This window comes from Trachypithecus francoisi, unplaced genomic scaffold, assembly GCF_009764315.1.
Source record: "Trachypithecus francoisi isolate TF-2019V2 unplaced genomic scaffold, Tfra_2.0 Contig01474, whole genome shotgun sequence".
Taxonomy (NCBI): Eukaryota; Metazoa; Chordata; class Mammalia; order Primates; family Cercopithecidae; genus Trachypithecus; species Trachypithecus francoisi.
Genome location: NW_022681435.1, coordinates 20597590 through 20669280, shown reverse-complemented (window position 1 = coordinate 20669280; position 71691 = coordinate 20597590). Strand labels below are relative to the sequence as shown.

At 46.1% G+C, this 71691-nt stretch overlaps 1 protein-coding gene, 2 long non-coding RNA genes and 1 pseudogene across 6 annotated transcripts in view; 2 read left to right on the top strand and 2 right to left on the bottom strand.

The window, feature by feature from the left end:
- DIPK1C (divergent protein kinase domain 1C) overlaps positions 1–6342 on the top strand; it is a 24174-nt gene extending 17832 nt beyond the window's left edge. For 2 of the 3 annotated variants that reach the window (XM_033175807.1, XM_033175820.1), the window contains exon 4: positions 3750–6342. In XM_033175807.1, the coding sequence (XP_033031698.1) occupies positions 3750–3968 (219 nt within the window). In that variant the 3' untranslated portion in view covers positions 3969–6342. The remainder of the gene's footprint in view (positions 1–3749) is intronic. The other variant, XM_033175813.1, reaches the window with a different exon arrangement.
- A 20971-nt stretch (positions 6343–27313) lies between these two features.
- On the bottom strand, positions 27314–60763 carry LOC117062354. The gene is made up of 2 exons (XR_004428318.1): positions 60681–60763; positions 27314–28894 (listed from the first exon to the last, which is right to left on the bottom strand). It is a non-coding gene; the product is annotated as an uncharacterized LOC117062354 (long non-coding RNA).
- LOC117062339 lies at positions 38119–39161 on the bottom strand (annotated as a pseudogene). Its single transcript, XR_004428313.1, has one exon. The product of XR_004428313.1 is annotated as an NADH dehydrogenase [ubiquinone] 1 beta subcomplex subunit 5, mitochondrial-like (transcript).
- Positions 46752–71229, top strand: LOC117062349. The gene is made up of 3 exons (XR_004428315.1): positions 46752–46791; positions 62016–62137; positions 71012–71229. It is a non-coding gene; the product is annotated as an uncharacterized LOC117062349 (long non-coding RNA).
- Positions 71230–71691: the final 462 nt, after the last annotated feature.

Sequence of the window (71691 nt, the reverse complement as noted above, 5' to 3'; positions counted from 1 at the left end):
CTTCTCTCTTGAGGGGCTGTGGCTGTTAGACATAGCCATGCTCTTTAGCTGAGCAATTTTATTTGTGCACATATCTGATTATTGACTTTGAATAAAGTCCTGAAAATGAAATTACATTTCCTTTAAGGATATGAGAAAATATGAAGCATTATTAGGTGAAAAAAATGCAGGTTACAAATTAATATTTACAATACTATTCCATTTCTGTTAAATAGTATACAATCCCTTATATACCAAAATGTCAAAAGCAAGTATTTCTGGAAGGCAGGATTACAATTTTCTTTATTTTTTATTTTCTTAGCTTTTTACTTTTTATTTCTATTTTATTTTAGAGACAGGGTCTTGCTTCATCACCCAGGCTAGAGTGCAGTGGCGCAACCATAGCTCACTGCAGCCTTGAACTCCTGGGCTCAAGGGATCCTCTCACCTCAGCCTCCCAAATAAACAGGACTACAGGTGCATGTCACCACACCTAGCTAATTTTTTAATTTACTTTTTGCAGAGACATAGTTTCACTATGTTGCCCAGGCTGGTCTCAAACTTCTGGCCTTAAGTGATCCTCCCATCTTGGCCTCCCAAAATTCTGGGATTACAGGCTTGAGCTACCACACCCAGCCTTAATTTTCTGCATTTTTAACCCAAATTACCCCCAAAATTCTTGCTCTATATAAATTTACAAATCAATGAAATGGAATAAAAACTGTCTCAGAAATAGACTAATGAAATACGAATATTTAGCCTCTGATAAAGGGGGCCTTGTAGACCAGGGCAGGGAGAGCTGGGTCGCACAGTGAACGGTGCTGGTGAACTGGCTGCCGGGCACGACAAACACCAAGGTAGCTCCCTCCTCCTGACCTCAGACTAGATTCCAGATGGCTCAGATACTTACACATAAAAAGAAGAAATCCTTAAGGTACCAGAAAAAGCTGGGAGAGTTTCAAATACTAGTATAGAGAAGGCCTTTGTAAGTATGAAACAAAGCCAAAGAGGAAACTTCACAAATTTAATTATCTTTCAGAATGAAAAAGACAAACAACAAACAAACCCATGTTGGCATAAACAAAACTACAAAAAAAAAAAAAGCAAATTTAAAAGTTAAATGAGAATATTTGTAAAACATATGGAGTTCTTCTTATAGACCAGGAATGAAGAGGGTGGAAGGGGGCTTATTCACGGCTGCTGGAGCTCATTCCCCCCAGGACTGGCTTTGCTAAGGGGAGACCCACTTTCCAGGGGCAGCATCTAGTGATTGGTTAAAGAGGGTGGGCCCGACACCAAGCCCCCTGTGCCTCACTAAGGGACAATTCCACAGGGACCCCCCCAGCCCCACACATTTACTTCTTCCTCAGTTTCATGGAGTATGCTTCCCAAGGATTGACCTCAAAGAATCCCTGTGTGCAAACCTCCGTCTTAGAGTCTACTTCCTGGGGAACCAACCTAAAGCAAGGGCGATGTCCTTAAGATATAAAGAGCATCTACAGGCCGGGCGCGGTGGCTCAAGCCTGTAATCCCAGCACTTTGGGAGGCCGAGACGGGCGGATCATGAGGTCAGGAGATCGAGACCATCCTGGCTAATACGGTGAAACCCTGTCTCTACTTAAAAATACAAAAAACTAGCCGGGCAACGAGGCGGGAGCCTGTAGTCCCAGCTACTCGGGAGGCTGAGGCAGGAGAATGGCGTAAACCCGGGAGGCGGAGCTTGCAGTGAGCTGAGATCCGGCCACTGCACTCCAGCCTGGGTGGCAGAGCAAGACTCGGTCTCAAAAAAAAAAAAAAGAGCATCTACAAATGCACACAACAAAGGCCAAAAATATAAACTTGACCATTCATTGAAAAGGAAGCACAAATAACTCTCAAACTAAGAAAGATGCAAATTAAACCATTTTCACCCATCTGTTGGCAAAATGAATCTGTGACATTTGTATTGGAGTGGCTAAGGGAGGATGAGCAGTCTTGGATACATTGCTGGGGAGTGTAAATGAGAAGAAATCTTATGGAGTCAATTTAACGTATCTATCAAAACAAAAAATGCACATGCCCTTTGACCCAGAAATCCTATTTCTAGAAATGTAGTCACATGCACAAAATGCAATAGCATATATCTGCAAGACATTTCTTGCAGCATTGTTCATAATAGCAAAAGTTATTATGCAACCTCAATTCCATCTATAGGGAACTGGTCAAATAACTTATGACACATGCACACATTTCAAAAGGAGCCATTAAATCACATGGAATATCCTCATAAGAACTGATTTGGAGGGAATGGCTGGGCATGGTGGCTCACGCCTGTAGTCCTAGCACTTTGGGAGGCCAAAGTGGGTGAATCACTTGAGCCCTGGAGTTCAAGAACATCCTGGGCAACGTGGCAAAACCCTGTCTCTACAAAAAATACAAAAACTAGCCAGACATGGTGGTATGCCCTTGTAGTCCCAGCTACTCAGGAGGCTGAGGTAGGAGGATCGCTTGAACAAAGGAGGTCAAAGTTGTAGTGAGCCAAGATGGCACCACTGCACTCCAGCCTGGATGACAGAGTGAGAGCCTGTCTCAAAAAGAAAAAGAAATCAATTTGGAGGGATCTCCCTCATACAAACGAGGGTGGAAGATTGAGAACAGTGTGTATAATATATTACCTATATGTGAAATAAAAGAAAAAGGAAATGTGTATGTCAAAGAATGTCTCATTCTCAGAGTGGGAGCTGAGCGTCAGGGTGAGGTGGAGCCTGAGATCGCAGTCTAGCCTTAAGAACATTTTAAATTTTGCACATGAAAATGTATTCTCTATTAAAAAAAAAAAAAAGCCATAATTAGGTTTTGAAAAGAATCCTTGCCTTTGCAGGGATTGTGAAATAGAAGTTGAAGGTTTTTGTTCTCTGTGAAGCAGTAGCTCTTTACAATGGAGGCATTTGTTAATTGAGTCTGATATAAAGTGTGATATAGAGTAATAAAGCATGATGCACCATGCAGCTGGCAGGTCATTTCTCCCAACGTGGGGGAAGCTGTCAGAGCTATAAAACAAACAAGATGTTTACAGGGAGAAATTTCCAGGATCCTCAGCATCACTGAATTTCATACCTGATAAGAATTAAAGAGAGTGTCTAATTTTTACCTCTGCTCCTAGAATAACACATTTCACAGAGCCTTCAAAGATCCTTATGCCTGCAGCCTTTTCTATCAAATATGCCTTTGTTTCATGAGCCTTAAAGTGCTACAGGAGCAGTCACACAAGTTCACACACTTCTCCCGCATGCACTGTTTGGCCCTCTGGACGACCCGGTCAGATGGTCGGTCATTGTGGTCACTAGGACCGGCTTGTGGATAAGAAATCTTATCTCCAGGTGGTGACAGCAAAGCTGACCTCCCTCAGGCCTGCAAAGGACCAACTCCTTTTGCAGCAGTGACTGTGATTTTTGCTTCCCTTCCTCCCTAGAAATGTGTCCAGTCCTTTTACAGTGTCACCCAGAACTTCGTCCATCTGCTAGGGAGCTGGAAGGGGAGTTTCTGCCTCACACAGACGTTGGCTTCTCCTCTCGGAGGCGTCGTTTGTTCATGGTGCTGAAGGGTTTAAGGGGCAGAAGTGAATGCATGTTTCCAAATCGGATGGTCTCTGGAGTGTGCTCCCTGAAGGACGGGGATGGGGATGAGGGTGGGAGAGAAGCCGAGATCTGTTTCAGAACCAATCCTGGGCTTGGGAAGCTTTTAGGAGGATTTGCTGCCCTAAATCAACTGCCCACCCTTCTTTCCCTCAGGTCATCTGTGACAAAATATTTCGCCATTGGTTTTCCGCACCTCTCAAGAGTTCTGCGGTCTCTTTCCAGCTTCAGCTGCAGTTACAGGAGGCGGTGCAGGAATGTGCAGACCCTGAGGTCCCCGGCGGGAACACCCGGAGAGACGCCCCCAGCGTGTTCTGGAAGCTTCGCCGACTCCTCCAAGCCACACTGAGGGAGTTGCAGGAGGCAGAGAAGTAGCCACTCTCTGGCCTTAAACATGCTCACACAGGAAAAGTGAGCTTTGCTGGATTTCTTCTGCCATTGTTTGAAAGATGAGCCATTTCCCCTGTGCAAATGAGTGCTCTCTGGGGTGCTGTTCTGGCCTCCACAGTGTGGAGTGGCAAGTGCTGCTGCCAGAGACGATGCCTCCCTCGCTCTGGTCCCACCCTGGCCTCTGACCTGTCGCCTTGTGTAAAATGAGGGAGGAGGTACAGACCTCCCTTCAGGAGGGCCCTCAGTCAGAAGACACAAACCTGTGTGCAATTATTCTCTGCAGAGAGCACTCGTACCTGGTCATCCCAGCGAGTTCCAGCTGTTCTTTCCTGTAAATCGTTACATTAAAAAGTGTGTTGCGTGCATGCAAATGAATGTGTATGCCTGTGTCTGGGTGCAAATGAACATGTGAGCATGTATGAGTGTGCCCATGAGTGTCTGCATGTGTATGAGTGCGCACAGGTGAGTGTGCTCATGAGGCGTATGAGTATGCCTGAGTGTGAATGTGTAGAAGTGTGAGTGAGTGTGTGCACATGAGTGCACAGGTGTCAGCATGTGTATGTAAGTGTGGGCATGTGGATGTGATTGTGTGAGTGTGGGCAGGTGAGTGTGTTGGGAATGTGGGTTGGGGTGGGGAGTGGTGCTTTCTCTAGTGTGTCCTTTGGAACAGCTTGCCTACCTAGCAAAGAGGTGTGACCTTTCTTTTGGAATTAAATACAATGAAAAGAAAATAAATTGCATCCTTAGGGAAGGTAATTTGCATTGGAGAGCGTGTGTAATGGCAGCTTATAGTATTTTTCATTTTGTGGAATCCACCGAGGTTATGGATGGGGTTTTAGGGAGCCTCGTATTGCACCTTCCCCTGGGCAGGGACTTGTAGGCTGGCTTGATGCAGCATTGCCTTCACCTCCCTCGAGAATTTACAGTAGAGCAAATGCTGAGGTCAGCATTGACTCCAGGCAGGACCAGAGACCAGCACCTTTCTTTTGATGGACTGAAGACCAAGTGATAGGCATCAAGTCATACTGCGGCATGATACGCTCATCAGTGGTGATCCCAAGGAGGCTTTTCCAGCAAAAGACAGACAGGGGGATGGGCCACGTGGAGCCAGTGAGCTTTCACTTAAAGGGACCTGGCTTCTACCCATACCTGGGACCCATGAGTGCTCAACAAACCAACGGGTCACCCCCTTACAGAAATCCCATGAAAAGGGAAATCGAGAAAGATGAGAGAATCAGGAAGTCATGTTGGCAGTGTACACATTAAAGAAGACAAATTAATCTGACGTTGTGAAAGTCACAAATGGACACATTCCAAATGATCTCTTATCCTGGGCTGCAGCCCCTTGCTAAACCAGAGAAACGGGAGTGCCTTCTTCCAGACTTTGGGGTCACATTTACTGACTCTGCCCCTCAGGGCACGCTGAGAATGTTGTGTGAAGGACTAGGATGATCAGAGGCCCCCAGCTCTGAATTCTGCCTTCCCCAAAGACCTGTGGGAAGGCCCACTGCCAGCTGCCATTCTTACCCGTCACCACTGGGGATCTTCCAGATGACACTGAGTTCCACAGAGGGCCTCCTCATCATGGACATGAAGACTCACTTTGCAACTGTATTCTAGCAAGAAGAAAAAAACCCACGTCAGTCACCCTGCGGCACAAGTAAATTAAAACCAAAGTTTGATGGCCAGACCTAGGACTAGTGGATTCCAAAGGAAAGGGCAGGGTTTGGGCTATTGGGCGGAGACGTCTATTTTCCCCAGAGCTGCGCTGCGTGCGATGCCTTTCTGTGGTGGTCAGGGGTATATTTTGGGCCATGCTCACCTTCTAGGCAGGTTCTCTACAAGCAAAAAGGTTTACGGGAAGATGGGTGTGAGACAGAGGGAGGGACGGAAGGAGGGAACCCACCAGAGCTTTGCCCTCTGTGCCCTTTAAACAGTGGGGTTTTGCTCTGGGAGGTCAGAGTGGGTCTTTTGTGGGTAGATGCTGGGATGCCACCCATTCATTAGTGGCCTGAGCTCACTGACCAGGCAAGCAAAGCCAGCCTGGGAAAGAGAAATAGTTAGTTTTCATTTCAACCAAAATGGAAACAAATGTTTTTGTTTACGATGGGGACTATGCAATATATAATTATCCAAGACAACTGTGGTTTTATTGATGAAAGGGAGCTGTTTTATCTCTTCCCTTTATATCTGGCTACCCAGTTACACCCATACACACACCCTTTTCCATCCCTGCCTGGGAATTCCCATTAGGGCAGTGGCTCTTCAGCTGTGGTGAAGTTCAGTTTTGTTTTCAATTTTGAAACCTTGCAAAATAATGCTTTTACATGATGTAATAAATTAACACTGTGTATATCAATATTTAGTATTTTGAATATGACAAATGACTTTTTTTCTGGCTGATCTAACTGAGCAACAACCCCACTCATAGAGGAAAATGTCTCCCTAAATGATTTCTATGTTTTGTTGTAATAACACATGATAGAACACTCTCAGAGACACGTTGATGGGATCTGAAAAAGATTATGAAGTAAACTCATCAAGCTCAGGCTATTCCTCTTTTAAGTTTTATCCAAATTAAAGCAAATGGTGCTTTATTCATCTCCAGTCCTTCATCAGGATTCCATTGCCACAGTTTACCTTGACAAATTGTAGTTAAAACTTCATTTGATGAAAAGAAAGAATTGCGTAATTGTATACTCTATTGGCTTACAGCTGACAAAACCTTGACACATTGCGGGTTGTATAGAAATCGTAGGTGGCTCAGGCCACAAGTTTGTAGATACCTGGACTGGTCAACAAGTCAGTTGGCCAACGTCAACTGGCAAGGTCACGTAACGTCACAAATGTTTACAAACACTGCCAATACTGCTAAACCCTCCTCTCAATTCTCATCTCACAGGAGACAAATTCAAGCCAACAGTTCAGAGACATGCTGCCTCCTAGAAGTGCACCCGGCTTAGCCTCCCATGCATCCTGCCCCATACTAAGGCCCAGCGTGCTCAGCCCTTCTCGAGTACCCAAGATGAACACCCAGGACATCACCTTAAATTATTGGAAGAATAACTGTTTTTAAATCTTGATTTGGCAGTAAGTGGAGGAGTTTGGTTGGAAATTTCTAAAAACAATGACCACATAAAGATACTCTTTCATTCACCACACTAGCCCCTGTAGTTGGTAAACAAATGCCACTCTGGCTCTAATATCTGTTCGTTCAGGGGAAAACATAGCTATGAAAAGAAATGCCCCCACCTGGCTCACATTCATGGGCCGCTCCTCCTTAAAACCACCCTTTTACTTCTGTACCTTTAAGAGAAAAAGCAATCTGTGTTACAGCTGAAGCTGATGGAGCTGATTATTGATTTTCATTTAAAACCTTGCCTCTCAGAGTCCGTTCCTTACCTTCTGAAATGGGGATAATCACCTCGCTCACAGCCTATTGTGAGGACTTAAGGAGATGAGCACCACGCCCATGGCACAGTGTCTGGTACAGAAACAAGCACAGGAATGTTCCTCGGTAGCAGTGGACAAATGCCAATGAGAAGGACTCCAGGTAGGGGACCAGCTTCTGAATCCCACTACACCTGCACTCTATCTCAGGAAGACCCAGTGTCAGGCTTTAGCTTTGTATGACATTGCACCTGGAGCCGTTCTCTGTGGATGCCGGTCTTGGCTAAAAGGTTGGTCTGGGTTTTCCTTACTGACTTAAAGCAACGGTTTCCAACCTTTTTGGCATCAGGGACTGGTGTCATGGAAGGCAATTTTTCCACAGATGGGGTAGGGGGGATGGTTTCAGGATGACTCAAGCGCATTACATTTATTGTGCATTTTTTCTATTATTATTACATTGTCATATATAATGAAATAATGACACAAGTCACCATCCTGTAGAATCAGCGGGAGCCTGAGCTTGTGTTCCTGCAACTAGATGGTCTCATCTGGGGGTGACGGGAGACAGCGACTGATCATCAGGCATTAGATTCTCATAAGGAGCCTGCAGCCTAGATCCCTCCCATGCGCAGTTCACAGTAGGGTTTGCACTCCTATGAGAATCTAATGCTGCTGCTGATCTGACAGGAGGCTGAGCTCAGGTGGTGACGTGAGCCATGGGGAGCGGCAGTAAATACAGATGAAGCTTGGCTCACTCATCCACTGCTCACCTCCTGTTGTGCAACCCAGATCCTGACAGGGCACAGACCAGTACCGGTCCATGGCCAGGTGCTGGGGACCCCTGAATGAAAGGCGACCAGAGAGTGCATCCAGCTGGACGCTGCTATCAGCAACATTAACATCCTCAGCCAGCTTCTGTTGCCGGGCCCCAGCACACTTTGATAGGTGCTGACAGATTTTCCTTGAGGAAGACTACACCAATTTACCCCCTACCCACGGGCTTTTCTCATAGCCTTACAAAAACTAGATATTATTGGTTGATTGTTTCTGCCTAAAAGGGGGGGAGACACAGATCTTAACAATTTGCATTTCCACGTCACTGATGAGGCTGTGCTCATGTATTAGCTACACGTGTACTTTTTTGGTGACTTGTGCAGACTTTGCTAATTTTTCACTAGGCCGTCTTTTTAAGAAATGATTAATCCAGTATATATGCTGCAGATATTTTCTTGCAATGCATGGTCTAATTATTGACTGCCACCGTCAGTGAGGAAACAGATGACTGAAGCTGGCTACTCTTTGCTAAGAAACATACTTCTTTTTCTTTCACTGTTGAGTACACTTTAGGGTAAAAGGCTGCCTGTCTGTTTTTCACCTCCAAGTCGAAGGGCTTTCATGCTTGTTTTTTAAAATGCAGCCGAGGGAGCTGTTTGCTCCTGGGCCGTGCCCTCTGCTGGACTAGCCACTTTTGCTTTGTGAAATGAGAATGCCCAGGAATGATTGGGCCCCCCTCTTGGATCCTGAAACCTGCCCTGAGGGCTTTTGATTCCCAAGGTTGGCCTGCCTTCTGCTGCTTGTATTTTTCCAGTAGGGTGTAGTCCACTCTTGCACGTTGCTGAGGCTCAGCCTTTCAAGAAATCCTACAGGACACTCTGAAGAGCGGAGAAAGGCGTTTGCTGGGCTCCACTTTGAGTGTCTTGTTTGAGCAGCTGACGAGGCCTGTCATGCTGGACCCATATTAACTGCAGTAGGGATGGCAGTGAAGCAGCTACGTTGTCTGGGGTCTATATTCCTGGGTTTCCTTGTTGTGAGCCAGGAAATTTTAGAACATGGACATATACGAGGAGTTTAGGAGCAGAGGTTTGATAGGCAGAAGGGAAAGAGGTCTCCAAGCGGAAGGGACCAGCTGGTGGTCAATGCGCCGGATTTTATAGTCTGGTTTAAGAAAGCGGTGTCTGATTTACACAGGCCTCACAGATTGGTTGGATCAGGTATGACGTTTACATAGTGCATGGGGTAAGGCTGGTGGCCCCACCCTAATCTTATTATGCAAATGGACTTTCCAGTGGGTCCGGGCCATCTTGTCTGCTCTTTACCGCACACATGCTGGCAGAGAAGGGAAGGTGGAGCCGCTATCCTGAACATGTCTAGTTCCCGGCTCCCATCGGCATTCCCTCATGCAGACTCCTAGCTTGCTTGTCTCTGCAGCTCGACTTTACAGGTTGCTCGTTGTTAGAAAATGATTTGGGCTGCTTTGTCATTAAAAAGAATAGCCTTACCGAGGACTCCCACGCCTTTACTATCTGCCTAAGTAATTTCTTCTTCACTCCTGTATCAGCAGGTTTGGGAGGCTGAAGAAAAGGCCCAGAGCCAGCACACAAGATGTAGAGTTCACTGAGGGGAACTTTTACACAGAATGATCTGGCTGTGCTGGGCTGTACGGGAGAACTGCAGTCGCTTGCAAAAGGCATGCAGTTTATACAGCACTTCGCTGAGCGGCCTCCCATCAACTACCTCCACGCAGTAACCTTCATTTAACCCAAACAAACGACCTTTATCCCTGGTATTGCTGCCTTCTGTGGTGTGGGCTGGGAGCTCAGATGTTCCTCATAGATAAGGAATGACTCTCCAGGATAGCCACTCCCAGATTCCTTGGCTTGGAACAGAGCTAAGGAATCATGCATACATGACCATTCTCAGGGTGTTCTTAAGTTATGGCTGTCAAGTGCACCTGCCATAGGTGGCCAGGAGTCCAGGAGCTCACAAGCAGGGCACTTTCTTCCTGTCTTTGGACGTCTCCGTGCTACAGAAACTCATTCACCCTTCTCTGCTTCTCCTGCCTCTTCCTTGGGTTGCTCTGGGCTCGGACTTTACCTTTTCCTCCTCTAAAGTCACTGGCAGACCGGGCATGGTGGCTCACGGCTGTAATCCCAGCACTTTGGGAGGTGGAGGTAGGTGGATCACCTGAGGTCAGGAGTTCGAGACCAGCCTGGCCAACATGTCAAAACCCCGTCTCAACTAAAGATACAAAAATTAGCTGGGTGTGGTGGCAGACACCTGTAATCCCAGCTACTCAGGAGGCTAAGGCACAAGAATTACTTGAACCTGGGAGGTGGAGGTTGCAGTGAGCTGAGATCGTGCCACTGCACTCCAGACTAGGTGACACAGTGAGGTTCTGTCTCAAAAAAATTTTTTTTTAATAAACTAAATTGAAAATTAAAGTCACTGGCATCCATTGTATTTCCCATGTCTAGTGCAGCCACATGACCTCTGAGATGAAAATCTGAAATTCTTTTCTCAGCAGCATCATCTGTCAGTTTATTGACACTGGGCAAGTTACTTAACCTCCCCGTGCCTTAGTTTCCCCATCTGTAAGCACATTAATAATTGTAATTGCCTTATCTCATAGGGCTGTTGCGAGGATTTAATGGGATAGTGGACATATTGAGAGGGGTCAGTCACTGGTGAGTACTGGCTATCTTAAGCCACAAGGTTGGCTTTCGTGTAAGAAGTAGCCTCTCCTGCTTCTCTTCCTAACCCCTTCCCACTGCACCCTTAAACTCCTTTCTTGGCACAGACTCTGTTCAGTGATCTAACGCTGCAGCGACAGCCCCATCCCCAGCCCTCTGGAAGCCTCATCACACAGGGGAATCCAAACACAGACTCCAGCTGACACAGGAGCCTCCTCAGCCAGCAGAGTTTGGGCCTCACCTCCCATCTCAGGGAAGAGAGCCTCAGGGGCAGGGAGCCTGGTCCCTGTCTTTCTATCACATTCCACAGGTGATTCTGATGCATATCACCTGTCTGAGACCTGACCAAGCTTCCCTGCCTGAGAGTGGTGGGCTCTGCTGTGGAGCTGTGGACTGCAGAGAACCTTCTGGCTGTGCTGCTGAGAACTGAGTCAGTGCAAGAGGCCCTGGCTCCTGCTTGACTTTGAGCAGCTGAGGTTAGCAGGTGGGCAAAGGCTGCGGTTCCTCTGGAGTGGAGGCAGCAGCTTGCTTGTTGTAGACGTCGTTTGCCGTGTGGGCGAGAGCCAGTAGTCCCCAGGCAACCTGTGCAGCAGGGTGGAGGGCTTCCCTGCAGGAGGGGCCCTGCAGCCCACACTCTCTAAGTTCGTTTCTCTCTCCCTCACCTCCTTGTTCGGCCACCTTGGCCGCTCATCCTTCTCCACAGGAGATGGGCAGGAGGCCGGTTTGTTCCATTGCGATAACAAAGCTTCATCACTCCAAGCAGGTTTAGAAAGATGTTCCCAGATAGGTTCAGAGAGGGAGGACTGTGGGCTGAGGCCTTAATACATGAGATGGACCAGGGTACAGTTGTGGGAGGGGCCTTGGGTACCTGATAGAGAGCCTGCCCCTGATTTGAGGGGGCCACGGCTCCCAGGTTCTGTGCGGAGGGTCTGAGGCAGATGGGAGCAATGCCGCATGCCGGAGAAGCCCTGTATAATTAGGGAAGATGCCGTCTTTGAAAGAAAACTCAATACCCTTGAACTCATTAGCCAGAAACGTCACAAACATTTAGAACAGAAGGTTTCAGCTAACACAGCTGGTGTGAAAAGGCCAAAAGGCAAACCTATTTATGAAAACTTAAAATAGTTTACCTGAGTTGTAAGAGCTATGAACTTTAATTCACTGTGGAGGCTCCGAAATCCCACAAAAGAAAAGCAACATCTCTACTAAAAACAATTTATAGCCTGGAAAAAAATCCTAATGTTCTGGTTTTCATAATAATGTAATTTGTGCAGTTTCTTGGAAAGAAAATGGCCAAATTCTTAAATGCGTCTTTAATCACATAACTTCAGAAGTGCTGTAATCTGGATCATGTAGGGGTATTAATAATCCAGTTTGCTAAGGGAAAGAGTGTGCACACTGGCTTGGCTGGGTCCGTGGGCATCCAGGAGCAGGCTGACTCTCCCAGTCTCTGACCAAGGAGGTTTCCTTTTTTGTTCATGATCAGCAGTGGGACCAAGGCCTGGGCTGGACTGGGGCATCATCATTTCCAAGAGCATCTCTGTTAAGGTGCACCAGCCTGTTAGCTTCTGTAGCAATTACCTCTGGTTCCCCACTGTTTGCTGCTGCTGGGGTTGGAGCCCTATGTGCTCACTCCAGCCTGCGGGGCATCATCTTCCTCTCTGCTGACACCAGGGGAAGCAGGCGGAGAACCTGTGGCCTGCGCTTGACTGCTTCTGGTTAAGAAGCCACCGCCAACCCCAAAACACACACACACACTCACACGCACATTTGTACATACACACACGCACATACACTCGTGCAAGCCCACACACACACACCATCACACCATCCTCCTTCTCACATGCATGCTCACACAGCACACACACTGTCATACTCATGCATGTATCCTTACTCTCACATGCATGCTCACACATGCACACACACCATCACACTATGCACACATCCTCCTTCTCACACGCATGCTCACACACACACCATCACACTACACATCCTCCTCACATGCGTGCTTACACACACACGCACACACACCATCACACTCATGCACGCATCCTCCTCACATGCATGCTCATACACACACACACACCATCATACTCATGCACACATCCTCCTTCTCACATGCATGCTTACACATGCACACACACCGTCATACTCATACATGCATCCTTACTCTCACATACATGCTTACACACGCACACACACCATCACACTCAGGCACGCACCCTCCTTCTCACGTGTGTGCTCATACACGCACACGCACCATCACACTCATGCATGCATCCTCCCTCCACGTGTGCACTCACACACACACATACCATCACACTCATGCACGCATCCTCCCTCCATGTGTGTGCTCACACGTGCACCACACACCAGGAATCTAGTCCCAGAACTGCCACTTGCCTCTATGACTCTAGCGCCATCAGGGAGTCCATGAATCAATGGCCGCCCTTCATTCTGCCTCTCTCCTTTCCACATCATGAACGATGCAGATCTGTTTAGCCCTCACAACAGGACTGGCACCCATTTCACTTAAGTGACACTCTGCCCAAGTCACTGAAGGTTTTCTCTCTGTGGGAAAAGAAAGGAAACCTACTTTTGAAAATTGCAGCTGGTGGAGAGTCACCAAAAATAGGAAACTGTGAGTTTTCCACAGCACCAAAGCAACAGCGCAGTCACACGTTCCAGAATAATCAGCCCTTTACAGAATTTGGGTGGGAGACTGATAACATTAGCATCCAAGATCATTGTATAGTTTACGACGCATTGTTCTCATCTGTTTCCCTTTGTCTGTGTGCACTTGTCAAGCTGACAGTGCGCAGACACTGCCCATCCCAGTAGTACCTACGGATGCCCCGGGCTCTCTCGCCATCACTGCCCCCGAAGTCCTATTCCATGTTCAAGGTGAAGCCAAACACAATTTTATTTCCCAACCCACCCCCAGTTCCACGAGAATCAATCTTCCTTCTTGTTTGGTTCTTAACAGACTTCATACACTCAATTCTCCAAAATGGAATGTGTCAGCTTCCCAGACCAGGGGCTCCTCAGGGCTTTCAGACCCCTGTGCCCCATCCTGAAATGGGCGGCCATCAACACCATCCCTTCCCCCCATCCCCAATTCCCCCACAAGCCCATCAGTGCTGTCCAGTTCACTCCATCCATTCATCTCCACTTGCCCTGGCCCAGCCCCACTCTCCTCTGGTAACCGGATCAACGTGGCAGCCTTGTCAGCAGCCTCCACAAACCCGCTCTTAGGTGGAGAAGTCCAAGGCTCTGTTCACAGCCTTCCCTCCTTCAAACCTCATTCATTCCTTCCACACACTTTTATTGAACACCTACAATGTGCCCGGCACCCTGGGAACAGATCAATGAACAAAACGGGCCAAAAATCCATGTCGTCAAAGAGCTAATATTCCGAGGCAGGGGGATGGGTATGCTGAAGGCAGGTAATACATAACAAATACAGCAAACGGCAAGTTACGTTTACCTTAAGCTAAAGCGTGGTGAGCACTCTGGGTGGAAGCAGAGCAGGGTGGCCATCTAGGGATATTGTCCAGGGAGGAGCGCATCTGGGCAGGGGCACAGCTTGGTAAAGGCTGTGAGGCTGGACTGTGGAGATGTGAGCAGTGTGGCAGAGGGGCTCTCTGGAGGCTGGAGGCCAGAGACGAGCAGAGGATGATGAAGAGGTCACGGGAGATCATCCCACAGGCTGGACTCTGATTCTGAGGGTGGGAAGTGGAGGGGTTTTGGAGGCTGTGTCGAGAACAGGCCTGGGGGAGGCAAAACAGGAAGATGAGGGTGAAGGCTTTGGCGGGGGCTGAGAGCCGGGCTGGGCCCAGCAAGGCCCCGTGGGGGAGTGGGAGTCTCTGCATAGAATCTGCCGACAGACCAGGCGTGGGCCAAGAGATCACCTCAACAGCACCCCATGTTTTGTGGCCACTGGACCGAGAAGTTGTTCTTCATTGAGACTTGGTGTTGCTGGGGAGACAGGAGCCCACCGAGTTTTCAGCAAGCCTAGTGTGGGTGTCTGTCCACTGCTGAAGCAGAGATATTGAGTAAACCGAAGGGTATTCTTGGAGAGGAGGGCTAGAGACATCAAAAGCGGTCCGCGGAGGACGGTGTGAGTCCCCAGCCGTGACTTTCCATTGCCCCAGAACTGGACCGAGACAAGCCCTCTCCATGTTACACTTTCTATCCTACACCCCACCCACCTTCTTCATCCCCTCCCTGGGCTCTTCCCCAGGGAAGTTATCCCATGCTGCAGGCTTAGCCCCTCTCTCCAGGGTGGCCTCAGCTCCTGACGCCGCCTCCATAGCACCGCACGGTTGGTCACCACTTATGTAAGAAACCATGCCAGGGCTGGAGCCGTGTCTGTTTGCTCCTCTTTGTATCCTCTCACCAGGCACAAGGCCTGGCCTGGAGGAGCTGTGCAATAAACACGGTGGCTATTGGCTAAGATGAGGAACCTGCTGCAAATGTCTCCTCCTAAGATTCATGAAACTCAGGAAGGCCCCTTGCTAGGCTCAAAACGGTCATCAAAATGTTCCCTCCCTGACAGGAAACTGACTTGCAGACGGGTGACTTCTAGGCCTGCCCACGGTGGAACGGGGCAGAGGGATACAATATGAGGGGTATGGTGACGATTTTCGTAAGTTCAAAATAGCTGCAGTTTTCACACTGCTCCTCCGCACACTGCTGCTTGCACCCCGTCCCGTCTGTGCTCTGCAGCCTTCTTTCCCACGTGAAGCCTGAGTTTGTCTCATAGAAGGAGCTCCGCATGTGCCCGCAGGGCCTGGGAGGATGTGATTTGGGGTTTGCCCTGCCCTTGCTCTACCCCCGATCACACAGGTCGGTGTCTCCTGCTGGTTCTCACTCTGATGTTTTAAACTTTGTTTCTTGGAGCCCAAGGAGTTTGAGCAGGCATGGGGAGAAAAGAGGAGACTGAGGCCTGTCTCTGAGCCCCCTCATCCTATTTCAGGCAGAATGTTTTTCCTGATGTTCTTAGACAGAGGTGGCCCAAGTCAGCTTTTATTTGAAAAGGGATCTGTCTGTTTTAAAATAAAAAGTTGGAAACCATTTTTTCTGGAGCTTCGAGGACCACTCCCAATGATTGTGAATCTGAGGCTGGAAGCCGTCTCCTGAGGCCAGCCAGGCTCTCCTTGTTCGCAGTCGTACCACGCTCATCCTGTCTCTTACTGAGGGACCCAACACCATTCCAGAGACACATTTGCCCAAGTCAGGAAAGCCACACGCACGGCAGACTCCACGCTGGAAAGCCGCACGCAGGGCAGACTCCACGCTGGAAAGCCGCACGCACGGCAGACTCCACGCTGGAAAGCCGCACGCACGGCAGACTCCGCGCTGGATCTCACAATTACTAAAAATCGACGGCAATCAATAGCCTACCCACCCCCTGTTAACTGTCCCTCAACAGGGAGTGGTAGGCAAGGAGCCACTGTCCCAGCCACACCATGGGTGGGAAACTGGGGCCTCCCAAGAGAAAGGGGACACGGGAATTGAAAGACGTCCAGGATAGATCATTACATGGAAAAAGCAAGACACAGAACAGTTGGTAAATTCCAGTTCCATTTTCGTTAAAGAAAAAACAGCACATCTGTCGGTGTGTGTGTACCTATACAAATAGCTATCCCTATACATGTTAAACCCTGAAAGGGTACATATACGAAACTACTGATTCTGATTGTTTCTGAGAGGGAATAAAGGGTGAATATTTACTTCTTAAGTTGTAATCTTCCGTATTGGAAATTTCTGACTTTTTTGGTAATTGAAAATCGATAATAAACATTTTAAAAGTCGGTGTTTTCAAAGATATGAGTCAGTTTTTGAAGTTTCCCAGGGAAACTTATTTTGAACTGTTAAATTTAATAAGATTATGGGCCAAGGCCTTGGAAAAAAAACACAAGTCTATAAAAATCAAGTTTATTTTTTGCTCATATCCTTCGTACAGAACTGTTCTATGAGTTGGGAAGGAAAGCAACCCAGCTCTCACATCCCAAATAGGCACTACCTATCTGTGAATAACATCGGAGGCACGTTCACATCTGTGTGCATGTAAGAGGCTTGATTTCATGTTGTCAGGAACATAGAACTTGTATTTGTGACTATAACCCTGAATGAACCCAGTTTCTATGATATGCTATGCTCATAGCTGAAAAGAAAATTCCGTTATTTGAATCTCCTGCTCATTCTCAGAATGTTTTAAAATTCAAGGGACTGTTTACTCACATGTTGTCTGGATAGAATTTGACTTTACTTCTGATGTTGCTTTTTCTTTATGTTTTGCACTTTTATGGATGTAATTAATTTTCTATTTTATTTCATTTTTTTGAGAGGAAGAAAAGCAGGTAACAAGGATAAGTAGGCTGTGTACCCAAATATAAGTAGAGACAAATGATGTGTCTTTAAAATCTCTTTCTCTCTCTACAAAAATGGGGTAAGTCTGTGATTGCTGTTGCAGCATATGCTGCAGCGTAATTGATGAAGGATATTAGATCTCTGCAGCCTTTTCTTGAGACTCTAAAGATATGGATAGGAAAAAAACTGAGATGCGTCAGGCAAAGAAAGTAGGTTTGTAAAATTTGTGACAGTAATTTGCTAAAATATCTTTTGAGTCTTTGATATTTTATTTTACTTTGGTTTGATTTTTAAATTTTTTTTTCTTGAGGATAATTGAGAAAATATATTTACTCCTAAATCATGAACAATGGCTGTAACATAGCGATCTATCTTAAATCCTTTCTGGACCGAGAAGAGGGATGATTAAACACATCCTTTTAGGTCCAGCATGAGCCGTGTGGAGGAGGCTGTTGGAAATGTGCGTACACACATCTGCAGCTTGGCCATACCTTGTGTTCTTGGATCCATCCTTGTGACTCTGTTCTCCAAATCTTCCTGGGACTGTAACCTCCCCATGGGGGGACCATGTGGGAGGGGCTCACCAGAGAGCAGGAAGCACCATATGGCAACTTGGAAAGTTCATGGCAGGGTGGGTGAGGACATTTCTACTTGAGGTCAATGGTGCAATTGACTTTCGGGCCCATTGGCAAGGACCTCAGAAGACAGCTGTTCCTGCTGCTGCTTCCAAGGGTCCATAGGGCTCATAATAAATTCGAATGTGAATTTTCCTTGGAACATATATGCCTGAGATTCCTGAGGAAGTTGTCAATGCAGTCATCTCCTCCCCAGCTTGATTCAACAGCTGAGTCTGAAGAATAAAACAAGGGGCCCATTTTCAACTAATGAACAGTCAGAAGGCTTAGGGACTTGCTCTAAGGAAATAGCTGGAATGTGTTAACTTTAGAGAGAGAAGTTATTATCTTAGCTATCCACCTGTCAGTCTATCCATCCATCCATCCATCATCCATCCATGTCTATCTGTCTATCGTCTAGCTATCTTATGGTAGTATTTACTTAAAAAGAGATTCCATGGAAGCTCTCTTATTTTGAAAAGAAAATATTGAGTGAGATGGTACCATTTTTTAGAAGTAACATCTACAATGATGCTGAAAGTATAAATGACATAAATTAGTACAAAAATTGGAAAGCCTTCACAGTTGGGGTGCCAAGTCTTCGTAAGTGCACTGGTGGAGCCACTCTGCTGCAAAGCTTGCAGAATACTCAGTGTTCCTGGCAGGCGACAGGATGAGGGACTGGGGAAAGCCACTCTGACCCCTCTCCCCTTCATGAGAGTTTCCTTTTAAAATGCACCCTCACTCCCCGCCATATATAAGTGAAAGGAAAAGCACATTTCACCCTCAATTTCTCCCCTCCTTTCCTTTTTCTCCCAGGTGAAGAGGATGGCTTGTGTTTTCCAGGCGTTTGTAAGCAGTCTTTTTAAAGTTGTACCTGGGTCTTTGTGAGGCTAGAAAAGCAGGCAGATATCTCAGAAACAATCCCGTTTTTTTACCTCTAACAAACCTAAGGAAACATAATCTGAAAGGGTTTGGGGGCTATCTTAGTCACTTTCATGCTGCTATAACAGAATACCACCAGCTGGGTCATTTATGCTGAAAAGAAATTTATTTCTCATAGTTCTAGAAGCTGAGAAGTCCACTATCTAGATGTTGGTATCTGGCGAGAGCCTTCTTGCTGAGACTTTCCATGACAGAAATGCAAAGAGTGTGTTTGAGAGAGAAGGGAAGGGGTCTGAACATGTCCCTTTACCCAGGAACCCACTCCCCCGATAACAGCAGTAATGGGCTTTTCCTTCATGACATAAGCACTGCTTAAAGGCCCTGCCTCTTCACACTGTTGTATTGGGTTTAAGTTTCCCACACATGAACTTTGGGGGACCCATTCAAATCATAGCAGAGAGAGTTGTGGTGACAAAAAATAAAGTCTGTCCAAGATGAGTAATGTACCAGCTCCTATGTCAGCATTCAAGATCTTGCAAATTGTGTTCTTAGGAGGATGTTTGTATTCTTCCTGTTGCTTCTCATGACATTGAATTTGGGAGTGTGTGTGTTTCACCAGTTGGCACCAGAGTGATTTTGGAAGAAAGAGACACATGGGTGAGGAGATGTGGGTGCCTGCTGGTGAGAGCCCACACCAGCCCGGACTGTTCTTCTGGTACTAAGAGGCACATCCTAAATGGGAAATCCCAGCAGGGGAAGGTACTGCTGGTGAGAACCGCATTGTCTCTGGGGCAACATTTTGGGCAAGAGAAGGGGTTAAGCCTGCTCAGGTCTTGGCCTGTTTTAGTGTTGTTCTCTGTATTACTCAGGGTCCTCTAGAGGGACAGAACTAATAGGATAGATGTCTACATAAAAGAGAGTTTATTCAAGAGAATTGACTCACATGATTACGAGGTGAAATTCCACAATAGGCCATCTGCAAGCTGAGTAGCAGGGAAGCCAGTCCAAGTCCTAAAACCTGAAAAGTAGGGAAGCTGACAGTGCAGTCTTCAGTCTGTGGCTGAAGGCTCTAGAGCCCCTGGCAAATCACTGGTATAAGTCTAAGAGTCCAAAAGCAGAAGAACTTGGAGTCTGATGTGCAAGGGCAGGAAGCATCCAGCACGGGAGAAAGAAGGCCGGAGGACTCAGCAGGTCTGCCTATTCCACCTTCTTCCACCTGCTTTATTCTAGCCATGCTGGCAGCTGATTAAATGGCATCCACCCAGACTGAGGATGGGTCTACCTCTCCCAGTCCACTGACTCAAATGTTCATCTCCTTTGGCACCACCCTCACAGACACACCCAGGAACAATCCTTTGCATCCTTCAATCCAATCAAGTTGACATTTAATATTAACGGTCACATTCCCCTTGGACTATGGAGGCAGTCCTATACTACACAGTTGAAAATCTTCCTATTCAACCACTTGTTTCCCTTTAGTTGTTCTAAACCCTTTGAGAAAATCTTATTCAACTTCACATGGTATAGAGAATGAAGGGCTGGGGCTGAGAAGGCAGGGCATTCAGGCCACTGTCACCCTCTGCTCTGCTGGGGTACCCAAGCGAGGATGTGGATTCTGGAGAAGAAGAGGAGGAGGAGGAAGGGGGCAGCCACAGGGGTGTGGGGGCAGCCCCTGGAGGGTGACTGGATTTCACGTTTGGAGTGGAACCCACCTAAGATGTCTCCGGTCGACTCATAAGGGACCCCAACAAGTCAATTAGTGGCTGTAAATAACTTACAATGCTGAGCAAGCTGCTGAAACAGGCAGAGGAGTCATCAATCTGGAATCTTGGAGAGGGAGACGTGCTGATAGATGGTTGGCAGAACAAGTCACTGAAGCGCATCTTAACAAATGGACCTCACTTCTGGTGATGTGGTAATGAGCTTAGTGGATAACAGGAGTGGAGTGAACTAAGATACCTTTCTGTCTCTTTTAAGCACTTAAGCCTTTCCATAAAAATCTGTCTCAGGGAAAACCAGCTCGTTTTATATCCACATATTGTGGTTCCATTGGTTATGTTTTTCCTGGTGAAAGCATATACCAAGCAATTATTAATAGCTCAATGTCAAGTTAGGAGGAGGTATTGATCTGAAGAAAGCACTTTTCTCAATTGCTACCAGCTTTGGAAATTGACATTGACATTAAGCCTTCTAATTCCTTGGAAGAAACAAGTGGAAATCTGTAAAAGAAGGTTTATTGGGGACTAAAAAAAGAAATTGGTTGGGAAAGAAAAACTAAAACTGTAAATGCAAAGTGTTGGAGACAGACATTTATGTGGACAAGAGTATGCCATGGAGGAGGATGAGGAGCAACCACAGAGCCTTTGTGGACGCCTGATGAAACAGGATTGGAGTTTACCACTCATTCACAAGGGGACAGCGGAGTATTTCACAGCCACAAATGGGTGCTGTTATCATGGACTTCAGCTCTAACCTGAAGTCTTCCTGAAGGAGCTTTACCAGCTAACAGGTGAGACTTGTCCATGTTAATAACACAGCACAGGTGGGCTGCTTCCTCTGCTCGCAAAAGGGGGATACCTAGAGTCAGCATGGCAAAGTTGACTGATCAGGGAAGGTAGACTGGGGTTTTCCTGGGGTCTGGAAGGGAATTCTGCTAGTCCAGGACTGATTTGGGAGCAGTGAGGCAGGAGGGGACTGTCAGAGGCAGGAATAGGCCTCCTGAAACCAGGGGGTCTTTGAGTGAGGATTTTACAGGCGCTTAGGTCATTCCTGTGGCCATTTGAATAACGAGGACTGAGATCACAAGGACATTCACGGTCCTCTTTGCCTCCGTGCCTCTCCACATGTTGGAATATTCTCCCCACCTCCTCCACCAGACAGGTGCCCCCGTCCTTCAGGGTGCCTCCCATTTCTTCCATTTCTCCCTTTCCCCTTCTCTTCTGAGACGACCTCTGGTCCCCTTCTCTGCACTCCCCTTAGCCTTGGCACATAGCTCTGTCATTGTGGATACAATCAGTGCATGTCCTTCCCTGAGGCCATGAGGGGACCTCCATGTCCCCACCACTCAGCTTAGTGCCCAGTGGGTGTCAATGAGTGACCAGTGATCAGCATGGGATTCTCACAGATCCCTGACCATCTAGGAATCAAGAGAACTTGGAGGTGAATGCAAAGAAGAGCCATGAGGCTAGTAAGTGGATTGGGTCAGGAATGGACTGGAGGATGACTCAGGAAGCCAAGCACGGGTGACAGAAGGGGGTGATCAAGTTTAGATTGGAAGGGCAGGTATTTTTACCTGTTTAGTTCACTTGTATATGCCCAGTGCCTGGCACATTACAGGTGCCCAGTGAATGTTTTGCATGGATGTGTCCAACTTACCCTACAGAATAAGGAGTTTGAGTTGAGTGTGATGAAGGATTTCCTTGCCACAATTATACTGGGCTCTTGGAATTGATCATGAAATTCTGTCTCCGGAGGAAGTCAAGTCCCTGAAGCCAGGCTCTGCTTAATAAATATTCCCTGAGGGCTAGAAAGTAAATAGTTTCTTAAACTACTGGGGCACTGGGTTTCTTAAACTACTGGGGAAACTCTGCTTCCCCAAGCTGGCAAACCATGAGAACTCCCATAGAAACGTTTTAAAATGCAAATATGCAGGCTCCATCTCAAACCTCCTTAATCAATATCTCTAGGGATGACTCCAGAGTCAGCATTCTTTTTTAAATCTTCCCCTGCCATATTCTGAGGATCAGCCAGGTTGGTTTGCCAAATTTTGGCAGGGAAAAATAATCAACTAGGACATTTTGCAAACTAGCTAGTGCTAATCCAACCAGCTAATACTCATATACTTTTGGTATAGTTCTTCATGGCCAGGGGGCCAATGTTACACTAGTAAACTGCGGCAGGACCAGCTAGAAGTGGGTGAAAAATGCCCCTCTCGCAAATCTGCCCTTCACTCTGCCGAATACTCCACAAAGTGCATATTAATTTCCAATACCAAGGACTCCCCTCTACAAAAGCAAACACTGCATTTCAGGGAGAGTCAATTGTTACATAATACACCTGGATTCATTCCCTACGGCTGTAACAAATGACCACAAATTTACCAGCTTAAAGCAACAACAATTTATTCCCTTACAGTTCTGCAGGCCAGAGCCCACACTCAGGTTCATGAGGTCAACGTGTCAGAGGGCCAGTTCCTTCTGCAGCCTCCAGGGAGAATTTCCTTCTTGCCTCTTCCAGTGCCTGGTGGCTGCCCCTGTTCCTGGGCTTGTGGCCACCTCACTCCAAGCTCTGCCTTCGTGGTCACACCTCCTCCCTCTTACAAAGACACTTGTGATGACTTTTAGGGCCCACCTGGATCATCTCAGAATCCTTAAGTTAATTACATCTGCGAAGTTCCTTTTGCTATAGAAGGAGCTGTTCACAGGTTTGAGGATGAAGATGTGGGCATCTTTGGGGGTTCATGATCAGCCGACCACTCACCTTCGTCTGGATGAATGAACCATGCAGACACTTGACAAGTTACTTGACCTCCTAAATGTAACAAAAAATCAGCTTTGGGGAGTGAAGGGTCATTTTTGTTTGAAGAGAGAGAACTGCAGAGCGAGGAGAGCGAAGGATGCGGTCCCTGTGTCTGCCAGAGGTGAGTGAACCCTGGGGTCTGAGAAGCAGAGCGAGGCTGCCTGTGCGTTGCAGGGAAAGGGCAGGAAGGGCCAGGCAAGCACCACCTGCTCCTGTGGGAGGCTTTTAGGGGAAAGGGTAAGGATTCCATACCTGCCCTGCCACCTCTGTGTCCGAAGGTGAATGCTTTGGGAAAGAGACTTTTAGACACATGTTAGTGATTAACACCATTGCTGTAACCTGTACACAAAGATTGTGCCCATACCAAGGCATCAAGTTCCCAAAAGGAAACCCTTAATTTCCACTTTGTTTATTTTATCCTTTTAACCTAAAGCCACACTGTTCTGAGAAACTTTCTTCTCCTGCAAAGCAAGATTTCACTAACGCGAACCTGAGAGCATTTCTAAGCTTCACAGCTGCAGATATTAACATGGAGACTAGCAGATTACAAATCACCCAGAGCTTTTGACAAGGTCTTTAAGGAAGGTCAAAAGGAAGGGGGTATTTTTTTAAACGTACCTCAAGATTCCAAATAGTTCCTGAACTTAAATAACGGTATTTTTAAAAAAGAGACATTATTTTCCTTAAAGCATGAGTAAACGACGATGCTTTTGTATTTGCCACCAAATGAAGTCATTTAAGATGAAACACTTTTGTGCTGCTCATCCTGGGAACGGGCTTGGAAATGAGTGGGTGTCCCCTCCTCCGGGTGTGTGGGAACGCGTTCTTTCTTTGCGAGCCTTCCAATGGGAGAATGAGCCCTGTGACCTGTGGCAGGTGGCCAAGAGGAGAGCCCTAGGGAGGGTGTCTCCGTGCAGGCCTTGGAGACCATAGCAGGATCTCAAGCCACCCTCTTCCATTGGGGTCGGAGAGGAAAACAATGACACCTGCAGCCCATGCCCTGGGAGCCAGGCTCTCCTCCCTCAGCACATGCCTGGCCCTGCTGGCCTCTGCCCTTGAATGTAGGAGACTCACTGCTGGCATGGGGTCTGTGCCATGGCACTTCAAATGGAGAGACCTGGGGAAGAGCCAGCCTCAGAGGCTGACAGCACACAAGACACATGGACTGCTGGTGGTCAGTGGTTCACCTTGGCAGAAAGGCAGACTCCTATGTTTCGGAGCTCTGTATTTTGCAGAAACACAGACTCCTGCATTTCAGAGCTCCTTCTGAGCTCTGTATTTTGTTGGGTTTTACTTTATTAAGTAGGATCAAATGCCCTCAAACTTCAGAAGGGTCGGAGGCAACAATGCATAGGGCTGAAGGGCATAGGTGGTTCACACCACGTCGTCACCACCTAGTGCATGCGTGCCTTGGTTTCCCTGTTTGTGGGTCAGATGTGGTCAACTCTCAGAAGCGCTGGGCACAGTGCACTCGGGGCCTGAGACTGAGCCTTATTTGTTCCTGAATCCTTAGCACCACACACAGTGCCTGGCATATAGTTGGTGCTCAAATGGGTGTTTATGGAGTGATTGTGTGGTGGTATTTTTCTAACTAGAGCACCCTGTGATTGATAGAGGTTGATGCTTTGATGATTGTAGCTCAGAAAAATGCTGTGAACATTCGCAGGGCTCGACTTTCCTATTTAGGGATGACCACTATAAGCTTATTTCCATGGCTACATGGACAGTTATTCTCTTTACATGACACGATTACATTAGAATTATTAATTCAACCCAAACTAAGTACTGCAGCTATTGTGGGAGAGCGAGGCAGTGAGGAGATGCACCCAGCCCAGATTTGGCTCTGACACGGGGGTGCTGGACGCCGGGGACCCGCCCGTGGCTGCCCCCTCTGCCTATCGCTCTGGCTCGGGTCTGCCCTGGGAAATCACTTGAAGGAAGCCCTCACATGAGGAGGGTTGCCATGGCTCCAAGGCTGAGATATTCTGGGAGATTCTTGCGGTGTGAACAGGACTTGGTGGGAAACCGTCGGCCCCCTGGCTCAGCACAGGGGCTGTAGCATCTAGAAAGCAGCCCTGTGGCCAGACACCAAAGACAACAGCAGAGAGGGCCCTGGTGTGAGGCGTGACTCCCGCCCAAGACAAATGGCTGGAATCAGGGGAAGAGAGCAGGCGAGGCTGCGAGGGTGACAGAAGAAAAACATGGCAAGGGTCTCTAGGACCCTACAGAGAAGAATGATATTTGAGGACTTAAGTGTAACAATTTGCATCATTGGAAAGGAATTTTCACCCATAGCAGGGGTGTAGCGCAGTCTGCAGAGCTTCAGTGAGGCCCTGCGTATTACAAATGAGTGTGTCCCATGAAGACACAGGACTTTGCCTACGAGCGCTTTGTGGGGGTTTCAGAATGTTGTCGATACTTAAAAGAAAGAAAATTGTACCTTGGAGGGAAAAGTCTGTGATGCACTGATGCTCTGCCCGACCAGGTCCCGGAGTCTGTGACGCACTGATGCTCTGCCCGACCAGGTCCCGGAGTCTGTGACGCACTGATGCTCTGCCCGACCAGGTCCCGGAATGACGGGCTTCCACCGCCCACCGTGCTCTGAATGGCACAAGCAATACTTAAAACCAGCACTTACGGCCGCTTCCCCCAAACACCCCTCAACAGCCTGCCAAGAGCTTCCATAAATTTAACTTCCATGAATTTCCATCTCAGTCCTGCTCTGGCATCCATGAGGCTCTGTCTTGGAAACACTTTCAAAGGCTCCGTCTCTGCACCCTCCCTCCCCGTCTCTCCTGTCTTCTCTTTCTGGCGTTTCTAAGGTGGACTTGCATCAAACAACACACAGAGTCCAAGAGGCCTGTGCTGCGGCCTCTCTGCCTCTCAGTGTCTGTGGAGCACCGAGGCCCCCCACTGCGCTGTGCTGAGGCCACCGCCTCTATGAACACCCACTGAGTCCAGGTGCCTCCTAGCTCTGAGTGACAAAGGCAAGGAGACACTGTCCCTGAGCTCGAGTACCTCCTGCTATAACTGGGGTGACCTGGGCTGTTCTTTAGGAAAATCCGTGACCCAGAAATGATTTCTTTCAAGACTATGACCTGCCCCAGATCAGGTGCACCCCCTTGGTTATAAAACAGAAGATGAAGATGCTTTGGCTCTTGTTTTCGCTTCCCCCCAAGCCAAACAGTGGTGACATCAGTTATGCTGTGCTGCTCCTGTCTTTCGAACCATGCGTGTTCACTTTGTTCTCGTTCCTTCTAGTCTGTGCCAGCACTTTGATCAGTGTGACACAGGAGAGCTGATTGGAATGCTGAGAGCTTAGGCTAAATAAGCTGAAGGAGGTCGGCGCGGTGGCTCACACCTGTAATCCTAGCACTTTGGGAGGCCAAGGTGGGTGAATCACCTGAGGTCAGGAGTTTGAGACCAGCCTGGCCAATATGGTGAAACCCCATCTCTACAAAAAAATTCAAAAATTACCCAGGCGTGGTGGCATGCACCAGCAATCCCAGCTACTCAGGAGGCTGAGGCAGGAGAATCTCTTGAAACTGCGAGGTGGAGGTGGCAGTGAGCAGAGATTGAGCCACTGCACTCCAGCCTGGGCAATATGGCAAGACTCTGTCTCAAAAAATATATCATAATAATAATAATAAATGGGCAGAAGGAGAGGGTTCAGGATGTAAATAGCTGTAGACAGCCTCAAGAGCATTCTCCAAAGCTGAAGATGCTCTCTGTCTGGGATGAAGCCGCCCCACTGGGGCTTTATATCCTCTTCCCACTGTTCATCCTTGAATCCTTGTGCTCACTTCAGTGGGGAGGACCTTCCTAAGACAAAAGCCACAGGATGGCAGATCGCCTTCCCTTTGCATGCACAGCACCAGGGTTGTGTTTGGAAAACCATGCCTGTGCAGAGAGAGGATGGCCTGGAGCCACACTGCCTCCAGCTATCCCAGCTGGGAGCCGAGGACCAGGGCTGTTAGGGCAGGCATCCCCCAGGGCTACAGAGGATAAACAGGTCCTTTCCAATTGTCCTCAGGGGCGATGGGACTAGAGTGAAAGCAGCCACCACAGCAGAGATTTCTTCATAATTCTAGTTCTGTTTTCTTTCAAGGCCTTTTGTAGATATCTGCAAAAGAGGACTTGAGGGAGTCAGCAGACGCCTTTCTGGTGCTGGTAGCAGGGAGTTGTCCCTCTTTGTTCTTCGTCCACTGCCCTCCTAGGCATCCAGGGTGAAGGTGAACAGCTTAGAGCCACTGAGATGAGGGTCCTGGGAAGGCCAGCACGCATCTCAGTGTGAAGGCCCCTCAGGTGGAGAGGCCTGCCTTAGGGTGAGGACAAGACCAGGGCCCTGGAAAGGCCAGGAAGCCAAGGTGAGACCAAGCCAGGACACATGGGGCGAGGAGGGGCACAGACCACCCGCTCCAACTGACCAAAGGAGACCTGTCCCACAGGCTCAGGGATGGGCTCCCTTCTCACACAGAACCCGGTAGCTCAGCTCTGAACGCGACTGAGAGAAACTGCCACTGCACCTGGCCACACAACTCCTCAGTAAGCTGGTGATACGTGGACACAGGCCTGGCCCCATGCACCCTGAGTGCCAGCAGGTCTCACCTCATGGAACCCACTTCACTCTCCTTGGACAGGGATGAATTCTTCGTCAGTACTGTAGCCACAGGGGCAGGGGAAGCCAATCCAAGTCCATTGTTGGAAAACGCTTTCAATGGCCCTGTCTCTGCTCCCCCTCCCCCTCTCTCCTTTCTTTCTTCCTCTCCTGGGTTCCACTGCCCACTTCAGTGGCCTGACAGGCTTCTCCCCTCTCCCCCGGGTGAGCTTATGAGACTGTCACGTGGCAACAGGCGGGGGCCCTGCAACCAAAGCTCTCATTAATCCTGATGAGGGGGGACCCACCGTACAGTGCCCATTGTGGAAGATAAAAGGCATCCAGTGTGCTCAGCTCCTGTAACTGGACACCCTCCACAGCGGCTGGCCACCCGCAGAGAGCTACTTGAAGCTATTTGGGTCATCAATTAGATGAAATGGGGCATTATAGTCCAATGAATGGCAGACTCTGAACAGACAGAAAACCGTTTCGCTAGAGTCCCAGAATGGACAGCACCCCGAACGAGCATCTAGGCCATCACTCAGCTGTGGCAGGGTCCCCTCTGCCTTGTCCCTGCTGGCTCATCCTTTCAGGACCTCGATTCTTCGAATTTCTGGGAACTTGCCACCCTTCCCAGAGGCTCACCCATTCCTTACTTTCCTTACGTTTAGTTTCCACCCATTCATCTCATCTCACCACTGAGGCTGTGCAGTGTAATCCCCCTTCCTCCTCTGCACTCAACTGAAAGAAGCCACAGTGTAGTAGCCACCAAAGCGGAGGCTGTGGACACAGACCTTGGGTGGGATGCCCGGCTTTGCCATCTTCTATCGAGTGACCACAAGCAAGGGACTTTATCTCACTGGGTCCCAGGCTCTGCACTTTAAAATGTGGACAAAGTACATACCTACTTCCAGTGAAGATCATAGACAGAAAGTAGAGTGTCGATGCCAGGGGCAGGGAGGGGTAGGGGCACCCGGGGCGGAGTTTCAGTTTTGCAGGATGGAGAGAGTTCTGGAGATGGGAGGTGGTGAAGGTTGCACAACGGCACAAATGTATTCCATCCTGAAATGTACACTTAAAAATGGTTACGATGGTACATTTTATTTCAAATGTATTTTAGCACAAAATAGGAAATTTTTAAAAGGAACAAAAAACGTATCTACTTCAAAAAGTTATGAGAATTAGAGACGACATCTGTAAAGCATGAGTGAGGGGCAGCTGTCTGCTGTGCGGGCACCCAGGCGGGGCCAGGCACAGGTTTGATCCTGAAAATGGAAGGAGAGGCAGAGATGACCCCTTCCACGGTCCAGGGAAACACAACAGTTCTCAGACTCGAAGCGCCCACCGTTAGCACCAGGATGTAACGTCCTTGGGTTTTTCTTTCGAGCTCAACTTGGTTATATTATGAACTGAGAATTCCAGTTCTGTCCCCATAACCCCCATGGTGGGGGAGCTGATATGGAGATCAACCCGTCACAGAGCGGCCCTGATGCAAACACATAAATATGCTCCATAAAATAACAAAACATTTGGAAATTCAGATCCTCGCTTGAAATTCCCTAGCGCCAGAAGGAAGCAACTCCAAGCCACAGCCGAGAACCAAGATGGGAACTCAGTGCACTGTAAAGTGCTCAGAGCTCTGCCTCCACCTGCCTGGAGGAAGGAGTTGAGCCCACAGCTGTCCCCTGTCCCCTGCCTCATGCCCCACACTCCACACAGAGCTGGGATTTGTCATTCATGAGGGAGCCAGGAGGATTGCCCCAACTGTGATCTGGGAGTTAGAAAAATCTGTCCCTCTGACCGCGGACACAGCTCAGAGGCATCCCGTCCACTCTAGGCCAGGCGTGGAAAAAGCATTGGCAGAATTCTGGGCCAGTTGAAGGTATGGGCTCCGAATTCACACTGCCTATGAGCTGGGAAAAGAACATGGGAAACTGGCCCAGAGATGAGGAAACCTGGGAGCCCTGTGGATGGCCCACGCCCCAGGGCAGGTGCACGTCTACATATGGAATTAGCTCACACTGAAGCCAAGTATTACACATCACGTGGGGGAACAAACTGCCCAGTGCCAGTGACTGGATGTGGCAATGAGAATAAAGCACACCCCGGAAGAATCTGGAAGATATGTCAACAAAACTGTGCTTGAAGTCTTAGGAGAGGGGATGAAAAAAGCACAGGCAAAATTTAAAAAGGAACGAGTAGGAATTCTATTAAGAAGAAATGTGGTTGTGATAATGAAAACTCAACTGATGTACCACGCAGTAAACCAGCCGTGACTAAGAGTATGTGCAAGCGGGTAGGCAGGTCTGCAGAAGCCACCAGGAACATGGGACAGGATGCGGCAGAGGGAACCGCAGGAGGGACACAGAACAGCGTGGGACATGAGAGGAGAACTTCCAACACATGCCCAGAGGAAATGTAAACTGGCTTAGACATAATTGAACCCACAGAGCTTCCTTCAGAGGGAAGGCATGCAGAGAATGGAGAAGACAAAGTATTTGAAAAAGTAAAGGCTAATATTTTTTAGATTTTTGTTTTCTTTCTTTTTTTGAGACAGAGTCTTGCTCCATTGCCCAGGCTGGAGTGCTGTGTGGTGCCATCTCAGCTCACTGCAATCTCCACCTCCCTAGTTCAAGCAATTCTCCTGCCTCAGCCTCACAAGTAGTTGGAATTTCAGGCGCTCACCACCACGCCCAGTTAATTTTTTTTTTTTTTTTTTTTTTTTTTTTTTAGCAGAGATGGGGTTTTACCATGTTGGTCAGGCTGGTCTGGAACTCCTGGCCTTAGGTGATCCACCTGCCTCGGCCTCTCAAAGCACTGGGATTATAGGCCTGAGACACCATGCCCAGCCACGTTTTAGAATTTAAGAAAGACTTAAGTCTTCATATTGAAAAGCATGTGATGTCTGAATCAGGAAAAACAGAAGCAGCCTCACACTTAGACTCATCATATCTATGAAATATCAAAGATTAACTTCAGAGAAAAATAGCACATCTCTTACCATGGAATGACAATTAGAGTAATACTAGATTTCTTATCGGCAATACAGGCAGAGTATCCCTTATCCACAATGCTTGGCACTAGAACGGTTTCAGATCTTGACTTTTTTTTGGATTTGGAATATTTGCATTATATTTACCCACTGAGCATCCCTGGTGGCGGCGCCTGTAGTCCCAGCTACTCGGGAGGCCGAGGCAGGAGAACAGCGTGAATCCGGGAGGCGGAGCTTGCAGTGAGCCGAGATCGCGCCACTGCACTCCAGCCTGGGCGACAGAGTGAGACTCTCTCAAAAAAAAAAAAAAAAAAGAAAAGAAAAGAAAAAAAAAAGAAAATCCAAAATCCTCCAGTGAGGGTGTCTTTGAGCGTCATGTCAGCACTCATATGTTTCAGGTTTTGGAGCATTTCAGATCATTGGTTTAAAGATGCTCAACCCATATTAAACACCAGCAAGTAACATTTCTTTTTTTTAATGAGAGAAAATAGCTCTCATCCTCGAATTGTATACTCAGCTAGCTTATCTTTCAAAAATGAGGGTGAAATCAAGACAGCTGCAGTCTAAGATGTTTGCCAGGCCACGCCCTCTGTGAAAAAATGATCAACAGGTGTATCCAAGAAGAGGATTGGTTTCTGGGAGCACGGTGAGTGAGACAGGCACACAAGAAAAAAAGAAGTGCGTAGCATGTGGTAGGAAACCTAGAGAAGTTTTAGCTCTTAAAAATGACTAATTTAGGGAAACAAGAATGGAACTAAGATAATCAAAAAATGATGTGGAAAGTAGGAGGGAATTCTGAGTGAAGACATTCTGAGGGGGTAGTTTTTTTTTTTTTCCAGAAAATAATAGAAATTTTCACTAGCTTTCATTTTGAGTGAGAGGAAATGAATTCCAGCATATTCAAGGGAGACCCATTCTCCAAAGGGAGGGAAAAACTTTCAGCTTAGCTAGGAAAATATAAAGGAGCTAAGTTAGGAAATCCAAGTAAACTAGACCACTTTGGGAGAGAAGCCAAACTGTCACTCATTATCAAAATTAAAATTCCATCCTTTTCATGGCTTGTATGTCTTCTGTTTCACCAAGAAATATCCAAATGGTTCTGACCACTTGGATGCCATTTTAGGGAAATGTGAGTTGTGTTTATTTAGTTTAGCTAAGGAGATTGGCAGTAAGAGTGCTCATACTCCCCAGTATTGTAGTGGAAAATTGGGAGATGGGTTGTGGGCTGCTTGCTAGATGCCATTTGAAGCTGGGAATCTGGCGGCGACTCACCAGGGGCCAATACCTGCCACCCAGGTGTAGGCAGGTGTTGTGACCATTGAGTAGGAAAGAGAGAAACAGCTGTGACATACACCTTATCAATAATCCTGAGTGGAATCAGTGTTGAATAACAAATCACACACAAGAATTAATATATGCCAAATTGTCTTAAGCCTTTTTTTTTTTAGCACGACAGCTTGGGAAGAAACCCCAGAAACCAGGACCCCTGAACTGGAAAAGGCTGCTATTCCTGGTATCTTTTCATCCAGAGCAATTTGATTCAGAGCTATCTGGACAGAATATTCTGGAATGTTGAGCCTACCCATAGGGGCAAGTAAGTAGGGGGTTCACATTTAGAGGTTTTAAAAGTAGGAATATGTGTTAAAATAGAAATCAAAACTAACTTTCTAACAAGGAAAGAAAGAGGAAAACTAAAGAAACCTTGATAAATTCAATTTTTAAAACAGGAAATGATGATGAAAGGAACCAAATACAAAGCAAAGCAAATAGAAAACAAAATGCCACAGTGGGAAGAAATCCTCACCACCCTGCATGAAAGTCCTAGCCCATGCAGCAACATAAGAAAAAGAAATCAAAGTTTAAGTACCAGAAGAAATAAAGAAAACTGTCATTATTTTTTGGGTCATACGATTGTCTAAGTAGAAAACAAAAAGAATTTGTTTCTCAGAAAACTCACTGAATGAACCTGGAGGACGTTACACTAAGTGAAATAAGCCAGACACAGAAAGACAAATCCTGCATGACCTCGCTTATATGTGGAATCTAAAGAAGTCAAACTCTGAGAAGCAGAGAATGAAGTGGTGGTTATGAGGACTGGGGGCATGGGGAGATATTGGTCAAAGAATAAAGTTTCAATTAGGATGGATACATTTAAAACAAAACCCCAAATTAAAAAGAACCAATTAATTGTATTAAATGTAGCAGTTTTGCTGGAAGCAACAAGTAGTTAGAAAATGTAATTGAAAGAGTTGCCATTTATAACAGTAACAAGAACAAAATAAAGTAGCAATAAATTTAACATAAAATGTGGATATCCTTTATGCAGAAAATTACATAATTTTAAAAAAGGATAGAAAGGAGCCAGGTAGCTCACACCTGTAATCCCAGCATTTTGGGAGGCCGAGGCAGGGGGAGACCAGCCTGGCCAACATGGTGAAACCCCGTCTGTAATAAACATACAAAAAATTAGCCAGGCGTGGTGGTGGGCACTTGTAATCCAGCTACTTAGGAGGCTGAGGCAGGAGAATCACTTGAACCCAAGAGGCGGGGATTGCAGTGAGCCGAGATTGTGCCATTGCACCACAGTCTGGGCAACAAGACTGAAACTGTCTCAAAAATTAAAAATAAAAAAAGGATAGAAAGGAGACTTAGGTTAGTGCAAAGACCTGCAACATCTGTGTATTTGAAGACATAATATTATACATGTGTCAGTTTGTCATAGTCGCTACTGCTTTGTAAAAAAGTCACCCAAACTTAGTGACATAAAAACAACCGATTTTTATTATGCTCACAGATTCTGGAGGTCAGAGTTTGGAAAGCCTGCAATGGGGAAGCCCTCCTTCTATGTCTGAGTCTAGAACAGATGAGGCAGGAGGATCCACTTCCAAGATGGCTTCTTCCCTCCCAGGGCCGCTCCCTGGCCTGAGATGACTTAAAGTTTAGTTCACCTGGGAGCGTCGCCTGAGCAACTGCATGTGTTCTCATCATCTGGTTTGGGCTTCACGTGGAAGGCACTGGGTTCTAAGAGAGAGTTGCTGGATGATATTTGATTCCAAATGAGAAAGTTCTTGGCCTGTATGGTGCAAGAACTGTCTCATTATTGATATTTCATCTCTATGGTTCAAAGAAAAATCAAGCAGTCCTAGACAGCAAAAGAGAATGCCCTATTTATACCACTCCCAAGTAGGTGGTGATGAGGGAGGGATTGTTAAATTCCATTTAGGCACATGCCTGTAATCTTTGTGTTGTTGTTTTTCATTTTTTTCCCTCCTCTTCCAGCATGAATAGATATCTTTGAGTTGTAAACCTAGGCAGTATATTCATTTTCTTGATTTGTTCAATTACATTTAAGCCATAATTGTATATTTATTATCTGCCTTGAGAAATGGAGAATGTGCCTGGTGTGAGGCAGCAGGACAGAAAAAAACACTAGCATTTTTATAATGAGAAGTGACCCACACCATGAATGCTGATTTTAGCTATGCAGGTCTTCTGATGGCTTATTCTTGGGGACTAAGGGTACCACACAGAAATAGGCTGCCAAACATGCAGATGGAAGAAAACCTTGCCATTCCTTACCTGGAAAAAGAGACAAAATGTTTAGTCAATTAAAAAAAAGTCCAGGGTTGTTGCAAAATTGTTTCTCAATGGAAGTCATTTTCTTACCCTTCCTCCATGGTGATGGCAGATATGTATTTGATGTGATATGAGAAAAAGTTCTCAGAATGAGAGGAAAACTTCATATTTTTTAGAAAAAAGCAGAAAAAGAATGCAAGTGGTATAGATTAAATTCATGTTCCTCTAGTTGACCTCTGAAAATGAAATAACAACTTTTTAAAATTGCTGATTGTATAAGCCACCTAGGACCTACACCCAATTCTCATTGGTGCAGCCAGTGTTGGCCATATGAATGCCCAATAGCACACCAAAAGATGCTCAACATCATTAGTCATCAGGGAAATGCACATCAAAACATGACAGCCGGGTGCGGTGGCTCATGCCTGTCATCCCAGCACATTAGGAGGCTGAGGTGGGTGGATCATCTGAGTTCAGGAGTTCAAGACCAGCCTGGGCAACATGGTGAGATTCCATATCTACTAAAAATACCAAAAAAAAAAAAAAAAAAGCCGGGTGTGGTGGCACACACCTGTAATCCGAGCTACTTGGGAGACTGAGGCACAAGAATTGCTTGAACCTGGGAGGTGGAGGTTGCAGTGAGCCGAGATCGCACTACTGCACTCCAGCCTGGGTGACAGAGCAAGACTGTCTAAAATCAATCAATCAATCAATCAATCATAATGAGATATCACATCACACCCACTAGGATAGCCATAGTAATAATAAACAACCAGAAAATAACAAGTATTGGTGAGGATGTAGAGAAATTAGAATCCTCATATGCTGCTAGTAGAAATGTAAAATGGTACAGCTGCTGTGGAAAATGGTTTGGCCGTTCCTCAAAGTTAAAAACAGAATTACTATACTGCCCAGCAATTCTACTTTTAGGTATATACTGAAAAGAATTGAAAATAGATGTTCAAACAAACATTTGTAAGCCAGTGTTCATAGTATCATCATTCACAATAGCCACGAGGTGGAAACAACACAGAGGCCCATCAGCAGCTGAATAAACAATGCCATCTCTCCACACAGTGGCGTATCATCCAGCCGTAAAAAAGAGTGCGACACTGACACAGGCCACAATGCGGATGAACCTCGACCCCATAATGCACAGCGGAAGAAGCTCGGGCACAAATGGACATGTGTCCTCTGATCCCATTTATATGTAATAGCCAGAGTTGGCAAATCCAGAGCAAGGGAAGGTGGATCCATGGTTGCCAGTGGGTGGAAGGAGACGGAAGTGGAGAGGGACTGGTTCATGGGTTCCTTCTGGGGTGATGAGAAAGTTCTGGAACTAGGTAGTGGTAATGATTGTACAACATTGTGAATGTACTTAATACCATGGAATTGTACACTTTAAAATTATTTAAAAGGTAAATTTTATGTTACCTGTATTTTACTACAATAAAAAGATGTGCTGATTAGAGAAGAGAGATGCCAATACTTCTCCGTCACTCAGCTAAGGACAGACAAATGTTATTGCACAGGTTTCTTCTGAAGATGACTGGGTTTTGTTTTTGTAGGCGGATACCTGTATTGAGTACTAAAAGATATATTAAATAGGACATTAAGTAAACTAATCATAAAGGAAACGTTTGATAAATTGAGCTATATTAAAATCAACCACTTATATGTTCAAAAACGACCAGTAAGAGTGATTTGGAAAGCCACAGAGTAGAAGAAAGTGTTTGCAATACATGAATATGATAATAGATTTGTTTTGTTTTGTTTTGTTTTTGTTTTTTTGAGACAGAGTCTCACTCTGTTGCCAGGCTGGAGTGCAATGGCACGACCTCAGCTCACTGCAGTCTCCACCTCCTGGGTTCCACAGCCTACCGAGTAGCTGGGACTACAGGCGCATGCCACCACGCCCAGCTAATTTTTGTATTTTTAGTAGAGATGGGGTTTCACCATGTTGGCCAGGATAGTCTCGATCTCTTGACTTTGTGATCCACCTGCCTCAGCCTCCCAAAGTGCTGGGATTACAGGCATGAGCCACCACACCTGGCTATGATAATAGATTCCATGCAGAATACATAAAAAATTGAAATCAGTCAACAGGAGAAAGAGCATGGAAGGAAAAATGGTGCAAAGTCTTGGCCAGACGCCTTAAGTAATATGTGCAAAGAGCCAAGAAATAGGAGGAGGTTTTTACTGATAGGCCTGTGTTTGTTCTTCTAGTCTCAGGAATGCAGTTCCTCATCATCTCTCTGAATTTATTTATTATTTTTAACTAATTTTTAAAATTTCTGGCCGGGTTCAGTGGCTCACACCTGTAATGCCAGCACTTTGGGAGACTGAGGTAGGCAAATTGCTTGAGCCCAGGAATTTGACACCAGCCTGAGCAACATATTAAAACCCTGTTTCTACAAAAAGAAAATACAAAACATTAGCCAGGCATGGTGATGCAGGCCTGTAGTCCCAGCTACTCCGGAGGTTGAGGTGGGAGGATCACTTGGGCCTGGAGAGTTGAGGCTGCAGTGAGCCATGATCGTGCCACTGCACCACTATAGCCTGGGTGACACAGACCCTATCTCAATATATATATATATTTTAATTTCTGATTGGCAAATCATAATTGTATACATTATGTTATATTCATGTTTGATACATGTATACAATGTAATGTTTTGATACATGGTTTTGATACACGTGTACAATGTGATATTTTGAAATATGTCTACAATGTGGCATGATTAAATCAAGCTAACCAGCATACCCATGGCCTCATTTACACACATACTTAGATTTTCTTGAACTAGAGTGTTTCTTGAAAAGAACTTGGTCCTATGAAGTTCATGCACACATAGAGACTCATCTTTGGAAGTGAGAAGACTGTGGCAGTCCAGGTCTGCGGGTTCACAGAGCAGGCTGATTCAAATCCTGCATTCTGGCCGTTTGGGGACAGGTTTTCAGATGTGGCTGGGGGTGCTGTTGTCAACACTTTGAGTTATTCCCTCTTCAGAAGGAGAGGCAGCAGCAATGGAGATGGGAGGAGAGCCAGAGGGTGGCGTGCAGGCTCAATCCTGCAGAGGCTCTGCAGTGCGGGCAAGGCCTGGGGCTTGGTCTTGGGCCTTGGGGATAAGCAGGCTGCTAGTCACTTCCGAGGGCCACGTGCAGAGCCACTTGGGCTGCAGGCTTCCACTGCAGGAAACCCAGCCAGGACAGAAATGGCATAAGAAGAGCCCAGGGTGTGAGAGTTTGGAAAGTGCCATTTAGTTTCTGTTCTTTGGTTGTTTCTCCACTGGAATGCCATTCCCCTTTCACCTGGTGGACTCTCATACATGCCTCAAGGCTTAGTTTGAATACTGCGCACTTTCCTCTGGGAAGCCTCTCAGAGCCCATGCAATCCGAGTCAGCTCCAGCTGCCTTTATGGTCTCATAGACGTTTTGTATCTCGTCACGGCAGCTTTGTCACATCTGTAACTCACATGGGGATTTTTGGGCTGCCCCTCTTGCTTTTACTCCACTCCTATTTATAGGTTGGGCTGAGTGAAGCAGAGACTGTTCAGTTGGCCTTCAGCGGCCATTCTCTTCTTCCTTAATATCAGAAGCCTAAGTTTATTGAGAGAATCGGTATATCCTTTTTGCCCTTCCCCTTCTTTCTTTCTTTTTTTGTTTTGTTTTGGTTTTGTTTGTTTGTTTTGTTTTGTTTTTTGAGACAGAGTTTCACTTTTTTTTTTTGCTTATTGAAAATCTGTTTATTAAGGAGTTAACATTACAGAGTTGGTTCAATACTTTATGGAACTTAAAATCCTGAGTTGTACCTCAATAATACAGACATCTACAGCACAGGCATTTGTACAAAATACTATAATTACTCGTGCTTAACATAATTAAACTTCTTTTCTATAACTTCCATTTGTCAGGTAAATAAAACACTAACCTTTCAAAGTTGCTACAACTTTAGGAGTTCACAAATTCCTATTTCTCCAGTTTTTATTAGTACATATTAAACCTTCTTTGTGGACTGGAAGCCAAACTTTCTAAACGAAAGCCTCAATCTGAACCAACACTGAGAGACAGTAATGTCAGAAGCTCTTTTGTTTTTCATGGAGAGCAAAAATACAGAATATATTTACTAATTTATTTTCCAACAAAGAGAACATACTTTGTATTTGGAGAAAAAAATGCTTAATTGTCAGGAGTTGCTTTTGGAGAATGATCAATAAGTTCCTTATCAATTGTCTCATAGTAATACCAGGGTCTATCTCCTCTCATACACATCAATCTTCGTACTTCCAGCTCCTTTAACCGTAATTCAGCCTTTTCAGCTTCAATTTGAAGGACGGCCATTGATCTTTCATAAACCTTTTCAGGACTGTCATAGAAATTACGGGCAATCCATCTCCATATGGGATGCTTATAATATTCCCAGTGTTCTGGGATATAGCCTTCTGGAATTTCTGCTAGTTCAGCTTCACCAATGAATACATTCACCAGAGTTATGATAATTACGACTGGAATCCCAGTCAATGCAATGTAGAATCTCAATAACTTCAAAAAACGGCTGTCATAGAATCCAGAAGGTTTGATGACAAATAGTCTTTTCCCTTGGCCTCCACTGTGTCAAACAGGAGCAACAGCCTTCGGAAAGCCACGAGTGAGGAAGCCCCCAAATCCGAGTCGAGTGCCAAGGGGGCGGCCAGAAAGCGCTGCCACTGCGGTAACCGAAACCCGTCGCAACAAACTCATGCCCACCATGGCTACTACGAGCAACAGCAGAGTTTCACTTTTATTGCTTAGGCTGGAGTGCAATGGTGCAATCTCGGCTCACCGCTACCTCTGCCTCCTGGTTTCAAGTGATTCTCCTCACCCAGCCTCCCGAGTAGCTGGGATTACAGGCATACACCACCACACCCGGCTAATTTTGTATTTTTAGTAGAGGAGGGGTTTCTCCATGTTGGTCAGGCTGGTCTCAAACTCTTGACCTCAAGTGATCTGCCCACCTCAGCCTCCCAAAGTGCTGGGATTACAGGTATGACCCACCACGCCCAGTCACCCTTCCCTCTTCTTTCTAGCTGCCTGGAAGGCGGATGTGATGACTGGAGCTCCAGCAGCTATGATAGATGAAGAGGTTTCCTTAAGTATGGAAGCCACTGCTTAGAGAGTGAAGCAGGAAACTTGAAGGAGCCTGGATCTTATCATGGACCTGCCATATCAGCTCTGGACTGCCTTTACATGAGAGAGGAATACACATGTCATTTAAGATACTATTATTTTGGATAGTTCTGTTCTACATAGCCTAAGCAGAATCTTAACTGATAGACCTAGCATATCCTTGCAACTCAAAATTCCCTCCACAAACTCCAGAAGCATGGAAAACTAATGTCAATTTTATGAATATGTCTGAAAAGATGGAGAAGGATATTATATTGCAAATCACATGGATTTCTAAAATCCCTTTAAAATGTTTCTATTCTTTCTCCAAGATACTTTTCCCTAGGGCAGCTGTTTAATTCCTATGATTTCCCTCTCTGACCCTCCAAATCTCCTCTTAAGCAGAAGCAACCACTTTCTCCCCAGGATATCCTCAAAGCTTTGTTAACTTGCACACTCGAGCCAAGCAGTCTGCTGAGCAAGACAAGACCACCAGTTGCTCACCGAGTATGTCCCACAGGGTCTCAAGTTATTCAGCCACACTTTCTGTTATAAGTAATTACTTACATCTTTCTGGGTGCTTCACTTCCTTCCCCTCTACTCCATATGGTGGGGTTCTGGAGGGCCCAGAACTGCTTCTTGGACCTTTGTATCTCATTTCCTGGCATAGCACCTGGTGCACTGGTGCTCAGAGCTTGTTGGATAAATGATGTGTAGAGTTCAACCCAACAATCCCTGGTCCTCTTTCCTGTGGCCACAGTCCCGATCACAAACCCCAAAGTAAATCAAGTCTTGTATCTATTTTCCGAGTAAAGAATCTGGCTGAACGACAGTTATGCTCTGAGCCACTGGGAGTCTCTACTCCTCTGACCTTGGGGGACTAGATTTTACCTCCTTTTTGGTTTATTTCTAAGTGTCGGGTGCAGGACAGGGAGGGCCAACTTCAGTTGGTCTGTTAGCTACAAAGTTGAAAATAAATGTGCATCCAGTCTTCCCGTGTTTCTGTGGGCTTTGCTCCATGCTTTCACTGGCTTTTTCCCAAGCCTATTGGACAATTATTTTTGGCTCATTCAGTGAATGGCTTTCAGTCACTTTCTTCTGTTTTGAATGTTTAAAGTAGGGCTCATCCTCATGTACTACAGTATTCAGAATATTATTGGGAAGTATCTCTTGTTAACAAATCTTTTTCTCCCTAGCCCAGTTTCCTGTTCGTGGGTGCTGTGTGTGGCCTCTCTGCTCACCTCGGTGAAGAACTCTAAGTGGGTTCCCTACTGAGGAGCTGCTTCTCAGATCCCACATCTGATAAATACTGTCCTAGAATTTATACAATATTTAATGTATCCAGAGTCTTTAAAGATTGGTGGTAAGCAGTGGGGGTGAGGTGAACCCTGGCCGAGGCTGCCTGTGCTGCACTTGGAAACCAATATCACAGGCCCCTGCTGGTAGCTGGGGACAGGTGGCTGGGGACAGGTTGCTGCACCTGGGCCTGGGGAAAGTGCACTCAGGCTCGGGGCAGGCATGTGGGGTACTCAGGCTCGTTCCACATCCTCTCTACATCCCTCTTCCTCTATGTGGTTTCTTATGGCTGCTGTTGCAAACTACCACAAACGTAGTGACTTAAAACAATGCAGATTATGCCCTTATGGTCCTGGAGGAGTCTAAAGTGGGTCTTCTGGGCTGAAACCAAGGTGATGGCAGAATTGCGTTCCTTCCACAGGCTGCAAGGGGGCATTTGTGTCCTTGCATTCTCCAGCTCCCGGGGGTTGCCTGCCCTCCCTCACCCACAGCCCCCTCCCCCACTGTCAGTGCCAGAAGCACACCGCCTCCACACCTCCCTGCCTCCGACCTCTGCTTCTGTTGTCTCGCCTCCTTCTCTGGCTTTCCCATCTCTCTCTTTCCTTAAAAGGACCCTTTGGAGGACATCGGACCCACCCAAATATTTCAAAATACTGTCCCCACATCAGGACTCTTTACTTACCTGTACCTGATGCTGTGTAAGGCAACATAGTTGTGGTTTCCGGGAATCAGGATGTGCAGCCTCCCAGTGGGGATCATGACTGTGTCTATTACACCCTCCTGGTGCTGTGAGACCCCCAAAGCAAGGCCTGTGTTGACCCCTCTAGAATGCCCCAGCCCCCATCCAACATCACACTCCATCTAATGGCTGGTCAATTTTTAATCGACTAAGTCTGATCAGAATAATAATTCTGATCAGAATAGTAATTCCAACAATATTCTGAATACTATAGTACATGAGGATGAGCCCTACATTAAGCATTCAAAACAGAAGAAAGTGACCGAAAGCCATTCACTGAATGAGCCAAAAATAATTGTCCAATAGGCTTGAGATAAAGCCAGTGAAAGCATGGAGCAAAGCCCACAGAAACACGGGAAGGCTAGATACACATTTGCTTTCAACTTTGTCGCTAACAGACCAATTGAAGATCTTTGACCTGACCATTGATTTCCCACACAGAATGACAGTCGCACTGTTTTGGTGAACCCATGCACGCCCTTTGCATTTTTTTTGTTTGTTTTTATTTTGACTTGTCTATTTTCCTCTTGCAAGTCATTTTTCATGCTCTTTGATTGCATAAGAATCCTTCCAGAACTTACCAGAGGAAAAGGAAGAGGAGAACCACTAAGCATGGGAAAATGTTTCTTCTGGCTCCATTCCCCAAATGCAGCTGTGGGTGGAGGGAAAGGAGGTCATTAAGTGGCAAATGGGGCAGTTTGGAACCCGTTCATCTTAAGCACGGAAATGTGCTAGAACTTTAATCTCTGCGTCTGTTGGCTTTTTCTGCTTTTGGACTGGTTCTTCAGTATTCCTCTGCTCTAGCCTTAAAACATAGCAACCCTTACGTGTACTCTGTGGCTGGTAAAACAAGATTAGCTCAGAGGTTGTAGAAAATGTGAGTCTTAAGATTAGGAAGCAGAATGAAGTACACATTCACCTGAGTAGCTCCATATTCTCCACAGGAGCACATCAGCGCTATTCTGTTTCAAAGGCGAGACTTTTAAAGCCTAGGCATTTCCCTTTAAAAACACCAAAACAGTTGATTTCTTTTTTCCACATTAAAAATTGTTGTTTTTCCCATAAGTGATTTAGCTCAGTCACTTTAAACATGGTTATTATGGACTGAATGTCTGTGTCCACCCCAAAATTCATGTCAAAATCTCATCCCTGGTGTGGTAGTGTTAGGAGGTGGGGCCTACGGGAGGTGGTTGAGAGGATGGAGCTCTCACGAATAGGATTAGCGCTCTCATACAGGAGGCCCCCAGGCCAGGTGCTGTGTAATCCCAGCACTTTGAGACGCTGAGACGGGCAATTGCTTGAGCCCAGGACTTTGAGACCAGCCTGAGCAACATTACAAAATCCCATCTCTACAAAAAATTTTTAAAAAAAAAGAAAAAAGAAAAAAAAATTGGCAAATGTGGTAGTGTATGCCTGTAGTCCCAACTACCCAGGAGCCTGGGGGCAGGAAGAGTGCTTGAGTCTAGGAGGCTGAGCTACAGTGAGCCATGGCCATACCACTGTGCTCCAGCATGGATGACAGAGTGAGACTGTCTCAAAACAAACACTCAAAAGAGACCTCCAGAGAGCCCTCTAAGCCTCCTCCAGCCAAGTGAGGATGTGGCTGGAAGGCAGCAGTCTGTACCTGGAGAGGCATCCTCCTCCCTAGAGCCTGGCCACGTGGGCACCCCGATCTCAGACCTCCAGCCTCCAGACTGTGAAAAATAAATGCTTGCTGTCTAAGCCCCCCAGTGTATGGTCTTCTTTTTTTTTTTTTTTTTTTTAATAAACGAAGTCTTCCTCTGTCACCAAGCCTGGAATGCAGTGGCGTGATCTCGGCTCACTGCATCCTCTGCCTCCCAGGTTCAGGCGATTCTCCTGCCTCAGGCTCCTAAGTAGCTGGGATTACAGGCACCTCCACCACACCCAGTTAATTTTTGTATTTTTAGTAGAGACGGGGTTTTGCCATGTTGGCCAGGCTGGTCTCAAACTCCTGACCTCACGATCTGCCTGCCTCGGCCTCCCAAAGTGCTAGCTGGATGTCAGTCTATGGTATTCTGTTATGGCAGACAGTAAACAGGAAATATGGGTGGTGTTGGCGGGAATCACAGCACACATCTTAGTTCAAATCCAGTGTCTGGCAGCACAGTGAGTCAGAGAAGCGTGGCGTGGATGCTCCTTGTTAGGTACAGCCCAGCGGCTCTCAGAGTGCCCTGGTCCCTAGACCAGCCTCAGGAGCCACCCCCAGGAACTTGTAAGAAACGTGGGCCCCACCCCAACTTACAGGCAATTCTGGTGCACACTAGGCTTTGAGAACCATGGTCCTAGAGTACACGGAGGAGGCCATAGGTGCCTTGCGATCTCCCAGGCAGCTTCCATGGTCTGAGCTGAGAGACCGAGGAGCAGGATTCCTCTTCCTGCTCCTCCTTACTCCTGCAGATACCTGAGATTCCACAATGAGTAAAGTAATGCTTTCTTTCTTTCTTTCTTTCTTTCTTTCTTTCTTTCTTTCTTTCTTTCTTTCTTTCTTCCTTTCTTCCTTTCTTTCCTTTCTTTTCTTTCTTGTCAGAGTCTCACTCTGTTGCCCAGGCTGAAGTGCAGTGGTGTAGTCTCAGCTTACAGAAACCTCTGCCTCCCAGGTTCGAGCAATCCTCCTGCCTCAGCCCCCAGAGTAGCTGGGGCTACAGGTGCGTGCATGCTACCACGCCCAGCTAATTTTTGTATTCTTAGTAGAGATGGGGTTTCACCACATTGTCCAGGCTGGTCTTGAACTTCTGACCTCAGATGATCCACCCATCTTGGCCTCCCAAAGTGCTGAGATTACAGGTGTGAGCCACTGCACCCCTGGCCAAGTAATGCATTATTTTATGTTAGGGGCCACCTCCTCTTTAAAGAACAGGGGAAACTGAGGAGCAATTTCACTGAAGTTGTGCCCTTTCTGGGGCCTGGCCCTGCACCCCTCAGACCATCAGCTTTTTAGATTGCACAACTAAAGACTGAAACTCATAGTTCCTGCACTTTACATTTTATTGCTTAAAAAAGATGGTCTCCTAAAGAGTATTATGCTGATGTGATGGAATGACACGAAAAAGCTTGAGGAAGCTGGGATTTACCATGTCAGAGAAAAATCATCCAAGTGATTTGTGCATTCTATGTACTGAAGTTCGCTAGGGTGAACGGTTCCCCCTTTTTTGGGCGCTAATGGGGTGGAAGTTTGCAGAGGGCAACCACTTGATTTCAGGATTATAACCCAGCTCTGTGCTGAGGAAGTGCCCCCATAAGCTTTACAGGAGCAGACAAACTTGGGCTTGAGAACTGCGAGGATTCTGTCTCCCGCACATATGTGCTATAACTTTTTGGAATGGCCTAACAAACTTTCTGGAATAGAGCCACCTTCTCACAGGAAAGGGATTGGGAAATGAGTGGCTTAAAACCATTTAAAAGTTCCTTTTGCAATTACAGGGTGCTATCAGCTATAAATGCTTGCTAATCACTATTTTCCCCAGGCTCCTAATTTCTACAGGTGCCAGAGAAATGCAAGATTAAGTGAAACATTAGGAAATACTTCGAGTGCTATATTTTAAACATAGATACATTAACTGTGGTATTTCTAGTTGGGAAACATGAGACTGTAATAAAGAAATTGGAATCATAAGTGCCCAAGAGTGCTCTCCCAGGGGGCTTTTAATCACTGGAAGTAGCAGGATTTCTTGAGAACATGCCCAGAGATCTGAAAATGGGCAAAGGTGTTCCAAGTTTGAGAAATAAGAAAATATTAGGTTAGCGATAGTCTGGAAGCATTTTTCTTTCCTACATTTTCTCATGGTGTTGGGATTTGTCCCTTTTCCTCTCACAGCATGAGTCTGACATGCTCCAGGTTCGTCCTGGAAGCCAGTGCCTGGGTGTACGCTGTGTGCCTGAAGTCAGCTCATGGAGTGAGACCCCAGGCACATGGGAAGACCTGCTTTCTGGCCCCTGCTCTACCAGTGCCTCCCTTATGAGTCTCGGGCAAGTCCCAGTTTGTGAGGTTGACCTCCAGGCCCCGGCCTGCCACTCTGCTTGTTGAGTAGCAGACTTGATGCTGGGAAGGCCGTGGGGCAAATCCATCTCCAGGGGAGGGAGGCTTTTGGTGGCTGGCTGCGGTCTGAGTGGACAGCAGGCAGTCAGCACTAATCGCTCACCTAGTTTCCCTTTGTTCTAATCTTGCACTTTATATTCTGTCAAGAGGAATGTGTGTGTGTCTGTGTGTGTGTTGTAATTATCCGACCTGTGAGTTTATTCGGTTAAGTTTTATTTGTCATACAAAAACAAAGTTTCAACAAAGTGTGTTGATTTTTGTGCAATTTCCTTCCTTCTGTTTAAGCAAATTCGATTTTTTTTAAAGCAAAACCATGAAAAGCCCAGTGCTTAATCACCTTCCTCAAAAATCTATATATGCTAAGTGCAGTGTGGCATCATGGATTGGATCCCAGAAAAAGAAAAAAGAAAAAAGAAAAAAAAAAAACCTAAATGGAAAACTAATCAAATTCATATAAAGTCTAGAGTTTAATTAGTTCCAAAAAAAAAGCAAAGCAAGGAAAAACAATTAATGTATAGCCAGATATATGGGCACCCTATGTGTCAGACAAGTTGGCACATAAAATTATCACCGGGCCTCTAAAATTTTTCAAGAATAGTTGAAAGACCATGAGCATAGGAGTCAGACAGATCTGACTTTGAGTACCAAGTATCGGCTCTGCTGCTGGCCAGCAATTCTCTTCAGCCTGTCCACCTGGAAAAGGAGGTGGTGAAATTATCTCCTTTTCAGAGATGCTGGTCCTTGTTCCCAAAGACCCAGCCCATGGGCCATGAGCGATCCCAAAGGTGCACACACATACACACAAAAACAGTCTACTCAATACGATTGTCTCATAGTTCCATCCACCTTCCAGCATATGACCACCCACATCACATGACCGGGTGATATGGTTTGGCTGTGTCCCCACCCAAGTCTTACTTCGAATTGTAATAATTCTCACACATCAAGGGTGGGGCCAGGTGGAGATAATTGAATCATGCAGGCAGTTTCCCCCACACTGTTGTCATGGTAGTGAATACGTATTATGAGAGCTGATGGTTTCATAAACGGGAGTTCCCCTGAACACGCTGTTTCGCCTGCTGCCATGTAAGACGTCCCTTTGCTCTTCCTTCACCTTTTGCCATCATTTGAGGCTTCTCCAGCCATGTGGAGCTGTAAGTTCATTAAATCTCTTTTCTTCATAAATTTACCTGGGCTTACGCATGTCTTTATTAGCAGCATGACAACAGACTGATACACTGGGTGTGGAGGAAGAGTATTGAGAACACCAGGATACATTTATTTTCCTAATCAAAATTTGCCTTTTTCCCTCAGAGTTCTCTGCCACCTTCAGCTTGTAAGGTCTGTCATCTCATCGGGGTTAACACCTGCCCACAGGTGTTGATAAAACTGTGACTACAGACCTTGGTGCTTGAGCCCCACCCATGGTCAGCACTGATAAGTCATCAGGCTCAGCGTAGCGTAGCTGTTACCAAGCAAGTAGAGGAAAGGTGAAGAGCATTCTAGAATAGGGGACAGAGGAGTATCCCTTAGGTAATATCATGGGTAGTCTCACTGTACAGGAAATAGAAGCATTGCCTTATCCTAGAGCAGGGCACACCCCCAATTGGGACGCTCCTCAAGTTCTACAATTTCATCTGTGCCTCCAAAGTGGTAAGATTTTAACGAAATGGTGACATGCTGGAACTACTCAATGGTGCGGTGGTTTTGTGACAGCAATAAGTCACGAATATTTATTTAGACTTTTTTGAGATCATTTGGACATAGGCTGGACATAAGGCTCAAAACCTTAAATCTTAAGGTTTTCACTTTTTGTTTTGTGTTCTAGTTTTTATTGTCACCAAAGTTATGTATGCACATAGTTTAAACATTCAAAAAGCTCTGCAAAGATTGTTACAAAAAAACCCAGTGGCTCCCAGCCCTCCTGTCCCTCATTTCCCCCGCAAGGAAGTAGCCACTTCACTGGGAGCTGAGATTTGAGTATTTACCTCTGTCTTTAAAACCCATGCTCAATTGCCACTGCCACCCTTCACCTTGCAACATCAGGCATTCTTTACTCACTTGTGATGAAGACAAGGGTTTGCTGAACTCTCCTCCTGCCCCTCCTCCACTTCCATCCCCACCGCCTTCACACACCTCCCCAATGTTGTTCCACCATCAGTTTGCTTATGTCAGTGTTCAAAGTTTATATCATTATGACTAAAGATTATTCACAGCTGAGCCATGCATTTGCTCTGCAAAATTTTGTTTTCCCTGCACTTCCTAAGTGTCTTTTTTGTTTGCTTGGTTTTCATGTTTTTGTTATGAATTCAACCTCAAACTACTTTCCATTTGTCTGAATCTCCTGTCAAGACATTCAGCCACCAGACCTGCTATCCTGAAGATGTCTCTCAGGTCCTCCTACCCTGCTCCATCTGGGGGTCACCCTCTAGGCCAAGTGAGCAGCTAGATTCCGAGATGGCCCTTCACTACTGTGACACACATTCTCCTCCTCTCACTTCCTTTCTGTATTCCATAGCTTCACCTTCTTGGTTTGGTGGAGCACAATTCAGTGGCTGTCTGAGAAAGGGAGCCTAGGGGTTCATTTATTTTAGACCTTGACTCTCTGAAATGCCTTGAATCTGCTTTAATGCAATCTATTTGGCTGGACATAGATGTCTAAGCTGAAAATTTATTTTTCCTTTAGAATAATGAAGAAATTAGGCATCATTGCCTCTGAGTTCCTGCTATCGCCTAGTGAAGCCTAGATTTTGATTTCTGCTTGTTAGATGTTACTTACGCTTTTCTTTCTGGACATTTGTAGTATTTTTTGGGGTACAATGTTCTGAACCTTCACCATGCTATAAAATTCCATTCATTATATTGGGTCCTTAGTGGGTCTTTCTATCAGCAAACTCATGCCTTTTACTTCTTGAGAAGTTTTCTTGAATTACTTTTTTGATTATTTCTTCTGTTTTAGATATTATTTTTATGTTTTTTAAAACGGATATTAGGCTTTCTGGAAATATCTACTTCTGTCTTATCTTTTCTCTCCTCTTTTCTGTTCTCTTTTTGCTCTATGTTCTGGAGATTTCCAAATCTTTATCTTCTAATTTTTCTATTGAGTTTTCCATTTTGCCATTATCTTTTCATAGCCAGGAGCCCTTTTACTGTTATTCCCTGAGTGTTCCTGGATTTCCTTCTTCTTCATAGTTGGTAACTGGGACAAAGAAGCTGATTAAAGATATGAGGATTTATATGGGTTTGGTGGGTGTAGGGTTCTCATGGGGTGATCTGCTGAGCTGTGTAATGGGGGAACCACTAGCACCACTACCTGTATTTAGGAAATTTCCTCTTGAGTTGGTCAGGTTCCCCAGAAAAGCATTTTTCAGTCTGTTGCCTGGAGGACTTGGGCTCGGTGCTAGAGTTCCAGGAGCAACTTGGAGGAAAGCTGAGGCCCTCTCAATGAGCCAGGGTTCTCCAGAGGAGCAGAGCCAGCAGGAGATTGGCTCAGACCACCACAGGAGCTGTCAGATATAAATTCAGCAGGGCAGGCCAGCACCTGGAGACTCAGGCCGGAGGGAATGTTGTAGTCTTGAAGCAGAATTCCCTCTTTTCTGGGAAATTTCCGTTTTTACTATTAAGACTTTCAACTGATTCAACTCATATTATCAAGGGTAATCTGTCTTATTGGTGGTAGGTGTTCACCACATCTAAAAAAGACCCCATGGCAACACTTAGGTCAGCATTTAATTCAGTAACTGTGTACCATGGCCTGGCCAAGTAGGCAAAGAGGCAAACTATCACAGCCTCCCTATCCAATTAAATACTTACTAATTCATCAATAATTAATTCAATACATGTTTATGGAGCACCTGCTCTGTGCTGGGCACTGCTGTCGGCCTTTCTCCCCTCTCCTCCGAGCGTGCTGCAGCTCTCAGCCGTGCAGTTCTCCCAGCCCAAGAGCCTGGATCACGTCTGTGGAGAAGAAACCCCAGCCTGTCTGTGGCAAGCAAGTCACCTACATAGCAGAAGCAGGAAAATATGAGCTTGCTCCTTAGACAAACCTCTGGCAATGCCTGGCTTCGTCCCACTTCTTCCTAGCCATGCAAAGTCACCTGTCAACGGGCCAAGATGTTGTCCAGATTTTAAAACCACCTTGCACTGGATTATATTAACTATGTTGTAAGTACATTATCAGTGCCCATTGTGGTCAACTTACCATTGTCAGTGTTTCTCACAAATTAAATAGTATTTGCAAATCTTGAAGGAGTTTCACTTGGAAAAACTAAAAAACAAACTTGCAATTCTGTGTAATTAGAAGTAATACAATAACATTTCCTTAATTAGATCCACTAACTGAGCCTTACCTTTCCCTGATTAATCTGATTTAATGAAGTTTTGCTATAATATAGGATTAAACACATGAAGGCTTTTATTGGATTGACTATCATTTGAAATGTCTTTTTCTCTCCTCAGTGCTAAGCCTAAGTGCTTAGTATCATGAAGATAAGAATCATGAAACTCAGATTTTCTTTAGCTGCATCAAATTGTTAATATTATTAACCAAGCTATATGGAGTAAGATGTTCATCACAGCATTATGTAAAAATGGCAAAAATTATAAGCAACATAAATACCCAATGCTGAGGAAATATAAGTTCAGGATGAAACATTTTCACCATGAAATCTGAAACATTCAATCATTAACACAATAATTATGTGGATTATATGGGCAACATGGGAAGCTGGTCATGGTGTAAATTTAAGTTGAAGAAAATCAAACTGCAAGATCACCAGAACACAATGAGGATAACTATTTATTTTGTATGTAAAAAGTAAAAGAGAAACCATAAAACCATAACAGTTGGGTCATAATGGTGAGGTTATGAGTAGTTTTCTCCCTTTATTTTCTAAGCTTTCTATAGTATGTTATATATAATGTGTTATATGATTTATTTAGTATTTTATCCAAAACATATTCATTCAACCAATATTTATGAGAGCTGTGCTGGATGCTTCACTTGTTCTAAAGCAGGTATTTTTTCTGTAGATAATTCTCTGGTGGTTTTATTTAGCAAATCAGAATACTCCATTAGCCCAAAGGCTAATGTAATTATGTAATCACATTATGTAATTTCTGCATTATGTAATTTTTATGCCTAATTAAAATAAGAGTTGTGACATACAGGGGTTGAGAAGGACATGGAGTACTTTAGGGGAGGCCTGTCGGGGGACTGTCTGCCCAGCATGAATGAGGCAGTCCCATGGAACCTGGGTTTTGGCTGCAGCTCTCTGCTCTCTGTTGTGCTCTTGAGGTAGGAGTTGGGACTCAACATGTAGGGCAGGGCTTAGACACTGGACCAAGTTGAGGACTAGCTAAAACAGGGATGGGGTTGAAACAGCTTTCCATAAGACATACTCACCAGTGTGCCATGCCAGTTTAACATTGCCATGGCAATACCCGGGAGTTACTGCCTTTTACCATGGCAATGACCTGACAACCCCGAAGTTACTGCCTTTTACCTAGAAATGTCTGCATAAACCGCCTCTTAGTCCACATGTAATTAAAAGTAGGTGTAAATATGACTGCAGAACTGCCTTGAACTGCTACTCTCTGCCTCTGCAGGAACAGTCACAAAGCTGTCACACTGCTGCTTCAGTTAAGCTATTTCCTCTGGCTTGTCCTTGAATTCTTTCCTGGGCAAAGCCAAGAACCCTCACAGGCTAAGCCCCACTTTGGGGCTCACCTACTCTGCATCCCCCTCACCCCAGGCTGGCTGGAAGTTCATGGCCTGGGTTTGGAATCCAGGTGATTCTAGGCAGCAGGTCCCAGCGCCTGACCCCCAGTGCTCCTCCCCTGGTCTCGTGGCCATGTTATCTCTGACTTTCTCAGAATGCAGGCAGGCCACACTAGGATCCATTCCATCTCCCACTGTCTAGGAAAACATTTGAAAGACAAAGATTAATGACCAGGGTTAGGGATCCAGGAAGGAAGGCAAAAAACAAGAGCAAAGAATTTGTTTGTGGTTGTCAGACGATACACGGAGCCTGCAGGAACTGTGTCCTCTACAAGGAGCTGAGCAAACACTTCCTGAAGAGCCAATTTCACCATGAGGCAGGCTTTGATCTGATTAATCTGGAGAAGTTGTGAAGATCACAGGTTCATCATTTCCTCCCCAGGTTCAGACTCTGTCACAATGAAGAGAAGTAATGGAATGGTGAGTGTCATCTCTCTGGACAGTCACGGAATGCCCCAAGACCAGGGTTCGAGAGCCTGGGCCCTGCTGGCAGGGAGACGAAGGTAGCTCTCTCTTTGTGATTGGAATAAAACCAAGGCTCTCCTCACCGGGCCTAGCTGTGTCACTTCCACTGCTTTCCTGGCAGAGAAATGGGCTGTGTTCCCCACACTCCATGCAGAGAGCTCCAACCCCAACCTTGGCTTCCTCAAACTGAAACCAGATTCAGGAACTATATTCTGCTGGGGTGCCCAAACTAAATCTGACAAAGGAAGGGCCAAGACTCCATGGATTTAGGAACCACTGTCATTGAAGATGCACTGTAGTTTGGGGACCATCATCCGGGCTGGCACCATCTACCAGGAGCACCTCAAAGGCATTTTCAGGCCTATTCTGCTTGTGGACCCCCAGTAGGTCCTGCATAGATTGACTTTGGGGACCCATTGCAGGTGCTACTCAGCCCTCTCTGCCCTCAGGGAGTCAACACATGAGATGGAGTTGTGCAGTGTCAGGCACCTTCATGCCATAGACATGTCTCTGGGAAGTTACAGGTACATCCAACCATTTGCCTGCCTGCTGTTGAATTTTCCAGTTTCTGAATCTGCTGTTGCATCCACATTTCCAGGTTCCAAAACCCTACCCATTCTCTGAGGCACAACTGCAGCCTCACCCGTTGCTAACACTTTCCTGGCAGCCTCAGGCAGCACATCCCATCAGCTTTGTACTGGTCCCAGCAGGCCCAAGGGGCCGATGAAATTTCATTGCACTCCAAGCCAGGAATTTTAAAGCCTTCCCCAACCTCTTTGTATCTGGCCATTGACTAATATTTTACTGCCAATGCCTTGTGTGTGCCTACATATTTATTTCTAACATCTTATTTATAATCTCAATTAATAAGAAAGATACTAATACAGGACCCAGACAATACAGTGAGGTATGTGTAGGAAACAGGTGACTTTGGACCTACAGATCCTTTTCATATTTGTTCCTTCTGTAAACAACTATTGTTCTGGCCACAAAACTAACAAAAGAAAAGTATCTAGTTAATTTCATGTAAGAAGCAACACTGCACTTCTTTTGGCTGAACTAGCACAAAAATAAATAACATATAAAAACATTTCAGGATCTCAGAAGCTCTTCTAATATTTTCTCAGGTGCTGGGGCTGAAAAAAAAAAAAAATGAAATAAGACCAGAATGGCCCTGAAAGAGTTGATGGTCTGGGAGGGAGGTGGTACACCCAAGTAAATGTGAGATGACAGCTGCGTGTAAGCTCCATGGACATGAGGAAAGGGGGAGCAGTGGAGGTGGGCTTTAGAGCTATGCCACCTTGAAACGCATTTCTGGCCAAGAGGAAAGATCACAAACGCCTGGGAGAAGGGTAAGCCATTCGCTGTGGTGGGAACGAAAGGGTCCTGGCAATCGTGAAGTTAGAGAGGAGTGAGCTTGCAGGTTGAGCCAAAACAAGTGAATCATCCTCTGAAAGTTTTGGAGGAGTCGTCGTGGTTATAAATCTGGGAGATGGAAATATTACATCTTGAAAGAGCACTCAGGCTGCATTGTAAGAACGGATCAGGTTTGCGGGAGCCTGTCCAGAGATGTGTAAACTAGCTAGGAAGTTTATTGTAGTAATCGAGGGAGAATATGGCAAGAGTCAGAGCTCAGGCATTTGCTGATGAATGTTGGTGCTAACTAGGCACTGATGTAGAGATGACCCGCTTGAGCGAGCTCAGGCAAAGAGGTTTGCATTGGAAACATAGACGTTGAAATTGTTTGCATATAAGTGAGAACCAGGTCCCTGGAGGGTGTAGGAGCGAGGACAGAATCCTGGGAACACAAGATGTAAGGAGAGGGGGATGAATGGGAATATGTGGAGGAACAACTAAAGACAGAAGAAAGCCAAGGCAGCTGGTGTCCCATAGGCTGGGGACACACCTCAGGAGGAAGGGTGGGGGCCACCCACTTGATGTCACAGGAGGGTCAGTCCACATGGCTGTGGCTGGGAGGTGGGCATGTGATCTGGCCTTGGTGGCCTGTTTTGGAATATTTTCAGTGGCGAGATGGGGGTGGTGGTGTGGGTAGCAACTATCTGGGGCCAGTGGTGTGGGTGGTAAAAAGAATTTACCAAGACAGTTGTAGGTAAAGAAAGGCAGGCTTATTAGAAAAAGTAGGAAAATATGTTGTAAGAAAGCAACATGAAGAGTAGCAAGAGAGGAGCTGGCTGCTAGGAGATGCAGGCTTGCAGGGCGTTTTATAGGATGGTGCTTGTGCTGGAGAGGGCTACCTAGGTTGCAGTGAGTTAACTTGCATTTTTCTATCAGTCAAGGTGTTTGAGGATAAGCCAGTTGCAGGAAGATTGTGAGTTATTTGTGCATGAGGGCTATGTGTCCTGGACCACAAAGAAAGGCAGACTTAGGGCTTGTCTGCTTTTTCTTTTTGCTTTCCCCTGTTCCTACCAGCCTGATTCCCTTTCCCTTATTAGGATTCCACAGGTGGGAGAGTCAGAATGCCGTAGCTAAGAGGAAAAGGGTGCTGAGAACTTGCAGTGGGTGCAGATACTGAGTCTGTCTTGGTTTCATAAATGGACAGACACTTCCAGGAGTGTCTTACCTTTACTCTCCATATGCACTGAGGTGGAGTCAGACCACCGCCTCCTCTCGGGCCTCTCTGCTCACATTTCCAGAATGGCTCTGAGGTTCTCAACCTTGGCTGCCCTCTGCAATCACCCAGGGTTTTAAAGGCAGCATTAACACCTGGGTCCCATCCTCAGAGCTCTGGTGTAACTGCTGTAGGGTATGGCCTGAATATGGTACAGGTAGTTAGACAGGCATGAGCGGGGCGGAAGAGGGCTCTCCTCCCATCCACTAGGAATCCCAGGTGATGGTTCGACAACTATCACACTGCCTCTCTAAAAACGATAATTTAGCAGCTGGTGCCAGTGCACCAAGGAGTGACAGTCTCCTGATGACCCACAGCTGTTGACATTAAAGTGTTCACTGAATGCAGAGCCAGAGAGAAAAGACTTCCTGGGCGTGCACGTTAAGAGACAAAATGGCGAAGTCTGACCTTCCAGGGGCACTCCACGGGAAAGGGAAGAAAGCCTCAGATAGGCATGCATATGGCTTCGTAAATGCACTGTGCGTGCTCACTTCCTCAGGGTAAATAAAGAGGGCACTGCACATGTGAGAAGCCCACCCTGAGGGGAGAATCATGGGAAAGAGGTGGGCCTATGAAGTCCTAGGATCACAGTTGAACAGGGCACTTGCTCTTTGACCCTCAGGTGCTCACTTGGGTCCCTTCCAAGTGAATCTTATTTCTTTCCTGTTCTGAAGGAGGTTGCAGTGAGCTGAGATCATGCCACTGCACTCCAGCCTGGGCCACAGCAGGAGACTCCATCTCAAAATCATAATAATAACAATAACAATAATAATCTTCCACTCTGGCTCTGAAACTTTTCTCGGTCTCTTTTTCTGTTTTATGCCCCTCAGTCGAATTCTTTCTTCTGAGGCGGCAAGGGCTGAAGTTGCTGCAGACCTGTCCGAATATAACACCAGTAACTCATGGTAACTCAGATACCTGCCACTGGTAACAAATACGGGGATGTTTAAAGTCCCCCACCCATGGGTTCCAATATGTGGCCGGGAGGGAGGGAAATCCTCTGGCTGGCAGGGTGTTGTGAGGTTTGAATAGAAGGTAGGTGTGCGTGTGCTTGGTCTGGTGTAAGATGCCGCACACACCTAAGGGTTACCATTAGCCAGAGTGTTAGTAACAAGGATCTGCCATCAAAGTCAGGGAATTCCTATCGAGCTGATACTCTCCTAGCAGAATCACATGCATTAAAAAGACCAGAAGCAAACTCTGCAGGCAGCATGTGCTGTAGGCGAGGTAAGGGTACTTGCTGCAGCTGTGTCTGGAACAGCACACAAAGTCTGAACCAACCATGTCTTCACTAGTACAGAGCTCGTGGTGGGTGAATGGCGTTTTATGCACCTGAAGGACTAGGATGTAGCTGTTACCTGTAGGCTTATACGACAAGCTCTCCAACATGTAGTTATAGGAAAAGTGAGATGCAGAGCTCTGGGCATGCAGGGTCCCTCTTGGGCCATTAAAAAATAAATGGATAGATGAATGTGTGCTTAGAGGAGCACAGTGTGGAAGGGGTTTAAGGAATCATAAGGAACTTAACACCGGCTGCCTTTAGGGGTAAGATTGGGGGCACCAAGAATTCCCCACTCTGTTTAGAAAACCACAGCCACTGAGATTGTCATCCCGTGGGGCTTGCTGAAAGACACCATTGCAGCAATTGATGGAGCCCCACCTTGTACCAGGGGAGGACTTGTAACCACCCAGTGGGTTCTCCTTGCTTGGTGCCCAGACAGAGCCCATCTAGCAAGGCAGGGGAACTGCAGGAGAGAAAGAGCTTTACACACGTAGAGCCAGTTAAATGGAAGACTAGTTTTATTACTCGAATCAGCCTCTCCAAAAATTTGGAGGCTAGCGTTTTTCCAGGACCGTTTGGGGGAAGAATGGTGGTGGTGGCTAGGCAATGGGTGCTTGCTGCTGACTGGTTGGGGGTGCAGTCACAGGGCTGTGGGAAATGGTCTTCATGCACCATGAGTCACTTCTGGGTGGGGTCACAGGAGCAGTTGGTGGGTCCAGGTGGAGCCTTCAGTCATCAAACATGCAAAAAAAAAAGCCTGAAAAGGTATCTCACAAGGCCGCTGTTGGGTTCTACAATAGTGATATTATCCGCAGGAGTAACTGGGGAAGCTGCATATCCTGTGGCCTCTAGAATAGTGGTTTGTAATGTTTATATCCACACCTTAGTGGAATTCAGGCTCCTGACATCCTCCTAGCCTGGTAGCTTTGCATTAGCTTTACAAAGGTGACTTAGTTTAGGGAAAGGCTATTATCATCTAAACTATAAACTCTGTGTCTCCCAAAGTTAGTGTGACCCAAGTCCAGGAATAATCAAGGGTGATTTGAAGGCCAAAGGCAAGATGGGGTTTGGCTAGATCAGATCTCCCTCACTGCCATATGAGGACTAAACTCTAATTTTTTTATCTTGCCCAAATTCCTGTTTAAGGGGTCTGAGGAGTCATGCTCTATAAATCATAAATTCTCATCAGATGGCTTTTATTTAACCCTATATATTGTGATTTACTTTCCAAAATGACTCTGGTATAACATTATGAGACAAAGAAGAAAATAAAAGTATTTTACCCCAAAACATATTTCTTTGCCATATTTTGAAAAGGTCCTGCAAAGCTGTTCCTTGTGGGGGAAAATTTGCATCTGTAAAGAATCTCTACACAGCTAGATCTTTTTCTTCCAGACCCTCCCAATCCTAAAGAGATTAAGATCTGATCTGAATAGGAAACATTTGTCGCTTATTATTTCTTTTTTTTTTTTTTTTTTTTTTTTGAGACGGAGTCTTGCTCTTTCGCCCGGGCTGGAGTGCAGTGGCCGGATCTCAGCTCACTGCAAGCTCTGCCTCCTGGGTTTACGCCATTCTCCTGCCTCAGCCTCCCGAGTAGCTGGGACTACAGGCACCCGCCACCTCACCCAGCTAGTTTTTTTTTTTTTTTTGTATTTTTAGTAGAGATAGGGTTTCACCGTCTTAGCCAGGATGGTCTCCATCTCCTGACCTCGTGATCCGCCCGCCTCGGCCTCCCAAAGTGCTGGGATTACAGGCTTGAGCCACGGCGCCTGGCCCAGTCGCTTATTATTTCTAAGGGCAGCTACTACAAGACTTCAAAAGAACTTTGGTCTCCACAATCTTTATCTTAACCTGAACATTTCCTTTCTATCTATCCCAGGTCTTTAGACAAAGTCAACCAATCGCCAACCAGAAAATGTTAAAATTCACCTATAGTCTGGAAGTTCCCCAGCCCCACTTTGAGTCTTTGAGTTGTTCCGCCTTTCTGGACCACACCAATGTCTTTCTTTTTTTTTCTTTTTCTTTTTCTCTTCCTTCCTTCCTTCCTTTCTTTCTTTCTTTCTTTTTCTTTCTTTTTCTTTCTTTCTTTCTTTCTTTCTTTCTTTCTTTCTTTCTTTCTTTCTCTCTCTCTCTCTCTCTCTTCTTTCTTCTCTCTTTCTTTCTCCCTTTCTTTCTTCTTTCTCTCTCTCCCCTCCCTCCCTCCCTCCCTCCCTCCCTCCCTTCCTTCCTTCCTCCTTCCTTCCTTCCTTCCTTCCTTCCTTCCTGCCTTCCTTCCTTCCTTCCTTCTTGATGGAGTCTGGCTCTGTCCCCAAGCTGGAGTGCAGTGGCGCAATCTCGGCTCACTGCAACCTCCGTCTGCTGGGTTCGAGTGATTCTCTGCCTCAGCCTCCTGAGTAGCTGGGACTACAGGTGCCCGCCACCACCACGCCCAGCTAATTTTTTGTGTTTTTAGTAGAGATGGGATTTCACCATGTTGGCCAGGATGATCTTGATCTCTTGACCTCGTGATCTGCCCGCCTCGGCCTCCCAAAGTGCTGGGGTTACAGGCGTGAGCCACCGCACCGGACCAAACCAATGTATTTCTTAAATGTATTTAATTGATGGCTCCTGCCTCTCTAAAATGTATAAAATCAAACTGCGCCCCGACTACCTTGGGCACATATTCTCGGGACTTCCTGAGGGCTGTGTTACGGGCCGTGGTCATTCATTTTTGGTTCAGAGGAAATCTCTTCAAATATTTTACAGTGTTCAACTCTTGGTCGACACATAATTTTCTCACTGTTACGATTTTTGCCAAGGCCGTTTCAGGCAACGGGGAGGAGAGCTGCCCTTCTGGAGTAGGTGTGCTCTTGGAGAGGCTGCCCCACCCTGCACCTCCCCCGGGGATGGGAAAAGAGGAGCAGCGAGCCCCAAGGGAACCCCTCATTACGTCCCAGGCGTCTTCCAGGAAAGGGCACCTCATGTCCTTCCCAGCGAGGCATCTGCTCAGCCATGAGGAAGCTGACCGGCCCACAGCTCCTGGAGCAGGCACGGTGTGCTGGGACAGCCAGGAGGAGGGGGCAGGGGCCATCACCCAAGTTTGCAATCCCAAAGGCAGGGCCCGTGGAGCCAGAGAAAGCTCCGAGCCTCCCTGGGACCAGGGCGCAGGGCTCTGCTGGGTGGACGGAGCTGCTGGCCCGTAGCCTGCACAGTAGCCCTCAGATCCACGGCTGAAAGTGAAGCCAGGATCAGCCCAGAGGGAGAGGCTTTGCCAGGGCTGTTGTGTTGGAGATGAGCTGTCTCTGTCTCTCTTGGTCCTCTCTGGCCCCTATTGCAGATCGAGCCAGGAGAGAGAAGGGGAAAGAGTAGCCCCTGCCCCCTACTTTCCTCCCACCCTCCCCATAGCGCACACAATTCACAAATCTCCCAGGGCTAGTCTGGGTCTGCTCTGCGGGGAGAGAAGGGCCATGGGTATGATGTGAGATCTACATCTCAACATGAATATGGCTGAGTCTTACAGAACTCAAATACAGCTTGTTAAAAACTTGAAGTTATGGCGCGAGGCTCAGATGTTCATAAGGAGGACTGCTCACCCGTAGGGAAGAGGGAGTTGGACGGGGCATTGTTCGCAGTTTTGACACAAACTGTTGGCAAGCTGCCTTTCCCCATACCGATGGGGGCCCTGATTCACCAGCCATTAACAGCTTGCACCTCATAAACAACGAGGGTTTAGAAATGGTTTCCTGTTACTTTGTCCCCCAGAGCCAAAGCGATTGGCTGGAAGGACACAGAGGCGCAGCATTTCTCTCTCTTCTTCCCTGGTGCGGCTCCCACAGTAGGAAGAAGGCACCGCTCAGCCAATGTTGAGCCTCTCAGAAGCTTTGTCTGACAAGGACACCTTTGTGACCTCAGGCAAGCAGCGGTCTTTGTCTAAAAGCAGTTTTGAGGGAGAAGAGTCATTCTTGCCATTTACAGCCTGGTGAGCTTGATTCTCCGGCAGAGGTGACCATGGGGAGGTGACCATGGGGTCCGTTTTATTTTTCACGTGTTGATGGGCCTCACAGTCCAACCATGATCCTTACCTAGCAGTAGGGATGCAGGGCCGCTGTGGCTCGGTTAGTTTTTGGAATTCCTGGTGTCCAGGGTCTTAACAAACTCCAACGGTGCCCCACGGTGCTGTTTCTACAGTTTGAAAATGTGCAGCAAGACAATCCCACTCACTGCCGGCCACAGCTTGAAAGCCACACCCCTCCCCGCACTGGCCCAGGGCTTCTGGCTACAGGCCTGCCCGGTACAGGTAGGACACAGACTCTCTTCTCTTCTTGTGGCCTTGGAAGCTCACCCACATCAGGGGTTTATTCGTACTTAAGTTCATTGAAGGCCCTTGTTTAAGGCCCCGGATTACATCTTAGGCTCATTCTTACCTGAGATTTATGATTCCACAATGAATCAATGTTCAAAGCATCTGTACACAGTTGGTAATAAATGTGTGTTGCTTGGATGAAAACAGGATAGTGGGGATATAGGGCTCCCTGCTGTTGGCTCCCATGGTTGAAAAAAATCTACATTCCTTTCTTCCCCCTCTGCTGCCATCTCTTACTGGCAGCATGAGGACCTCTACTTGTCTCAGGTCTAGGGGGAAGGCAGCAGAAGCATGAAATAGAATTGTTAGCTACACAACTGCAGGAGGAGAATTCAAAATGCACATCTCCCTTCTCACCTTTATCATTTATTTTAGAAACTTACTGGATGCTTTCTAGTGATTATAAAATCACTGTGGGCCGGGAGTGGTGGCTTACACCTGTAATTCCAGCACTTTGGGAGACCAAGGTGGGTGGATCACTTGAGGTCAGGAGTTCAAGACCAGCCTGGCCAACATGGTAAAACCCCAGCTCTACTACAAATATACAAATTAGCCAGGCATGGTGGCAGGCACCTGTAATCCCAGCTACTCGGGAGGCTGAGGCAGGAGAATTGCTTGAACCCGGGAGGTGGAGGTTACAGCGAGCCAAGATTGTGCCACGGCACTGCAGTCTGGGTGACAGAGTGAGACTCCGTCTCAAAAAAAATCATTTTGAGTAAAATCCCAAGCCGCCTGAAGGCCCCCAACACACCATTACAACCTAAATTCCTACCACTTCTCTTCACAATCCCCCATTATAGACAAGCTAGTCTACTCCCTGCCTTCCAACACATGTGTAAATTTCCAGCATCAGACATTTGCACATGTCCTTCTTTTGCCTCTCTTATCCATTCTCAGGGTTCTTCTCAAGTCTGCAATTCACAGAGGCATCTTCTCTGTCTGTGCCAGATGGAAGCAGGTCCCAGGAGAACCCTCTTTGTCCACTGAACTCGGGGCACTTATTGTCTGGGCCATTTGTTAGTCTTTATTAGGTATGCTGTGTGTTCAAGTTATTTTTCTCCAACGTAAACATATCCTGTAGATCAGGAGTCCCCAACCCCTTGGCCATGGACCAGTACCTGTCCATGGCCTGTTAGGAACTGGGCCACACAGCAGGAGGTGAAGTGGCAGGCAAGTGAGTGAAGCTTCACCTGTGTTTACAGCCACTGCCCATCGCTCACATCACTGCCTGAGCTCTGCCTCCTGTCAGATCAGTGGCAGCATTAGAATCTCATAGAAGTGCAAACCCTACTGTGAACAGCACATGGGAGGGATCTAGGCTGCAGGCTCCTTATGAGAATCTAATGGCTGATGATCAGTCACTGTCTCCCATCACCCCCAGATGAGACCATCTAGTTGTAGGAATGCAAGCTCAGGGCTCCCGCTAATTCTACAGGATGGTGAGTTATGTAATTATTTCACTATATATTACAGTGCAGTAGTAATAGAAATAAAGTGCACAATAAATGTAATGGGCTTGAAGCATCCTCAAACCATCCCCCAACCTTGGTCTGTGGAAAAATTGTCTTCTGTGAAACCAGTCCCTGGTCCCAAAAAGGTTGGGGACCGCTGGTGTAGATTAGGTCCTATTTTTCTGTAACTTGGGTTACAGAAAATGTAGTTTTTATAGCTCTGTAGTTCTGAGGAGAGGAGGGTCAGCAGGTGTACCTTCATGTTCTCTGGCTCAGGGTCTCTGAAGCTCAGTGCTCTTCCCATTTTGGGTAGAGAAGTCTTTGTTGCTGGGTGGGGGGTTGAGACAACAGATATAATAGTACATCCTGTTGGATCCTAATCTCCTCTCTAATAATTTCCACATATTGTCTTCTGGATTTTCTCCCACAGAATCATCTTAGAAGAAACCCTCCAGCTCCTCCCTCTTACCTTGTGCAGATAGAAAGGTCCTCAGGAGTCCATCGGGGGACAGATGAAGACTGCCTGGCAGGAAGCTGGTGGAAACTTCTAAGGTAGGAATGTTGGTGGAAATTAAGAAGTTGAAACCTTGAACACAGTTGATAGTGGCATTTATAAGCAATCTTATTTTAGAAAACTTGGGTAGAAGTCTTGTGTGATTTTTGGCCGGGCCCTCTGGTAGCTGCTGGGTGACTGCAGGAGCTGGGCCAGCAGTCAGGGAGGACAGGTCTGCATGTGGAGAGAAGCTGGGCTGTGGCTCGGCAGCTGCATGGCGTGTGGAGGTTTCCAGTGGTCATGAGCATGACTAGACAGTGCACAGCATCTCCCGTGAGGCTGTGGTCAAATCAGGACTTGATTCCAAACTGGAGCCTGATGGAGGAATGAACTAAATTGCAAGGGTGGCTGCTGGCACAGAGCTCCTCAAGATGTTGACAGAGGCACAAATGTGGTGTTCTCAGATGAGGGACAGATGTGCCTAAAAATCCCTGGTTAGGGAGTGTGGGTAGAGATCATGGTTTTAAGGACCTGGAGAATAAAACGTGTCCTCAAGCTGTTTTGAGTTGAAGCTGTAGCAGGCTACCACTGGACACCATAGCTCACTTTATAGCCCTTTCTTCATCCCACTTCCTCTTTCAAAGTACACAATTCTGACTGGCAAAAAAAAAAAAAGAAAAAAAAAAAGCTCTGTTTTCTTCTCTAAATACCACCAGGTTCCCTAAAATTTGTGATTTTAAGGACTTATAGGAATTCAAACTACCAGCTCCAGAATTTCTTCACTGTATTTTTGTCAACTACTCCTTTGATTGTTAGCTTACAAGGCAAGAACCTTCCCCGCATTTCCTGAGGACAGCTGTCACCCGATTAAATCGTATTCTAACTCTTCTGCAATAGGAGAAATGACCACAGTGTCTCCAAAGTTACTAGAATTCCAGTGTTGTAATAACGAGGTTGAACAACACTTTCCAGGGACCATTATAATTAGAAAAAGGAGCTGGCATTAGATATCAGTAGATGCCCATTGGGATTCAGAGGTTATTTTTATGCTGTAGCCACTTATAGAAAACAAAGCGAAATCCACATTTTCTAGCCAGTGCACCCAGCCTAATACAGGATTCTCTTCCTTATGAAACAATAGTAATAAAACACAGGTTGAGGCCAGATCCCAAGGTTTTATTTTAGTGATTTATTTTTTTTGAGACAGAACCTCACTCTGTCACCCAGGCTGGAGTGCAGTGGCACAATATCAGCTCACTGCAAGCTCCGCCTCCCAGGTTCAAGCCATTCTTCTGACTCATCCTACCAAGTAGCTGGGACTACAGGCGCACACCACCACACCCAGCTAATTTTTTTTATGTATTTTTATTTATTTTATTTTATTTTTTATTTTTAGTAGAGACAGGGTTTCACCATGGTGGCCAGGATGGTCTCGAACTCCTGACCTCAGGAGATCTGCTCCCCCTCAGCCTCCCAAAGTGCCACCACTCCCAGCCGGTTTTATTTATATATAAATGGTGCACGCACACACACACACACACACACACACACACACACACGTCCTTAATGAAGAGAGAATATTTGAAAGTTGTAAATTTAAGGTTCCTGCGATTTCCTGCCTCCTAAGGGATAGAAACTTGAATTTGTTTTTCAGGCCTTCTTTATTCTTGGAAATCACCCCAGTGGGGCATGAACCTCCTCCAGGAAGAGGCCAGAATGCGGCCCTCCCTCCAAGGAGCTAACCCATTTGGATAATAATGTAAAGGTTGTAATTATTGTGGGCCGAGTTACATTGCTGCAGATTGTGATTCTTTAGAATAATTTTCTTTCCCAAATATGGATATAGACCACAATGTGCAAATATTTTATTGCTTATTTTTGTGGAGTTGGTGCAGGCTGTAGGAAACCCTGACAGCTTGGCCTTCTCTTCACTTCTCTGCACTGGAGGAGAGATCATTGTAAAGGAAAAAGAGACAGAGAAAGAGAGGAGGAAAAGTAAGTTGAGGTCAGGTCAGGGGGGAAACAAAGGGAAAGAATGAACTGGGCTTGGGGCTGTGCAACTTGCAAAAAGGAAGGAGTGAACTGGGCTTGGGGTCTTGCTATGCAAAAAGGAAGGAATGAACTGAGCTTGCGGCTGTGCAACTTGCAAAAGGGAAGAAATGAACCAGGCTTGGGGCCATGCTATGCGAAATGGGAGGGATGAACTGGGCTTGGGGCCGTGCTACTTGCTCTAGGTTACTGGTGTTTCATCTGTTGTGTTGTTTAGAAAGGCCAATCCAGCCTTTGGGAAGTGTACCAATGCTGGGCCATGCACCCTAATATTTTGGAAGACTAGGGGGCAGGGTTATCCCAACTAAATTTCACAAATACACTTTTCTTCTAAAATAAGTGGATATAACCACTGCTGATTACCCCAGGGAAGGGGTCAGTACCCCATGGCAACTGCAGCCCAGAGTGGAATGAAGAGACAGGTGGAAGTGCCTGAGGGATTTGTTCTGTAAGCTCCGCTGCTTTCTCGCTTCTTTAATGACTTGCAATTAACTCAGATCCAACGGGCGCAACAGTAAACCCAAGGAGTTCTTTCATGCCCTCCCTTACCCATGTTTATCACCCTGGATTTTGTCATCTCCATGAATGGGACCATCATTCACCTGCTTGCCCATGGCAGTAGCCTCAAAACTGCCCATGACTCATTGCTTTCTCCATAGTCTCTGGATCTCATTAATGAGGGTACACATGCTTCTGGCCATGAGGGAGGAAGACGGCCTGTGATCTCCCTCCCTCTGTAAGCAACTATAAAAAAAGGATAGAATATAGAAAGCAACTATTTGGATATAGGGCAACACAAGACTGTGATTCCTGAGAAAATGGAAGAAAACAAGGTGAGCCCTACCATCAGCTAGCCTTTCTGCCTAGAGGTAAGTCCTGGGCTACAGTCCGGGGAGGGAGAACTCCAAAACAGTGAGGCAGCTTCACAGAGCTGAAGAGACAGAGGTCAGAGATGGGGAAGGCCAAGCGGCTCCGTGAAGACCCTGTGAGGCAGAGTTCTCAAGGGAAGGGGCCACACAGATAAAAGTACTCCAGAAATCTGCACAGGAGTTCATGGAATCTTTTAAAAACACAAGTCTATAGAAATATAAGGCCAGATAAGAAAAGCTTCTGGTGAAAGATTAATTATGAGGAGTTCTTTTTTTTTTTTTTTTTTTTTGAGATGGAGTCTCACTCACTCTGTCGCCCAGGCTGGGGTGCAGTGGCATGATCTCGGCTCATTGCAACCTCCACCTCCCATGTTCAAGTGATTCTTGTGCGTTATCCTTTTGAGTAGCTGGGATTACAGGCACCCACCACCACACCCCGCTAATTTTTGTATTTTCAGTAGAGATGAAGGTTCACCATGCTGGCCAGGCTGGTCTCAAACTCCTGGCCTCAAGTGATCTGCCAGCCTCAGTCTCTCAAAGCACTGGGATTAACAGGCATGAGCCACTGCACCCAGCAAGGAGTTCTAAAATGAACAATTCCCTAGAACTGCAAAGCCAGAAATCACTCAAGTTCCCTCTAGCCAGAGAGAGACCTCACTGAATATATGGGGCATTTAGAACAAGCCCCAGAAAGACCATGACTTGGAAGACGAGTCAAATCAGTCCTGGAATAAAGGCTACTCTAGGCCCAAAAAAGCTTATAAGTAAACCTCAAGGGAATCAAAGTAATTGCTGAATAATTTATAGAACAAGTAAATAAAAAATCAGTGAGAATATAGAAGACTCAAACACAGTATTAATGAAATTGACCTCACTGACGTTTCTAGATGGCTTTACTCAACAGCAGCAGAATACATATTTTCATAAGTGCTCGTAAAACATTTGCTATACCAGATCATACATTGGGCTATAAAGTAAGCTGACATAAATTTAAAATAGATAACCACAGTGGAATAAAAGTAAACAGCAATAAGAGAAAGATATAATATAGGGAAAAGCCACGAATATTTGGAAATTAATAAGCTTCTAAACGGAAATTGGAAAGTATTTTAAACTGAATGAAAATGAAAATATAATGTATCAAAACCATGAGATATAGCTAAAGCAGTGATTTGAGAAATATTTATAGCTTTTCATGCTTTTATTGGCAAAGAAAAGTCTAATGTCAGTCATCTAAGCTTTTACCATATTCAGTTAATTGTAAGTCCTGTCAACTGTACTTCCTAAACAACTCTTAATCAGTTTCCTTCCCTCTGTCCTCCTGTCACAGCCTCCTGATCCTCCTATCTTAAGTCATCTCCAATCCCAGATCCCCAGTTCTTTCTGGTCAGCTGCACCTCTCACCACTACTTTCTCCTTGCACTTCAGCCTTACTGATGTCTCTAGTTCCTTAAAGCTCTCATGGTCTTCTCTGGGCCATCTCACATTTGCCTTGCCTGACCACCCTTATTTCCAAGTCACCCTGCTAATTCCCACCCATGGAATTTCTCTTCTTTCTGGAAGCCTGGGTCCTGCTATATGCTTCCATTCTAGCTCATTGTACTTCCTTTGTGGTGGCATTTAACCTATGCTGGTGATTTCTTTAATTGTCTGTCTTCCCCAGCAGCTGGGTCTCGTCTTGTATATCAGATTGTTTGTCTGTCCCCTTGCACAGTTTCTGGCACTTACTGAGTGCTTAATATCTATTTGACAAATGGATGAAAGCCCATTTTAGTGGAAATATGACCACTGAGTTTGTGGTTACAGGTTGAGAAGATCAGCATTCCTGGATCACAGTTCACAGTCAACACTGGGCATCTCCCAGCATCCATTTGTCTTTCTTTTTTAATAGCAGCCCTGAATTCTGTTGGGGGCTCATGAGGTTCCTGAGAAGCCACTTGTCCTGGCTCCAGTAGCTACTGAAGTATTCATCACTGAGAAAATGGATCTGCTTTGGGGGCTTCAGTTCCTTAAAACTGTCATTTCTCACTTAAACATGTTACTGGGATTCCCTGGAAGTGTACAGGGTCCTCCAATTTAGTCACTCCCTTTAATGAGCGGCACTGGGGTAAAGTTATCTGGCAGGTTCCTGTTAGGCTTTTCTGGCTGGACTATTTACTTTTTAGCTTCGCATGTTCAAAAGGATCTGGGAGGTTTCCTAGTGCCCTAGAAACAGCACAAACCATAATGTGACATCTCTGAGTGAAACAGGCCTAAAGCCACAAAGGAGATAAAACAGATAAGGTAAGAATAAGACAAGAAAATCAAAGTGGAATTAACCTAAATTTAACACTATCACTCCTGTGGTATTTTTGCATATATCAGACAAAAGGAAATAGCTATCTGGCCTGAAGATAAAATGCCGTGCCTCGTATCACCTTTTTTAAAAAAACAATAACATGAATGATGTTTTCCTTGATAATACAAATAATTCACATTTATTATGGACAGTTTGGACACTTTTTAAATGTATTTAAAAATGGGTCACCCAAAATAATATACAAAATAACCACTGGTACGGCCTTTTTTTTTTTTTTTTTTGGGACAGAGTCTTGCTCTGTTGCCCAGACTTCAGTGGAATGACATGATCTCGACTCACTGCAACTTCCGCCTTCCAGGTTCAAGCAATTCTCCTGCCTCAGGCTCCCAAGTAGCTGGGATTATAGGTGCTCGCTACCATGCCTGACTAATTTTTGTACTTTTAGGAGAGGTGGGGTTTCACCATGTTGGTCAAGCTGGCCTCAACTCCTGACCGCAAATGATCTACCTGCCTCAGCCTCCCAAAGTGCTGGGATTACAGGCATGAGCCACCGCTCCCAGCCCATTGGTAATGTCTTGATGCATTTATTTTCATACTTTTTGTACATGTACAGACAGATGTGTATTTTTCTTTTCAAAATTAGAATTTTTTTGTAGATTACTTTTTTCACATACATCATAACCCAAAAAAGTGATTTTTGGTCAGGTGTAGTGGCTCATGGAGGCCAAGACAGGCAGATCATGAGGTCAGGAGTTCGAGACCAGCCTGGCCACCATGGCGAAACCCTGTCTCTACTAAAAATACAAAAATTATCTGGGTGTGGTGGCGGGCGCCTGTAATCCCAGCTACTTGGGAGGCTGAGGTCAGAGAATGGTTTGAATCCTGGAGGCAGAGGTTGCAGTGAGCCAAGATCGTGCCATTGCAATCCGGCCTGGGTGACAGAGCAAGACTCTGTCTCAAAAAAAAAGTAATTTTTATAACTTTCTATTTTGTGGATATGCTATAACTTTTTAAACAACTATTTTTCTATTGTTGCACATTTAGGTTGCTCCTACTTTTTTTACTAATATAAATTACTCTGTGTGAGCATCACGGCTTGAATCACAGGTCCCCTTCTCCTCTTGTGTTCTGGGCCATCTTTTGCTTTCTCAGGACCTCATCCCTGCAGTTAGCCACGTTCTCTCCTGCTCCAGCAATGTCTCCCTCTCCCATGAATTCTTCCCATCTGCACACACATTCTCTAATAGTCTCCATCACAAACCAATAAAAGCCCTCCTCTCACCCTGCATTCCCCTCCAGCTTTACCCTGATATCTCTGGCTCCCTTGAAAGCTACACTTATTATGGGAAGATCTGATCTTGGTTACAGTCCCCATTTCCTTTCCCAGTATTCACTCCCATGCATGCTGACCAGGTACGTCCCCTACCCCTGAATTAAAACTGCTTTCTCCAAAGTGACCACCCACTGCTGATCAGATCCACGTTTCTGTCCTCATCTTCTCTAGCCCGTTGGCAGCGTTCCGTAGCGCAAACCCTCCTTCCAGACACTCTCAGCTCCTGACTTCCCAGACACACTCTCAGCTCCTGGCTTCTGCCACCCCAACCCTTTTGCCTCTCCTTTCACCCCTGCATCCTCTGCTGGCTTTTCTCCCTCATCTGGTCTAAAAACTGTTGAGAGTACTTAAGGGTTTCCTTTTGGACCTCTTCTTTTCTTTTTTTTTCTTTTTTTCTTTTTTTGAGACGGAGTCTCGCTCTGTCGCGCAGGCTGGAGTGCAGTGGCGGGATCTCAGCTCACTGCAAGCTCCGCCTCCCGGGTTCACGCCATTCTCCTGCCTCAGCCTCCCTAGTAGCTGGGACTACAGGCGCCCACCACCGCGCCCGGCTAGTTTTTTGTAGTTTTTAGTAGAGACGGGGTTTCACCGTGTTGGCCAGGATGGTCTCGATCTCCTGACCTCGTGATCCGCCCGTCTCGGCCTCCCAAAGTGCTGGGATTACAGGCTTGAGCCACCGCGCCCGGCCAGACCTCTTCTTTTCTAGACATTCCCGGGGTGATCTTATTTTCTCCCATGGCTTTGACTACCAGTGATCTGCTGATGATACCACGCTGACTTCTCCAACCCAGACCTTTCTCGGGGCGGCGCCCTAACTGCCGCCAGCTACTCTCTGGGTGTCTATTACGCATCTTAAACCTAACATCGCTAACACAAAAGTTTTATTTTCCTCGTATCTCTAAAACACCTCTGCCTTTCCCCTAGCCTTCTGCATCTCCAGTACCCACCATTACAGTCACCTGGTTTCTCAACGCAGGAATGCAGGACTCAAGCTCAATTGCTCTGTTTTTTTTTCACCCTTCATGTCCAACCCAGCAACAAAGGCATCTCTCTCTTTCCAAAAGTTTTCAGTTCGTTCTCATCTCTCCACCTCCAGCTCCTCTTATCTAAGCCACCATTGCATGTTGCCTGGATTATTTCAACAGTCTCCTAATGGCCCTCCTGCCTTCTGTTTTGTACAAGTATAATCCGTTCCCTACATGTTACCCAGAATAGCCCCTGTACTCCACTCACTGCATCCAGCCTTGACTGGTCTGTGTGATCTTGCGTCTGTCTGCCTTTTAGATCTCATCTCTACGGCTTTCCCATAGGCTCCCAATGCACTGGCCGCCAGGGCCTTCTTGTTCTTCCTCTAGCACCCCAAGCTTCTCACCGCAGCCTTGGCACGCTTCGCTCCTGTTTGGAGCACTCTGCTCTGTTCATGTGGCTGCCTCTTTCTTACCGCTGGGGACTCAGCTCAAATGCCACTTCAATTTAAAGGTGGCCCTCCCTTCACTTTCACCTCTAGTGTCCAGAGAAACTTACGCATATGCAAATCACACACAAACAAATACAAACAAATGACAATGACAACTGGGGATGATCCAAATTGCTTCAACAGTGGAGTAGATAAATTATGGTAGATTCATATGATGAGATTGTATATCTAAAGGAAAATGGATAAACTACAACTAAGGCATTGTCATGGTTGAACCTCAAAACATAATGTTGAAAAAAAGAAAAAAGTCACAGAAAAACACATACAGTGCTGAGTCCATTTAGATGACATTCAGATGTGCTGTATAGAGATGGATACATCAGTGGTGAAACTCTAAAGAAAAGCAAGGGCGACCCCTGGAAGAGCCGTTAGGAAGCTTCCGCGGTCCCCGTGGGGGTCTGTCTCAGCCTGGGAGAGAGTGCGAGGTCTCTGTTTCCTTATTATTCACTATTGTTCTTTCAGTTGTACATATGACTGCATGAACTCTCTTGAATCCATGATATTCTTCACAATAAAAACTTTTTAAAAGAAACAAGAGGAAGATGGAAATACACAAAGTGACATGGTGGTATTTGCTCATACTCATCGTGTGAGTGGCAACTGCATGGCGCCATCATATTTCAGCTCCCTCCCTGCCAGTGAAGGCTCTGGGCTCACAAGCAGGAAGATCCCTTTCTGTTCTGTGTCCTGTGACTCAGTCAACCGCAGGCAGGCTTGAGGAATCTTGAGGGGACACCTGGGGCATCTCCATACTTTCCTTGCAGAATTACTAGTTAAAGCCAGTTCAGGCAAGAGAGCACCAATCTGATTTGGAAACCCCAGTCCTCCCTTTCCCCAGGAAGAAATTCCACAGCTTGGTTATATCATCAGCTTTAAGTGTCTGAAAATTCTTTCTCTTGACCTACACAGATTTTCCACAATTTGGAGGCTCTCTCCAAACAACGTGACAACACATTCAAGGTTCGCAAAATTTTGGAGGACTAAATCTAAATGAAGCTGCCTGTCAAAACGTCACAGTTCCCTTCAGACGATGGAAATCTATATTCTTTCCTAGACACGACAGGGCCGAGAGGTTGCAGATGGGGGGGGTGTGTGTGTACACACGTGTGTGAAGTGATCAGTGAGGAGTGCAGGTTAATGTTCTCCTTGGCCAAATGAAGTTGTGAAGTTGATGGCAAATGCCATGTTCAGTGATCTCTGAAAGTAGAACCTGCCTTCTGTGTGTTAGTATTCCTATACAGCAGGGAAACTCAAAACTACGTGTTTCAATATAAATATTTGCTGATAATTTAGAGCAAGTATTCTGTTTTTCATAGCCCCAGAATTGAACCGCACTTGAAATCAGGTTAACTAGAGCTGAATTTAATCATTGTGTGACCCAACTGAGAATATGCAACCTGGGGTATTGAATATCCTCCTTTATGTTGTTTTTATTCTCAATTTCATCTACTTATTTCCTTAGGGACCACAGAGCAATAGTAGGCAGCAGAGTAATGAAATGTGGTAAATCTCCTTAAAGAGAAACATAACTAAAAATACTTTCCTTTGTTTCATCTCAGCAGCCCTGTACATAGTGTGGTTTGCTTTGG